The sequence below is a fragment of the Periophthalmus magnuspinnatus genome, chromosome 10, assembly GCF_009829125.3.
Source record: "Periophthalmus magnuspinnatus isolate fPerMag1 chromosome 10, fPerMag1.2.pri, whole genome shotgun sequence".
NCBI classification, from domain to species: domain Eukaryota; kingdom Metazoa; phylum Chordata; class Actinopteri; order Gobiiformes; family Gobiidae; genus Periophthalmus; species Periophthalmus magnuspinnatus.
The window spans coordinates 27456109-27528197 of NC_047135.1; the positions used below are offsets into that span (position 1 = coordinate 27456109).

The following is a 72089-nucleotide window of genomic DNA, read 5'->3' on the forward strand; positions in this document are numbered from 1 at the left end:
ACACAATGAACATTCATACACTTTAAAAAAAAAAAAAAAAAAAAAGCCTATAAATTTTACAAAAAAAATTGGCGAAATAGCAAGGCCGCGAAAGGTGAACCGCGTTATAGCGAGAGACCACTGTATATTGTTTTACATTTTTGAAACCATGAAAATAAAAATCAAAATCATTGTATTATAAACTATGATAATAAATCTAAAATAGTTCATATTACAATCCAAAAGTGACACCAAATGGCGGTAATAAGTGCAGTAGAAAAATTGGACAGATAAGTGTTGATTTTTTTTGCTCCTTCATAAAAAAATAAAATAAAATAAAATAAAAACATGCGGTTATCTATTTTTGCTCAGAATAACTTATAACACAACCTTAAAATAGTTAACATTACAATGGAAGAAGAACAATGGAAAAATTCGAAAATCGGTCAGATAAATCTTCATTTTCTTTGCCCCTCCATAATCTCGTTGCTTCATGTTTCAGTTGAACCGCGGCCAGGGAATACTCAAGTGGGCATTTTGTCAACATGAGTGCGTGAAATGTAGGATAGACTGGTTTACAGAGAACAGCCAAATACCCAGTGTAAACTATGAGATATGTAAACAGCAGACGATAGGGGGAGGACAGTAGCCAAAGCCATGCTCTTCACGTTGCCACGATGATAAATGGACTGTTAGTGAATGTGACTGAAGTTGTAAGATGGAGTAGTTGTTAGTGATGGTAAAATAAAGATGTTTCAATGTTTTTGCGTTCCATTATACTGTGCTCCTTTTTCACAGATACGCACTCCCCATCTCTTTACCTAAACTGAACTTTCTGTCTGGCGCAGTCACCGTGCATGTTAGAATAATTACTACTTAGATAATTTTTGACTTCATATTTGTCTTAGTCCAGACAAATTAATTTTTACATACAGTATATAAATGTGCAGTCATTTTGTTTCAGCTGCTGTGGGAGTATTTCAAATGTCCAGTCTTCATTTATTGTTTTTAGCATTACACAAAACTAGTAATCATATGATATTACTTTAAAATAATGTATGTGTTTTCATAAGGGTAAAGAGTGCAAAAAAAGTACTCATTACTGTATTATCTGTGTATGTGTTTTTTGTTGATTTTGTATGTGAAGCACTTTGGGCAGCTGAAGTTGTATTTAAATGTGCTGTATAAATAAAATTGGGTATCACTTTAAAACAATCTCTGTTACTTAAGGTGGAATATTAAAATGATACATTCAGTATATTCAGTAGTAGTTACTGTGGTACTTGGACTGATACTTTGACAGATACGTATGGTAATACTTCTTGGTACTTAAGGTATTACTTACAATGGTAGTTTGTGGTACATGTATTGGTACCAATAGTGAGACTTTTAGTGATAGTGAGAGTGATACTTATAGTGGTAGTTATCTTTACTTGTATTGGTACTTTAAGTAATATTTACTGTGGTACTTTGACCAATACACAGTGGTACTTTGACCAATACTTAGAGACATATTTAGTGGAAATTAAGGTATTACTTGCAGTGGCAATTAGTGGTACTTGCATTGGTACTTTCTGTAATATTTACAGTGGTACTTAGACTGATATGTACAGTAATACTTCTTGGTACTTAAGGTATTACTTACAGTGGTAGTTAGGGGTACTTGTATTGGTACTTGTAGTGGGACTTATAGTGATACTTAGAGCGATACTTACAATAGTTACTTGTTCTTGTATTGGTACTTTCAGTAGTAGTTACAGTGGTACTTATATCAGTAGTTATCGTGATACTTAATGGCAGTTAGCGGTACTTGTATTGGTACTTATAGTGGGACTTACAGTGATAGACTGATACTGATACAGTGGTACAGTGGTATTTGTAATCGTATTTATTCTGACACTTAGCAATGCTGTAGGTAGTACAATAATTACGAATACATATAATGCAAAAAGTCAGTATAAGTACAATTACAAGTACAACAAATTACCACTGTAAGTATAACTTTAACTATCACTATAAGTCCCGCTGTAGGTACCAGTACAAGCACCGCCAACTACCACCAAGTAATACCATCAGTACCATTAAGTATGACTCTAATTATAACTATAAGTCCCACTATTAGTACCAGTACAAGTACCACTAACTACCACTGTAAGTAACACCTTAAGTACCAAGAAGTATTGCTGTAAGTATTGGTCCTGTGCAAGTACCAGAGTAACTTCTACTGAAAGTACCACTGTAAGTATCTACTAAGTTTCACCTTAACTTAAGTAACAGACCTTATTTTAAAGTGCTATCTAAAAATAAACTGAATTACTCTTATATATGGAGGCTCGTCCAAAATACGCCCAAATGGTGGAAAGCATTTTTTAATCCAGTCCAATCAGGTTTTAGACCCCACCACAGCACTTAGACTGCTGACAGTGAGACACTGAGACGGTGACAAATGACATCCGCCTGAACACTGATGCAGGCAAAGTCTCAGTCTTGATCCTGTTAGATCTGAGTGCTGCTTTTGACACTGTGGATCATGGGATCCTCTTACAGAGACTAGGGGACTGGGTGGGCATCTCTGGTACTGCACTAAACTGGTTCAAGTCCTATTTAGAAAACAGGGAGCACTTTGTTGAAATTGGAAAATGTATATCAGATAAAATGTCCCTGACCTGTGGGGTGCCCCAGGGTTCAATCCTGGGACCCCTGCTGTTCAATCTCTACATGCTGCCGTTAGGCCAGTTAATACGCAGCAATAATGTGTCTTACCACAACTACCCAGATGACACTCAGATCTATATCTCATTAGCAGCAGGTGAATATGGACCAGTGGATTCACTCTGCCACTGCATCCAACAGATCAGTGTGTGGATGCAAAACAACTTTCTTCTGCTAAACTCAGACAAAACTGAAGTCATCATCTTTGGCCCACAGAAACATAGAGAAAGTGTTAGCAGTCACCTCCAGTCTCTCTCTCTAAAACCTTCAAATCAGGCTAGAAATCTAGGGGTAATAATGGACTCAGACTTGAACTTTAACAGCCACATCAAATCAATAACATCTGCAGCTTTTTACCACCTAAAAAACATTGCAAAAATCAAAGGTAAACTGTCATAGCCAGACTTAGAGAGACTTATCCATGCATTTGTCTTCAGTAGGTTAGACTACTGTAACGGCCTGCTCACTGACCTCTCCAAACGAGCCTAAACACAGCCGCAGTACATCCAGAACACTGCTGCTCGGATCCTGACTAGAACCAGGAAGTATGAGCACATAAGTCCTGTGCTCAGGTCTCTGCACTGGCTCCTGTTGCTCAAAGAATAGACTTTAAAGCAGCTCTGCTTGTGTATAAGTCTCTCCATGGCCTAGGTCCAAAGTACATCTCCGACATGTTAGTGCCATATGAGCCATTTCGCAGTTTGAGGACTTCAGGGACCGGCCTCCTGCTGGTGCCCAGAGTCAGGACTAAACATGGGGAATCAGCGTTTCAGTTTTATGCAGCTAAAACTTGGAACAGTCTTCCTGAAGATGTGAGACAGGCCTCTACTTTGACAATGTTTAAATCCAGACTCAAAACGGTTCTGTTTAGCTGTGCATATGACTGAAAGGTTTTTATTCTGCACTCTTCTCTTTTAATGTTAATTTTATGATGATTATTTGTGATTATTTATGTTTTGATTTGTGTGATTTTAATGTCTTTCTTATTCTCTAAAGCGCTTTGAATTACCTTGTGTACGAATTGTGCTATACAAATAAACTTGCCTTGCCTTGCCTTGAAGGTACGGGAAATGCATAATATATCAATAGTACCTGATACATATTGTACTGTGACAAAACCAGGGATTTATACTCATAATGGGAAACTACAGTACCTAACAAAACCTATGTGAGGACAGGGAGGAGATGCAAACTAAAAGCAAAACACCCCAACCGAGAAGACAAGTAAATTGATAATCACACAGGTCAAGTGAGTAGGATCTATGGAGTATTTAAGTCAATGTCACTTGAATGGTATGTATTTGAGAAAAAGTAGTCCCTTTACTGATATATTGTAGCAGCTCTTGAGGTCAAAATAAGTCAGTTGTGTACTCTAAATATACAGCATTTTATTGTCTGATAAGCAGGAAGTGCACTGTTAGCATGTTGTTGTTAGCTTTACCGTGATGGCAGACCCCGTTCTTGCCTTTGAAAGTTGTGGAAAACGCTTATAAACTCATTGTGGTGAGTCATTAGGATGCTCGGAATGCATAAGGTAAGTGAGGAATAATTTTGAACCTCTGAAAATCATTAAACTAGCTCTATTTTTCACATTTTTAAGACAGTAAAAATCAGATAGAGCAGTTTAAAAAATCTGATTAATTTGTCTCAACGTTTTGACACAAACTAGGTACAACAACGTGGATTTTTATCATCGCTATTTTACCAATCCCAATCTAAACATACACCTCTATAGTCAACACATTTGTGCGATGGCTCCACATGTTCTCTCCTCCATATGGGCCAGATTAAGATGAGACCACAGCACCTCTCTTTCACTCTAATCCTGTCCACAGATATCATCCTCCTTTCACTCTCTACGGGCCACACAACAAGAACAAGCACATTTGGCAGCACATTCTCTCTATATATTACTAACATGTGCACACTTCCAAGGCCAAAGTTTAAATGCTTTATCTTGCGCGGTGAACTGAAGACCATGTTCTGTTGGTTTAGTTGCGTCATTGCACGTTGTCATATTGTTTTAATATCTGTGTTTTTTCATTAATCAGTACAGCAGAAAATGTTCCACATACACTTTAAGTTACTTTAAAGGGCCTGTACTCGAATTTCTTCCCACGTATTTGAAGAAAATGTGTCTTACCCCAGTACAGATATCTTCTAAAAGTAGCTCATGAGGGCAAAATATGTCTGCTGAGTGTTGTCTGCGTCTAATTAGCAGTGTTATTATAGTGTTTTATTGCGGTAATGCGGTTGTTAGCTTTACCGTCTACTTTGGTCTCCAAGGGTTATGAAAAGTGCTTATAAACTCATCACTGTGAATAATTAAGATGCTCTGAATGCGTAAGGTAAGTGAGGAAAACCTTTGGACCACTGCAAACCGTTTAAAATGAACCTGTTCTGTTTTTCATGGTTTTAAAATGGTAACTTATATAAGGTTTGACATTTATGAGATTTTAACCGTGCTCTAGAGTTTTGTCATTAGTGTTTGTGTGTGTGTGTGTGTGTGTTGCATTTTGATAGCAATCCTCATCAGAAAATGTTATTTGAGTTAAAAAGTGATAAGATTGGAATCAGTAATGTTGCGTAACCATTATTAATCATGAATTTTGAAAAAAAAATGCTGTTGGCTGTGAACTTTCTCTTGAACTGGAGTCAGTGGAACAATTTCGGCTATAATGTGTTGGATAATTATTGCGGTTTCCAGTGAATAAAACATAGGTTATAGATCAAATAACTAAAGTTTATGTGGCACACGCTATGAGTATCTGTATTTTTCCGTCTGAATTCCAGTATTCTCCAGCTGATAATGACAGGACAAAGTAAATTTATGTATATACGTCATTATCAGCTGTGATTCTAATTCTAATAATACTAAAAATCAAAATATTTGTTTTGATACAGACCATGTGCTTCCCTGATTGGCTAATCCACCTGTCAATCATGCCCATCTGAATTCAAGAAGATTCACCGTTGACCACCCTCTCATCTTCGTAAAGTATTTCAGAACTGTGTATTCTGGCTCCCATGCGAAATATTAATACTGTGATTCAGAAAACTGACAAAATACAAGTAAAACTGAGCTAAATCTTTTCAAATTGTGTGTTGACCTAAAGCATCGGGTGCCGTAGAAATAAAATGGATGTCCTTCCAATCCACGTGCATAATTCAAATGTAATAGAGAAGTTAAACCACCAAAGAGCGTTAGAAAGAGTGACCAACAGTGAACCCAAACTCAAAAGCATCCTTCCACTCATTTGACCCTAGCTCTGTGAATCTTTATATGGATAAGCTACTGGTTTCAAGACCCATTTATTATATACCTCCTTCCACTTCCCGCACGAATCTATTTAATATCACAAACAAGCCAAACGCAACCTCAGTGTAACCCAATACAAGTGGTGGACGCTGTTTCTTAACCAATCTGATAAAGAAAACTTTGATAGGGTTGTTTGTAATAAATCAGGATATAAAGTAAACTGCGTGCACTTATGAAGGATTAAAAAACTCAAGATAACAAAAGTGTATGACTAAGATTCAATAAAGACTTTTTACTACGTCTGTAAATGTGCACTGCAAATATTTTCACCATTGCCTTTCAGGTTTATCATAAGAGGTAAATGATGTGCTCGGTAAGAATGTTGTTCATAATAACTCTTAATAAATCATTTTTATTTAGAGTAACCGTATGTAATATTTTGGTTTTAAGTTCCATAAACATGACCTATTGGTGTCCGCAGATGCGAGGTGGACATGTTCAAAGCAAATATAGCTTTTACTGATAACAATTCTAGTGCTGATTTATTATTAATTACAAAAATATTAGTCATGATAACCAAGTTGTTTATGTTAAAATTTGGTGTTTTGGTTCTAAAGATGATTATTCAGTCAGAAAGTCTCACAGGAGTCTCTCATTTGCTTCAATGCTGAAATACAGTTGGTTTAAACCTAAAAAGGACCATCTCTGATCTGATCCACCTAAACACCTAAACATTAGTCAGTGCTAGTGCCGTCTCTGCAGCTCAGTGAGTTAATTCTGGAGGTTCTGAGCTTTTTTTTTTTTTTTTTTGAGGTGTGAACTGTTCATATACTGAGAATGAGAAAAACTATTATAAGTCCTTTATCTGCAGGTTAAGGCAACCATACGCACTGGTCCATTAATTACAGGAATGTCAAATCTTTACTAAACTAACATAGTGGCTAAAGTCTCAAATGGATCAATGATAAAAAGCTAGTATAGTTCACAAAGTTCACAAAGTGCTGTTTAGACGTCATTGTTCATGTGGAGAAATGTGTTGTTATGGTTTAGTAGGTAAATCTGACAGCTACACATGGTGGGTTTGACACATAAGTGAATAGCTCAAGATCATATTTGATGTTATACGTCAACCATGACATGCATTTATTTAAAAAACTGCTGCTTAATGACTTTGTTTAGCTTATTGCAAACCCATTCAGTTTGTACAGCTGCTACAGTTTGAGCAGGCAGCCAGTCACCTGCACTGAAGAACAGTAGAGATGTTGGACTGCTCATGGATTTAACCTTGGTCAGAGTGATAATTAAACAATATAGTTTAGGTTTACAAGTTTAAACTTTCTCAATGTGACTTTTATGTTCTAAATTAGAGAGCAAGACACGTGACGAAAACACAAATTAATGAAAAACATGAAATTACAATGCAAATGACATCTACTTAAGACACTGTCTAAAGATGTTGTGTCTTTTGCATGTACAGATCAGGGACATTTCTAGGGAGGCCTGAAATCTAATGGCCACTCCAGGTGCCAACCCACCCAAGAGAGGCTGAGGCAGTATTAGTTAATAACCATTTTTGGTTAATTTTGTGAAGATTGTGGCTAGACCAGAGGTCTCCAAACTGTGGCCCAGGGGCCAAATGCATCCCTTTGAACATGTTTTGTTCTTCCTGCTGAATTGGCCCAAATGACCAAAAGTAATACTTTTTTACTGCAGATTTTTTACATAAATGTTCCACTCGTTATTAAAGGTGTGGTGGCTCTATCAAACCTACGTCAAAAGCAACATTTTGAATGATTCACTAAAAAAAAGGGGGAAGCCCTGGCCTGGACATTATAATTTGTATTATGTTGAAAGTATTTACATCAGCTCTATGTAGCCTACACTCTTACAGTTAACAAAAGGCATTACAATCCAAACTCAATCTGAGTTGTCAGTGCCTTAAACTACATATAGAACACACAATTCATGTGAAAGCTCAGAACCTCCAGAATTCACTCACTGAGCTGCAGAGGCTGCACTAGCACTGACTAATGATTGGCTACAGTTGCTGGGTTTAGGTAGTGAGGATTTAGATCAGTCATTTTAGGTTTAAAGTAAATGGATTGAGGTATTGGTAAATGCAACCCAAATGGAAAAACAAGGCTGATTTCTGATCATTCAGAATCATGCTAATCAACTTAAGAACATACATATAAAAGTCTGGACATGCTTCTGATACAGATTTGAACTAAAAATTTTTCAATTTCCAAATTTTAAACCAAGCAGGCTCGACATGCTCTTGCAATCCAGCGAAAACCTTTGACTCACCACCATGATAAACGAATGCCTCTGCGGTGAGAAGTCACAAGTTGTGTCAGAGTTTCGCATTTCAACCAAAACAATAGAATGAAAAATGACACGAAAGGGTGTGTGCTCTCTTCACTTACATTTTCACGGTAGGAAACCACTAGTGTTAGTTCAAAACATCATAATTTAAAATAAGTACATGTCCTGCTGATTTGACCTGATGGATGATGACATTTGAGGGAGTTACAGCTCTTGCCACAGTTGCCCTTCTCACTCCGAGTTCATAAACATTTGTGACGCCTGTAGTCTTTACCATCAACTTTTACTGCGATCTTAACTGTAGCCATTATGTTTAAATGAATTGCCTTTCATGGTCTTATCTGTGGCATAGAAGCTTTAGAAAATCATTTGTAAAAAGTGCTTGACGTTGTGTTTGGAGGAATGACATTGTTACCATATAGTGAGTAATTTATATGGTTGGGTGCAATGATCCCACGTGACCTCCGGGGGCAGAGATTTGGATAATAATGACAATGCATGAAGCTATAGATCACTCTCCAAAGCAGGGGAGTGTTGACCTTGCCAATCTGGTCGGTAGTAAAGTTAAAAGAATTCAGACCTTTAGTTATCTTCTTTGCACTGCTGCTGGGGCCGTAGCTCAACGGTGGCTCTTTTCCTGCAGTGGTCAAAGGTCACGACTGTGGAGACGGCTTCGGACCAGAGAGGAAAAGTAGAGGGGATTTCTTTCCTGTTTAACAATAGAAGAAATCTGTTGGAATCTGAGGATGGAAGATTATCAGCATTGTGTTTGACCTCAGTGTTGATAAATGTGTTTCAAAGAATGTTGAATGTGTTGTAATGTTGAGTTTTTAAGCATTTCAAAGATATTCTGAAGTAACTCTTGGTTTGGTGGTCAAAAGCCTTACCCCCTGCACCATTGTTGACTTATAAAACTACACTATGTACAGAAAGGGTGATGCAAATATATGAAAATGAGGTTAAAACCTTCTATGAGATTTTAACTGCTAACACATAAAACATTTAGATCCTCATGTTATCTTTTAATATTTTGAAAATGCTATATTCGGCGAAAACAACATATTAACATGTTTTAGTTTTGATGTTTAACTTTTGTTTTTGATGCTCTCCCCTTTCTTTACTCTCCACGTTAGGTCACTCCCCCTTCAGAGCGCAATCACAACACAAACAGAGTGCATCCCGCTAATGAAACTACTGAACATCGCATCAGGTTTGTCAAGGTGTTATATACAGTTTTGCTTCATGTTTTTGTATATTTATGGAGCATTGTACAGCTTCATTCTTTCTTGTGTTGTTTTTGTGCTGTGTTCTCAACTGACCTGGTTAAATATAGAATAAGCAAATAAAATATAAAGTTGATGATGCTTGATATGTTAAAATTGTGCCATTATTGAAAAAAACAGCTTTATTTTTCTTATATGATTGTCATTATTATTACATTTTTGTATACGCAGTCATCAAAGTATATTTTTTATCCTGCAAAAACAATAAACGCTTCTAAATGTGATATTATATGAGGGTTCAAAACCAGAGTCATTTTTTATTTTGGGTGGTTTTAGTCTGACATTTTTGGGGAAATGGCCCAAATAATATGAGGAGATATGAGGGTTTTTTATTTGTTTTGTCAGACACTGGCAGTTCCAACTGTGATGATTCACAATATCCAAACTTTTTCACAAATCAGAAATGAAAAGTGTGCCTGCGAATCAGCAAGAAGTTAGAAGTAAGAAGTTAGTTTTGTGTGATTTTTAGATGACATATTATGTTTTATAAAACTTAGACTTTCACAACCGCAGTAAACAAAGATCTGTGCGCATTTTCAATTGGATTTCAGGTTGTCACGATCAGATGAAGCGTCTAGTTTCACCGAAATAATCAAAAACACACTGATCTCATTAGCATCATTTCAGCTGGTGGCCACTTCTTAGATAAACTTTCACATCAACAATCCAAACCTGTTTTTCTTAGCCAATCAATTTCCTCTGCGGCAGACTGGGGATTACCTCCAAGGCTGCTCCATTTCTCCAACCACCGCCAGCGCCATCGTTTGACCAGTGCTTATTTTGCCTTCCTTTCACGTATTTAGCTCTGTTTGTTGATCTTGGTCATGCTTCTCCATTGGAACCTAGTCTAGTTTTGTCTGGACAGGGTTCGACACCGGCTGGACCAAGTCTGCAGCAACGGGCCTGAATATACAAACGTCATTGGTCACGGCATCACACGGACATTTTAGTTGTTTCCTCAGTGGAGAAAAGAGAAAGCCAGACATTCTGAAGTGTGTATTTTTGCAAGGGGATTCTGATAGAAAACGAGGAAGTTTGATTTCGACCGCAGGGATCAGTCTGGATAAATACATACAATAGTGATGGAGAGGTAGAAAGAGATTGGAGGGGAATTATTTCCTCAATTGCTCGGTGTATAGTGTGCTCAAAAGGTTACAGCGGTAAAAATAGTTACTTAGATTTGAGATATTTTGGGCTAATTTGGTGTTCGTTGGCATGTTAGAGCAGTCCCAATTGTAGTATTTCAGAGTAATGGTCAGTGTAACCCGTGCAATGAATGTTCCGGCTCATTTGAAGAGATTTTTGGGTACCACAGTTCATTTTGTTCACTAAAGAATTGCTGCTCACATTTTCCCTCATTAAGACTTCCTGACTTCTATGATGCCTTTGTGTGAATTTGAAAATAGGCTGTAATGTAAGACTAAGTTTTTATCTCTGTATTTTTACAGGGCTTTCTATGGAAGAACTCCTTAGAGGACACATATTATGCTAAATTGACTTATTTGCCTGTTTATTGGCCTGTTCATTGGATCCACTGGCAGAGGAGAAAGACGGAAATACCAGGCAGACCCATGCGTATTGTGAGGGTCTGTTGAGAAAATCTAATGGAGCTCTCTGTCGGGGAAGCCTTCAACTCACACCTCTGGGAGAAGTTCTTGGGGGAGGCTGGCGATGTTGAGTCCATGCTCTCCGCCTCTGTTGTCGATGCAACCACTCGTAGTTGTGGTCATAAGGTTTGTGGTGCCTGCCGTGGCGGCAATTGGAAGTAAGGGATGGACGCCGGAAGTAAGGGATTCTGTCAAGATGAAGAACAAATCCTATTGAACCTAGTTGTCTTGTGAGACTCCTGAGACAGCTGACAGGTACCTGTGGGCCAAATGTGCCCAGCTCTTGCTGTCACAGAGGCAGAAACTCAGGGTTGGGAGGTGTTTGGGGAGGTCAGCCTTAAAGAAATTCTGGCAAACAGTCCAAGCCCTTCCTTCGGAGGGTGACTGGGCGCTCCCTTAGAGATAGGGTGAGGAGCTCAGCCACACAGGCGGAATTTGCAATAGAGCCGCTGCTCCTCTACGTCGAGAGGAGCCAGTTGAGGTTGCTCGAACATCTGTTCTGGATGCCTCCTGGACGCATTCCTGGGGAAGTGTTCCAGGCATGTCTTACCGGGAAAAGGCCCCGGGGAAGACCAGGGCACGCTGGAGGGAACTATGTTTCACAACTGGCCCGAGAACACCTTGGAGTCCCCACGGAGGAGCTGGAGGAAGTGTCCAGGGTGAGGGAAGTCTGGGAGTCCCTGCTGAGACTGCCACCCCTGCAACCCGGCTCCGGATAAGCGGAAGAAGACAGATGGACAGAGTTGCATCACAGATAAAACTCCTATGCACAGGTTTTAACCCCATAAACCAACGAACACATGGCTCTATATAAGACTTAATTTGTTTACTTTGCCACTGTTAAATTCCTGTTGCAGACAAAATGTGAAATTCTTATCCCAAGGTGACCATGAGACATGTTTAAAAGAAAATTAAAGCCACCTGAATGCATAATGTGTGTCCTTCAACAAGTAAGGTAGGTGTAAAAATGAAACTTTTGAACCTTGGTGACAGAAAGAGTAGTATTAACAAATATTTAAGAATCATTTACTAATCATAAACTAAAAATTGACTAATGATAAACTGAATATAAACTATGCATTAACTACTCATTAGCAAACAGCATTATATGTTAACCTGACTAAACTTTTTTTAATTCACCTCCTTTTCCAAGCAGTACTATAGTATAAGTAAGATCTGCCAATATTTTCTGTTCTCACTTCAAGGTTCACCCCACAGCACTGTTACTGGCTCATTCAAACACATGACACTTTACCTTGGGCCAAAACCCCAAAAAGCAGGATATGATTTGCACCATGCGTCTACTGTTATGGTTAGTGCATTCATATGAAAAGACAGACATGGTCAAGCCAAAAGCTGTCATCCAGACAATTCAATGTAGAATGTGCGAAAAGACTTTGGTTTCATTTCTCTGCTCATTTGGAGTGCCACAAGATCTTTTTGTGAACCTTCCAGAAATGTTAGGTGGATTTGAACAGTTCTCTATGTTTCCACACATTGTCTTTGATGGGAAAGAGAAAAGTTTGGAAGTGAATGTATGGGCCACCCTGAATATATTCACATTTTATATTCTGTGGTTTAATTGCACACCTTAGCCCACTCGGCGCTTGGGCACGGGAGTCAGCACCTTCTGTCCGGAAACACAGCTGCCGCCATGTTCACCAAAGCCACAATTAAAAACCCTGAGCACATTTACAAGGCTGAAGGATGTATTAGACTATGCATAAAGTGGAGAGCTGTTTTTCTCATTTGGTGCTGCTGGCTGGGTTCAAGTCATTGTTTCCGGCTTTTGTCCCTTGGGGGTGTGCACAGTGACTGGTTTTGTACTTACATGATCTTCACGTTTTTATTTCAAATGAAGTAATGTATTAATTGCTTAGTGTATTATTTTGTTTTGAATGGAGAAAATTTCATAAACTAGCTGCAGGTCACGTTAATAGAACATGGACATTAAAATTATGAACAAGATTGTAGTCTTGACGGTCTTTATGATCTCTTCTCTGAACGTAGCTCCACATGTTTACACACTTTCAATTCAACCCCTCCAACTGAGTAAATGATTGTAAAAGATATGTGTTTTTATACAGCAATACACATGACATGATTTATTTATGTTTTGACATTGCATTACTAAGCCACAACTAAGGGTTAAAGTTAGCCTTCATTGTCCCCCTACAGAAATGTGTCCTCTGCATTTGACCCATCCTTCAAAGCCACCTATCTAGGGCACTGTGGGCACTGCAATGTCGTGACTGGGAACCCACCCCCACATACTGCACAAGGCTTGGTCAGGACTACCTCAGCCAGATGATTTTACCTATTGTGCATGTTTTGGATGATATTGTTTAATCTATCTTTCTTTTTCCAACAACAGTAACCAGGTACACAAAACAGCCAAATGTAAACAGTGCATTATTGGATCTTTTGAACATACATATGTTCATGTGATTTGTCTGAACGTTTGAAGCTTCTTGTCATAGCTGATAGGAGCAGCAGTTTAATGACATGTGCAGCAGGCAGCAGCTCACAGGAAACCAGTTTGAACCCTGAAATCAAGAATCATGTTTGAAAAATAGAAAATCAGTCCAAACTACTGTATTACAACTGGTCAAGCAGGCAAGCAAAGTTTATTTATATAGCACCTTTCACAGAAGTCACAAAGTTCTTCACAGCGAGAAGTTAAAATACGAAGTTACACACTGTTGCAATAGAGGCAACACAACAATATGTCAGTCATAGGTAAAGGTCAAAAATAAAATAATAGCAAGTGTCAATGCACAATATAGGAGAAGTTCTTCAAAATGCATATAGACTTTTGTAGATGTGTGCACATTTTTGGCCAGATGGCACCACCCCCTAGTACAGAAATGGCTCAGATTTCTTCTGCTCTTCCCAAATTCACATATTTAAATAATATCATTTACAAATAAATAATTCTTTAGCTGCACCTCATGAACGCTATGTCACCTCGTTGTGTTTGAATACTGGCAGTACTCGATTCCCCCGTTGTTGCTAGTGTACAATTTAGAATATCCTCAGACCCGGATGAACAAGCTTCAGTTTGACATGTCACATACTCATTTGTTTTTTGATTTGGTGTTATGTAATATTTTTTGGTGCCACTTCGATTTTGATTTCTCTGGGGATTGCTCTGATAACTTTACCTATAGAGGCTAAAAAAAAAAAATAATAAAATAAAAAAAAAAGATTTCATTACATCTCCTAAAATGTCATCTGCTCTGCCAACTCCCATAGGCCCACTTGTCTTCTGCTTGCCTGGCCTGCCAGAGCCACACACAAAATTTTAAGTCGTGTGAATTAACCAATCAGAGACAAACATGGTGGCTTAGGGGGGAAAAAATAACATAGCAGACTGAAAAACAGTATGTAGACAGAATGTAGAAAGGACAGACAAGTCTTCTGCGGGGGTCTGAACACCAAAATATGCTGTTCAATAAAGGTCTTCCAACACTTCTTTCCAAGGTGCAATAGCCTCGAGCTGAAATGCTGTGAAAATAGCGACTTGTTAAATTGTTCCTGAATATCTAATGAGGTAATGTGGATTTAAACTCACATTTTACAGCAAGCTAGACCTTTTTCATAACCTATTTGATTTGAAATCCTTTCTGAGAAGAAATTAAGATTTGAAATTGTGATCCAGTTGCAATAATCAGCCCATGACCCTCTACAGCACATTGGGCACACAGCCATCATTGATTCAAATCTATATTACATCAAAGTTTCCCGCACTGCGCCATAAACTATGAACTGGCATGGACTCAAACCTCAATAATTACCCCCAAAGCCTGCTCAGATGTCTGTGATTCAAATACACTTGTTTCTTTGGTAACTATGCAAGTGCAGTCACTAGGGCCGTACAACAGAAAAATAAGTTTCTTTCTGACAGGTGGCAAATTCCTGTCTCTGTTTGTGCGCTAAAGAGCTTAGAAACCATTCCATGTCCATTAGAAAGAGCTGTTTGACCATTAGAACCGGTTGTTTGTTGTGAAGTGAAGAAGAGCCGATTATCATTGAATAAGATTTGAATATTCAGCTGCTCCTGCCCAGATTTTTTAAAAACCTACAGCAACACATGAGCACACCAGACAATCAGTTTATGGAGATAAGTGATATGGGCACTGAAAAAGCAAACATCAAGCAGATTGGGTTCACAAATGGGAATTTGTACAGTTTCAAAGACAAATTTTAGTGTGTTTTAAAGACACTTGAGACTGTTAAGTGTGACATGTTCACAGTTCTGTAGATATTACAGCAAAAATGGGAACTTGTCTGAACCTCCTGATCAACTAAGACCTATTTTTTAACAGAAACGTCTTCACAATAAAAACATAGCAGTTGACGTACATATTTTCCCAGTAAAATGTATAAATAAAAATATAAATAACTCCATACCATATGTCTGTAAATTATCTCTATAGAGGACCAAACTTCACTGATGTTTTGGTGCGGCTCTACATTTTAAAGTAGCTATATAAAACCCAGGCAGAAGTTCAAATCTGACAAAATGCCATTACAGTGAATGAAGCTGGTGTTCTATTGGACCTGGAAGGAACCAAAGGAAGAGTGAACAGGTTAACACCACAAAAATTTTATTATTGATAATTCATTTCTGAAAAATGGTCCAAATTATTTAACTGGGCTTATTATATGAGTCATTTGAGGACCATAAAAAACAGCTCTTCAAAGGGAGCTGATCCAAAAAAAAAAAAAAAAAAAAAAAAATCAGATGTTTTCACTGATTCACTTTCACAGTTAGTATCCATTTAGAAAAAAAAAAAAAAAAAGTCTTAAAATTTTAAAAGCAAATTATCTTTATTCTGTTTTATTAAAGAGAGGGCATTATGTGAAATCTCTCTTTTTTTCTTTTTTTTTAAACAATGTTATAAAGTTGTTCCCTCATTACAAACATGCCTGAAGAAGTTTTAGATCCATCTGATTTTTGTGTCTCTAATTTTACAGTGTCTATCGGGCCCTATTTGAACCCTCCTTATGGTTAGCTGTAAAATTCTGTCCAAAGCTCCGCCCACAAGCCTATGTCACCCACGCTCCCACACCACAAATCTCACAACTCTACATAAATATACAAAAGCATGATACAAAACTGCCCACAACAACTTGACAAATCTGATGCGATGTGCAGTAGTTTCATTAGCAGGATGCACGCTAATTGTGATGTGATAGTGCTCTGAAGGGGGAAGGGCTTAGCGTGGAGAGCAAACGAAAGAGAGACTCGAAGTGTCAATAGAAAAAGTGATATTTTCAGTCAATATAGCATTTTCAAAACAATAAACGGTTACATAGTGATTACGTGTTAGCAGTTAATACCTCATAGAAGTAAAAATAACCAGACTGCCTATCATTCTAGAACATTGCACTCAAATATTTGATTCAATGATTCATTTTCACAGTTAGTATTTAGTATATTTGTGTCCAGACATACTTTAAATGTAATCTGCTCCTGTGTAAACTCTCCCAGGCTCACGCCAACCTTTCCTGCCTCGTAATGGCCCCTTCCCAGCGTGTCTGGGTGTAGGAGTTGACCACCCCTCCTTGACACCAGTCCATGTGCTTAATTGACAATGAAAATACCTGGAGGCCGAACACACACTTACAGTCCAAATGTATACCCGACCCTATAGGATTCTTAAACACCGCATGCGCCTCAAGGAAAATAAGTGCAAACCCTTTCAGATGAAGTCTCAAATGTGTTGTTTTGCTATGGTGAACTTGCGGTCATTGGAGTTTCTTTGGAGCTAACTCTAAAAAGCAGTTCAGTGGATGTAGTGAAGCCACATGTGTACTACTGTTAGTGTGTTCATTTTGTTTAGTGTCAAAGTTTAGGTTTGGGCATTGCGTTTGGCTACTGAATTGACAACCAATTTACTGTTTCAACTCTGGGGGAAACATTGGTACTTGGTTAGATTTTATGATATTCTAGGAGTAACATTAACAACATTAACGTTTTCGCTTGCTGTACTGTGAGGTAAAATAGTGTGGCCCAATTTGAAATGCAGTATAAAAAGTGTTACTGCACAACTGTGGTAAATAACACTTATAAAAAGGACATGTTTTACAATGTTGCATACCATACCTTGAGTTGTATTTTGCTTCATTTACACTTGTTTCTTTAATTCTATTTATGAAGACCTCTTGCTCTAGCCTCAAAAATCATTCTGTTTCAATTTTCCCTGGATTGTTACATCATAGGTAGAAATCTAAAGGTCTCTTGTGCTGTTTTAAGTCCATAAATCAATGGCAGACGTGTTCACTAACTATTTTTTTCCATGGTAAACCCCATTGTTACAGGTAGATGGCGTGCTAACCATATCCAAATGCCAAATTAAACGTTCACCAGTATGGCATGTAACTTATGTAACTCCATGAAGACAAGCAGATGGCGCCTGCAGCCACAGATCAGATTTGTGGAGAGGCCAGATCAACCAGAACACCTGTAACTGAACAAATGCAAGTTAGGTAAGTGCCAAATACCATGCTGCTGAATATTCCAAGCAAAGTAAAACCATCCCCATGGAAACAAGTGGTGACAGAACTTTTTAACACTTATATGCTGCCTCGTGTTTTACAAAGAGTTACTTTGAAGGTTAAATAGGCTGCACCTGAAGTCTCTCAAACAATGTTCTGAAAACACCTATAGTTGGCTGGTGCTCCCCTCACCATGGGGCATGTCCTGGGTCTCTGGATGCTTGTTTCCATTGCTCACAGCTGGAGCGAGTTACCGGCCGTGCGGGGGAGACACAGATGGTTCAATTCTCATGTCACCCTGTCTGCTTGGCACAGACGGCTAACGGCAAGTGGGGCAGCCGTACATTCAAGAGCTAGCATTTTCCACTTCTACTTGACACATATAAAGTAGATGGAAGAGGGGAGAAATGCTTAGCTCAAAGATAAAACAAGGTGCAAGTGCAGGATTTGTAAATGTACTGCATATAGGTTCAGGTGTTAAAGGCAGGTCTTAAAAAACTTGAAAACAGAAGTAGTTGATTTAAACAGTTTGCAGTTATTCCTCACTTTACTAGCACATTCCTAGTATCCAAATATTTCATTGATGAGTCTATAAGAGCTTTTCATGACTTTCACAGCAAGCTAACAGCGCACTTCCTGGTTCCTGGCCAATATAATTCTCAGATGCAAACTGTACAAAGCGGCCTCATTTTGATCTCAAACTCTGCTTTTACAATATATCTGTGCAAGGGCAAAAGTAATTTTACTCAACTACATGAAAATAAGCAAATACATCCCCTTTGAGACTTTTTGGCCATTTAAGTTATATTGGGGAAATTAGAAGATCTCGAGAAAAAATTCATTATTTATTCACACCAAACCTAATGATGGCAAGCTACTGCTATAGCCACAGCTGCCCTGAGGTGAACTCACTGCCGATCTGATCCATTGGTCCCTTCAACAAGAAGGGTCCCTTCAACTGAGAAGTGGGCATTCCTGTGGTAGTGCCCTTAGTTACAGTTGGCCCCTCTCTCACTTCATACCACTATTGTTTCTGTAAGTAAAATGGTCACTGTGTGCACTCTGGAGGTGGGAGGTAGAGCCTGATGACAGCTACACACAGGTGGAAAACCTGCAATAATAAAGCCAAGGGTTAAACTAACCACTGTGATGCATTTTCTTTGGCCAAAAATGAACTGTTGTGTGGAACCATATACTTAAATGTGTGTTATGTATATTTTCTGGTGAATGTTTCACAGTATAGCATTAAATATAGAGACACGGTGATGCCAGCAGCTAAGTTACGAGTCAAATCTGTGGAGATGAGGCCTGGCTCACAGACAGAATACATGTTTTTCAAGGTCAATAAAAAATACCTGTAACTGAATAAATGCCATCCATCCAGCGTCTTCCACTTATCCGGGGCTGGGTCACAGGGGCAGTAGTCTAAGCAGGGGCTCCCAGACTTCCCGAACACTTCCTCCAACTCCTCTGGTATGACCACAAGGTGTTTCCAGGCCAGCCAAGAGACATAGTTCCTCCAGCATGTCCCGGGTTTTCCCCGGGACGCTTCTCTAAGGAGGTGTCCAAGAGGCATCCAGAACAGATGCCTGAGCCACCTCAGCTGGCTCCTCTTGAAGTGGTGGAGCAGTGGCTCTACTCGAAGACTGTGTGACTGAGCTCTTCACCACATCTCTAAGGGAGCACCTAGCCACCCTGCAGAGGAAACTCATTTTAATCTTGAGTAGGAACATAGATTGACCTGCAAATCGAGAGTTTTGCCTTGAATAAATGCAAGACAGATAATAGATAGATTAAAATAGACTATATTTCAGGCAAAGCAATTACATCTCCATGGAGACAGTTGGATGGTGGAGTCCTCACAAGAAAAGTTACCTGGGGTCGTAACTTGCACTGTATTGGTTGCTATTCAAACTGATGAGGCTGCATTGCGAAAACAAAAATACAAAATTAACCCCTACATTAACTTTTACCCTTAGATAACATTCCCTTTAAATTTGCACTAAAGCCAATTACGTACCTCTGTCATCTTTTACAGACACACGCAAATTGATTTTCTGACCTTTAAATCATGCTATAAATTTGTCTCCTCATCAAAAACATACATGGAGTTGTATTTTTGCTTCATTCACGTTTATTTCATTTATAATGGCTGTAATGCGCTTTACAGGCTTGTCAAAGCCTCTCAAAGTGCTACACTATAGTCATTATTCATTCATTTCCACACTTGGTGATGGTAAGCTACTATTGTAGCCACAGCTGCCTTGGGGCAGACTGACGGAAGCGAGGCTGCCAATCTGCACCATCTACCCCTCCAACCACCACCTATCATTCTCACACACACCACTTTCATACTAGGCAATGTGGGTGAAGTGTCTTGCCTAAGGACACAATGACAGAACTTGGTCAAAGTGGGACTTGACCCTCCGACCTGTTGGGGGACCAACACTCTAACCACTGAGCTGCTGTCACCCATTTATCCCTTAATCCAAACTTGTCATTCAAAAATTCACATTTTGACCCCCTAGTCACAGGTAAAAATCTGATCTTCTTTTTCCCAGTTTTTAAGCTCATAATCCATCTCCAGACATGATCAAATTGTTTTCAAAATGAGCCTATGGTGCAATTAGCATAGCATTCACAGGGGATAAGGACCTCAATTGTTTACTTTATAGTGGTTCATTCTTGTTGCTAACAGTAGAGGGAGATCCAACTGCTTGATTAGAAACAGAGGTGAGGTTTATAAAGTGTTTTTTTCTTCTTCCTAAATGTAAACATTATTTTAAGTTACAAAATGTATAATTTATAATGGCAAGGTAAACAAAAGCATGTTTAAAAGGGACGTAAAGCCACCAGAATGAATTTTATGGTAAATATTTTATTTTCCATATTTGATCATTGTCACAATTAGTATTTATTTTATTATGTTAAAAAGCCTATAGTAAAAAGATGCTTGACTAAAATAAGCCAAACATTGTCGGTGCATTGGCGTCTGTATAATTACATCAAGCCATGAATCTCTTGTTTCTCCAGATGATTTTGGGTGTGGTAGTTTCCACTATCCTAAAATCGTCCTGCTCCAGAATCTTTTTATTAGTATGAATTTCCCCAATAATTTCTGCAGCCCAAAAGGTTTTTCCCACCGTTTTCCAAATCTGACTAAATAAAAGACATGAAACTCTACTTTATCTTAGTTTTGGAGACGAAAATCTGTCAAATTTATGGTTATTGGATGCCAGCATGTAATTTCCGTGTCGCTCTTCAAAGTTATGTCCCAGGGGGCGTAAAATGTGTAAGTGTTTCATCCATGCACCCCACTGTTCAAGAATCTTCACCTGTGTAGCCTCTTCATAAAGGAAAAAAAAATAATAAAGGCACCGTACTTGATTTTTACCGTCTTAAAAACGTGAAAACTAGAACTAGTTCATTTTAAACGGTTTGCAGCAGCCCAAAGATATTCCTCACAGTATACATTTTCGATCCTCTTGATTATCCACAGCCATGAGTTTATAAGCGCTTTCAGAGAGCACAGCGGAGATTTGCAGACACGGTAAAGCTAACATTCTAATGTGCACTTCCTGATTATCAGACAATAAAATGGTTTCTAATTAGATACAGACAACACGAAGTGGACATATTTTAACCTCAAGAGCTGCTTTTACAATATACTGGATAAAATTTTGCTCAAATACACGGACAAAAGTTGGGTACAGGTCCTTTTAGTTGGAGCATATGTTTTTTTTAAATTTGGGATATAAAATCATATGTTTGTTTTTGTTTTTTAGCATAATACCTCTTCTATTTCCATTTTAACCCATGAGTTTGTTCAAAAAGACAAAAAGTCGGATGCACTGAGGACAATTTAGGAATGACATGGGACAGAGCGAAACAAATATCGATGCCAAATATGTGCCGATTTTTTTGACATTGGCTGATATGATTATCTGAGGATTTTCACAGATATCGCATCAGCCAAAGTAGAAAAAGTCTGATACCAATATTGCACCCATCAATACAAAAAGTACACTACTGTTTATATGTATACAAGACTCACTATTTTAAAATGAATTCAGTTATTCATGTAGCACAAAGTCCTGATCAAAAACAGTGATTTGGAAAGGGACCTCTTGTTTTGAAATTGTGCTGTAGTGAGCGCAGAATACACGGGGAGATAAAAGATTTAGGTTATCTTAAAGTGCAGTTGACATTCCAAGTCTGGAGATGGTGTTGACTGCAGCGGTTAATTGAAGACACATGAGAGATGGAGCAGTCTGTGCCAAATGCTGTTCAACAAACCTGGAATAATGAGGCAAGAGTGACGTCCAGTGGGGGAATGTGGTATGAACAGCAACTTTGGCGTTCATGAGGTTTGGTTTCCTGTTATATGCAATACTTTTCCCCATTCAAAAGACACTATTTAGTTATACTGTGAATTGCTATTGCAGCAGTCGTATTTTTTCAGTTAAATTAGGCTATTATTCATATTATATAAAATTATATTCTGTCTCCCAACTCATTCAAGGCTTTCAACTTTCCATTTATAGGTGCTATTTTGATGACTTTTCACCATTTAAAGATATAATATATGCATTCCTAATTTTTCCATATCATTTTTCCATATCATTTTTCCATTTTCCAAACCCATAGATGGGCATGGGCCTATTGATACAAACTAAGACTAGAACATAACTATTAGGCTTACTCACTAGGTCAGCCTACTTCAATGGAAGGAATTGAAATTAATTAACCTACCAGCAATTAGTTAAATGGCGGTAAAAAAAAAAAAGTTTAAATGAAAAGTACAGGAAGTAGTGGTGAGTTCTAAAATGAAATACTTGTACTATGTCTAAAATTCGATCTAAAATGCAGAGACAATTTATGCTCAAGGAAGGCATTTTTCTACAGTTACAAATGACAAAACTAGAAAAAAGTAGGCAATATTTTTAGGGAAATCTTAAATATATTGATGATAACCATGTTTTAGTGAAATCAGCCACATGCACTTTAACCTCACTGTAATGATGTGATATTTTCTGTTTAGTTCAGAGTTGACACCTTTTGTTGTTATTGTAACTGTTTATGTGTTGTTGCTAATGTAACTGCTTCTGTATGTGACACTTGGGTTGAGGTCAAGTTTGCATTTGTCAGTTACGGCGGTTTTGGAGATTGGCTCTAGTGAGAAACTGCTGTTGTTTCGCTCTTGTTTTGGTGTGGGTTATACCCATAGACTGTAAATATATATGGATATAGCTATCCTGCTAGCCACTGCGCTCCAAATAGTGATCATGATGAAGTGATCATGGGCTGCGTTTCCGGCTCCATTGACTCTGGCTCAGATTCACTTTGCATTAGAAAACTGTGGCCCCTCTCTCCATAAATGCTGTTGTCAGGCTTGTCATTTTGGTCTTAATCTATGTATTGACTCGCTCTATGTCCATCCATTTTCCATTCCACTTATCCAGGGCCGGGTCATGAGGGCAGCAGCCTGAGCAGGGACTCCCAGACTTCCCTCAGCCCAGACACGTCCTCCAGCTCCTCCGGTGGGACTCCAAGGCGTTCCCCAGCTAGCTAAGAGACATACAGACTACTGTAACGGCCTCTCAAAATGAGCGTTAAGACAGCTGCTCGGGTCCTGACTAGAACCAGAAAGTACGAGCACATAAGTCCTGTGCTCAGGTCTCTGCACTGGCTCCTGTGGCTCAGAGAATAGACTTTAAAGCAGCTCTGCTTGTGAACAAGTCTCTCCATGGCCTAGCACCAAAGTACATCTCTGGCATGTTAGTGACATATGAACTATCTCGCACTTTGAGCTAAAAACCTGGAACAGTCTTCCTGAGACAGGCCTCTACTTTGACAACGTTTAAATCCAGGCTCAAAATATTTCTGTTTAGCTGTGCATATGACTGAAAGGTTTTTATTCTGCTATCTTCTCTTTTAATATTAATTTTATGATGATTATTTGTTTTTATTTGTTTGTACTGTGATTTTAATGCATTTCCTATTTCGTAAATTACTTTAAATTACTTTGTGTATGAATTGTGCTATATAAAATAAACTTGCCTTGCCTTTAATGTCAGATTTCTTCTATTTGTATATTCTTGGTTCTCTTGCCCGGAGACAAACTGTAGTAATTGTCTTAGTATTTTTGTGCTAAAAAACTAAGTGGTTTCCGTTTCCTTCTGTCATTGTTCACTAGGCCACTCTTTTGTCAAATGCATACAGTTGAAGGTCAACCATTTTGTGAGCTGGTAGCCAAAGTCCAAAACATTGTCCTATCCACTCCCCCTCTCTAAACACAGGCTTCCTCTGAGATGACCACTGTCCTTGGTCAAACAAAGCACAAACAAATCTCTGCAGAATGTCCTTCACACCATGGCACACATTCATCACACCCTGGTCTGAACTTTTGGCATTTTCCATAAATATACATTTATTTATATATGTAATATGTGTTAAAGCAGTCCTACTAAATCATTAAACCTCTTTACTCTTTTTAATTTTTGCTCTCTTCAGCTATTTCAAACGTTTTGCATCGCTCACTTCTGAAGAACTCTTTTTTACACATTGCCATTATATGCTGATTTTTTCACAGCTGACTCAAGCTAACTGACTGTTTGAGCAGACAAGTTATATGAAAGCAAACCAAAGTGTTGCCAAACTGCACAAGTTGATATCCTTTTTTTTTTATGTCAATGAAAGTCTTCTCCCAGGTCTAACGGTTTAAGGCATTGGACTCAAACACGTCCTTGACTGTCCAGTGTCTTGAGACATTTTCCCCCAAAGCAACTTAAGTGTGTATTCATTGTATCTGTGGACAGTTTTGGGCCAAAAACTAAATATCAAAATAAAACAAAATATCAGTATTAGACATGGTTTATGCTCAAATTTGACCAAATGAAAAAAGTTCTGAAATCTTCACTTTACCCAAACCAGCCCACCCGGTGTACAGGGTCAGTGTGAGTAGGCCAAATAGTTCAACTTACTGGAGACAAATGCATGTACAAGTCTCAAAAAATCTACAACTCCTATTATCGGATAGCGAAACATATTAAAATGTAAATAAAACATATATAAAATGTAATAGAACTGAAAGTAGTTTAGTTAGAAAATGAAATCTAGAACCACTGAATAACAATGTTTTCTTCAATTTTCAGATGTTTTAGGAGCTACAAACCTAACAGTGAGTAAGTTTGTCTCCTCCAGTCCCGCCATGAAAATAATGTGGAATTGAAAACACTGAAAGTACAAATACTACAACATATTAAACAGGCCGCTGATCTGTCAAAGGAGGAAATGTTTATGTCAGATACCTGTGGTAATAAATCGTGTGTGGTCTAAACTTTGAAGGTAAACAGGGGGAGGGGAGGTGCTATGTAAGAACCAACCAACAATATCTTTCAAACACTTTTTTATATTGATACTTTGCAGTGACATCACACTAGTGTGGCACATGCATGTATGTCTATGACAATATTCAGTAGTTACCATGGTGACACACTGCACACATTAGCAAAGACATACATGATGAGTTTTAGATGGTTTGAAAACTTAAGAAAAAAGGTGAGAGTGACAAACTGAAAACATTTGGCTAATGTTAGCTACCTTGTTGTGATTAGTGTTGGCTAATTCAAGAAGGACCTCTTCAAATAAAACACACACACAAACACACACATCTATACCATCAAAAAGACACTTCACATATTATTCTAGGAAACCAAAACAGCAAAAAGGAACTCAAGGCTTTGCATGACAGTTTTCTTCTGTCTGAGGGCGTGATGTGGAAACTTGATCAGCAAAAATTAGGAGTATAAATGACTGGACCAGACTATACAACTTCATACTAGCTGGGCACTGATACAGGTAACACACTTTTTCTTACTCAACTTTTTTGAGATGCAAATACGTAGACCTATATCCACACTTTTACTCTTTCTTTTAACTTTGATCAAGGAGCCATGAGGACCTACGTGCTGTTTGTGCTGGTGCTCTTCCCATCTGCTCTGCCGGGACAGACCGTCAATGATCGCTACAGGACATTCATCAATCAACATGTTAACCAAGAAATGAGCCGGACACGCTGCGATGCAGTGATGCGCGACAGAAAAATAACTGTAACCAACAGCAACGAGTGTAAGGAGACCAATACATTCATCAAGGCTGGGACCAATCAAATCAAAACGGTGTGTGGTGAAGCCGGACGTCCGTACAACAACAGCCGTAACCTGAGGGTGAGCAACCAGCCTTTCCCTATTGTAATCTGCAAGCAGAGGGGAAACCATCGGTATCCCAAATGTGAATATCGGGGGCGCTCTGCCACCAGGTACATCGTCATTGGATGTGAGGACGGCTTCCCTGTGCACTTTGAAAGTGATGTCAACCTCAGTTGATCAGACTAAAATGCTGAAATTTAAATCTCATTGAATTCAGTTGTCATGATGTTTTTTCCCCTCTGGTTCTTTTCTTTCTTTTTGTCCAAAATAAAATTCATTTGAGCAGCATTTGTCAATGATTTTTATTTTATTTATTGACTTACTCTCGTCAGTAGAAGAAAGGTCAAAGTGCGGTGCTATAGAAAACTCTACAACCCAAACTACTTCATTGTAACTGACTGTTATGCACCTCAGCATCGTCTTAATCAACATCTTTTCCCATGACATCTTTTCTCAGCATTGTTTCATAACAGATGATGAATTTAAAGCCCATCACTGCACACTCTATGACAAAGTAGGTTGGCCATAGCTATGACTATGCTGAGGTCCAAGAGAACAACACTGTATACAGTGTATTTATTAGGGACTTGAGAGACTGCAGGAATATCTCAGAGTTGTTATGGGAACTTTTGATACAAGATCACATGATTGTATAAATCTAAGGACTGGCTGCACTAGAACTACGTTGGGGGAAAAGGACTTTTGATTATTTTAAAGACAAGTAAAACTGGATACTTTGGTGCCACAAATGCAATTGTGCAATAATCTGGTGACAAACATTTATACTCACATTTATACTGCACCTGTTTTTTATGTTTTCAATGGAGTTATGTATTTATTTGTTTTGTTTCACGGTGTCTTTCTGTATTTGAACAAGGCACCCATGAAAAACAGTCTGATGCTCTTATTAGGCTCTCCCAGAATAAATGATAAATGCAATAAATGCAATATACTCTCTACCACAAGATGGCAGCAAAAGTGTAGGACAAAGACAAGTAGAAGATCTGCTGTCCACCAACCCCCCCCCCCCCCTCTGTTGTTGAGTCTGTTGCTTCATTGTTCACTTTACCTGTGTGGAACTCATTAAACTCTTCTGACTTTATGTTTCAGACTCTTGGTCTTCTTTGACGCTTACACCAGAAACAAACATTCTTACACTATGGAGATGTTATTCAATTACAGGAGTTTTCATTACTAAAAATGTATCTCGCTTCATAAGTGTAGATCAGGGGTGTCAAACTCAAATGCACAGTGGGCCAAAATTAAAAACAAATTCACAGGCCAAAGTCAATATAATAGAGATTTTGTCTCTATTGTCTCTATTATCTTATTATTCAACACAAAGAGACAGAGAGCCAGAAGAGCAGCCAGGACAATGACGATACCAGAGACGTGACCTGAAACAAGACAACACAAGCATGCCTGTCACAATAAATACATGACAAATGGAACAATCATTTTTGGGTTCAATATTTATCATGGTACTTTTTTCTTATATTTGGTTAATTTTCTGTACCTTGAGCTGTAGACGGGTGAATTGCTAACTTCTAGAAACCAACTAACTACTTAAGTGCTGCATTTTGTTATTGATTTATTGCAGTTCATATTTTATTTTATTTTATATTGTACATTTAGAATACTTTTTGGGGATGATTCTGCTTCATGGTTTGGTTTCAATATTGTCATTTATCATCTTTATTTACTTCAGCAGCATATCAAACTTCAAAATTTGTTATCGTGACAGGCCTAGACAAAATAAATTAAATATTGTCATTTCTAAAAACTCCTAGGTTAATGAAAAGTTGTTAAAGGTGCCCTATGAAACTTTCCTGGTCTCTATGGAGATGTTACTCAGTTACAGGAGTTTTCATTGCTAAAAATGTATATCTTGAAAAACATGCATCCTTAAGTTGGACAGGGTTGTAAAAGGCAAGGCAAGTTTATTTGTATAGCACAGTTCGTACACAAAGTAATTGAAATGTTCTTTACAGAATAATAAAGACATTCAAATCACAATACAACAAATCAAAACATAAATAATCACAAATAATATTCATAAAATGAACTTGAACAAGAAGAGTACAGAATAAAAGCCTTTCAGTCATATGCACAGCTAAACAGAACCTTTTTGAGCCTGGCTCAACACAATGTTAAACATTGTCAAAGTAAAGGCCTGTCTCACATCTTCAGGAAAACTGTTCCAAGTTTTAGCTGCATAAAACTGAAACGCTGATTCCCCATGTTTAGTCCTGACTCTGGGCACCAGCAGGAGGCCGGTCCCTGAAGTTCTGAGTGTGAGATGGTTCATATGCTCTGCTATGCACGCATGTGACTAACATGTCGGAGATGTACTTTGGTGCTGGGCCATGAAGCGAATTGTACACAAGCAGAGCTGCTTTAAAGTCTATTCTAAGAGGCCTGAGCACAGGACTTATGTGCTCGTACTTCCTGGTTCTAGTCAGGACCCGAGTAGCAGCGTTCTGTATCTACTGCAGTTGTCTTAATGCTTGTTTGGAGAGGACAGTGAGCAGGACATTACAATAGTCTAACCTACTGGAGACAAATGCATGGATAATTCTCTCTAAGTCTGGTTTTGACAGTATACCTTTGTTTTTTTCAAAGTTTTTTTTTAATTGTAAAAAGCTCTGTTGGATGCAGTGGCAGAGTGAATCCACTGGTTCATATTCACCTGCTGCTAGTGAGACATAGATCCGAGTGTCATCTGCATAGTTGTGGTAGGACACATTGTTGCTGTGAATTAACTGGCCTAACAGCAGCATGTAGAGATTGAACAACAGGGGTCCCAGGATTGACCCCTGAGGCACCCCACAGGTCAGGGACATTTAATCTGAGACACATTTTCCAATTTCAACAAAGTACTCCCTGTTTTCTAGATAAAAACTTGAACCAGTTCAGTGCAGTAGTAGAGATGCCCTCTCTGCTGTCTGTAGGAGGATCCCCTCTAACCCTGTAGCTTGGTCTGGTTGTGTCACCTGCTTGTCTCTATGGAGATGTTTAATGCCAATTGTTGAAACACTCCAGGCAAATCAGGTGCAAATCCTCTACTAGAAATAAAGTGCATCTTCAAAGCCAGAAGATTTTAAATAGATCCGTTCTAAATTATAATGCAAGACTAAGTCCTCTGTTCACTGGATCAAAAAATGTTTAGTTTTTAAATGATTAAAACAAGAACAGAAAGAACATGTAACTGAAGATTTGAATTTCAAAATGTTACCACGAATGATCGAAAGAATAGTCTTAACAAAACTCATTTTGTTCGATGATCCAGCTTTTCTGGTCACATTAAAAATTGTATACATGTTTTAACTTAGTTCCAAATCTTGGATTGGTGAACCTTCATTTAAGTGTCATTTTCTCATTGGAATCACTGGTCCAAACTTTTGTAGAAGGATCCAAAGTCATTTTGTAGAAATAAAGTAGTCCTCATTCAGTCCTGTCTACTGAACAGGACATAGTGTAATTTTTTCTTGGGTTGAGTGTGGTCCAAGTAATCTGGCCATCTCCTTTAGTCTGACTGAGAGCTGAAAAAGAGGAGAAATCAACAGTCAACAGCCAAAGCCTTTGTTAAACACTTGAATGAAACATACTGTTCTTAAAACTTACACAGTAAAATGTCAAATAAACAAGACAGATGTCCAATCATAGCTGTGAGATATACGTCACTGACACCATGTAGAGCTGTAGAGTACCTGTATGTGGTAGAGTAGAAGTACCACCCCACATTGTTACAAAGGCAGACAGACATATCCACTCATCAGGTTATTGAACTCTTTCTTTTTGTTGTTCTTGTAACTGTTTATGTGTTTTTTATGTAACTGCTTTTATATGTGACACTTCAGTTTATGTCAAGGTTCTATTCAACAGTTACTGCGGTTTTGGAGACTGGCTGTAGTGAGTTGAGGCTGCTGTTGTTTAGCTCAGAATCCTTATACACTACTTTCTGATGAGGACACTACTTTTTTTCCTTCATAATGTAGGAGTATTGGCTGCTGCCTCTCATTTGAGTAAATAATATCAGCACATTGAAGACTTGAAAACAAAGTTGTATACTCCAATAGTAGCCTACTAAAATAACTTCCTGTCTTGCCTTGTAATAGAAGTCTGAGTATATGTGCGACCTGTCTATGTTTTTACGACCAGCTTTAGCACTGGCTTTCATCGTGAAGTGCCATGCTGGGACCCACTGGGGATGGATCATAAGAAATGCCTCGCAGATACTCAAGAGCAGTGGTCTAGCTCTAGTTTTATGATTGAAAAACAGAGGTGACACATGGTCCTATCTCCTTGGATCAGGGCTAGCGCTTTGATATTCTACCTGCAATCATTAACAGGTCATTTTCAATAACAATAAGTCACGTTCACATCTTCTAAAATGGAAGGCAGCAAAATGTACACAAAAGGTGTTTCAAAAGTGTGTGAAAAGAGACAAAGAGAATTATTAATGCCAACAAAACTAGCATGCTGATAGTGAACTTCCTTATTCTCGGGCAATAAACGCACAGTTGATTTATTTTAACTTTAAGAGCTGCTTATACAATATCTGTACTGTGGAAAGACAACGTTTGCTCAAATACGTGGAAAAAGTCTAATTATGAGCTACATATACTACACCAAATACCAAAAAATAAAAACTTATCAGTAAATATATCAGCTGGTAGTTATTTATCAAGTTTAGATCATTATCACTTTAGATTTTTGTGTCATAGCAGGTCAGAGTTTCTCCTAATTTGACAAATAGTTAAAACTGAAACAAGTCTTTCTCTTTTTATTGTAGGGCTTTAACATCTAGCTTAAGATACAATGGACTAGCTAAACCAGCTGAACGGTGAGATTTAACAACAGATCCAACAGATCAGTGTGTAGATGCAAAACAACTTTCTCCAGCTAAACTCAGACAAGACTGAAGTCATAGTCTTTGGCCACACAAACAAAGAGAAAGTGTCAACAGTCACCTCCAGTCTCTCTCTCTAAAACCTTAGAAATCTCGGGGTAATAATGGACTCAGACTTGAACTTTAACTGCCACATCAAATCAATAACATCTGCAGCTTTTTACCATCTAAAAAACATTGCAAAAATCAAAGGTAAACTGTCAAAACCAGACACTGTGACACTTATCCATGCATTTGACTCCAGTAGGTTAGACTACTGTAATGGCCTGCTCACTGTCCTCTTCAAACGAGCGTTAAGACAGCTGCAGTACAAGTACATAAGTCCTGTGGTCGGCTCTCTGCACTGGCTTCCTGTGGCTCAAAGAATAGACTTTAAAGCAGCTCTGATTGTGCACAAGTCTCTCCATGGCCTGGCACCAAAGTACATCTCCGACATGTTAGTGCCAAATGCACCATCTCACACTCTGAGGACTTCAGGAACCGTTTGTTTATTTCAGAAACATGTTTTTGGATTTTTAAATGCAAGGGTTGTAAGAGACTGACCTGGGGAACAGACTTGTGGGAGGCAAGTCTTAACTCTGCAATGAGTCAACCAGTATCTATGTGGTTTTAAATGTGTCTGCAAAGGTGAGGTACTTGGAGCTATTCATAGTTGTCTGTGAGAAGAGTACTTTCCTTATACACTACAAGAAATCTACAACTCCTAGTATTGGATAGTGAAGCATATCAAAATGTAAATAAAAACATATATACAATGTAATAGAATGAATTGAAAGTTTGTTGTAGTTTGCAAAGGTAATGGCAATTTGGAGGATTTTTCGCATGAGGTATTTTCATGAATTATAAAATTAAATCTAAAATGAACCACTGAATAACAATGTTTTCTTCAATTTTCAGATGTTTTAAGAGCTACAAACCTAACAGTGAGTAAGTTTGTCTCCTCCAGTCCCACCATAAAAATAATGTGGAATTGAAAACACTGAAAGTACAAATACTACAACATATTAAACAGGCTGCTGATCTGTCAAAGGAGGAAATGTTGATGTCAGATACCTGTGGTAATAAATCGTGTGTGGTCTAAACTTTGAAGGTAAACAGGGGGAGGGGAGGTGCTATGTAAGAAGTAGGAGCATTTCAAAACCTCAACATTTGACTTCAACGCAATCACTGAAGCTGGTAAGCTTTTTTTTTTTATCTGATACCAACAATATCTTTCAAATGCCTTTTTATATTGATATTTTGCAGTGACCTCACACTAGTGTGGCACGTGCATGTGTGTCTATGACAATATTCAGCAGTTACCATGGTGACACACTGCACACATTAGCAAAGACATACATGATGAGTTTTAGATGGTTTGAAAACTCGAGGAAAAAGGTGAGAGTGACAAACTGAAAACATTTGGCTAATGTTAGCTACCTAAAGACAAAAATACACTAAAAGCAAACAAGTAAACTACTATCCCACTTGTGTCCCATCACATAATATTCTATAAAAAAAAAACAGAACAGCAAAGAGGAACTCTTTTTTTGCTGTTTTGCATGGCATGATGATGTTTGTAACCTTCTGTTTGAGCGATGTGGGAGCTTGATCACCAAAAATTAGGAGCTTAAATGACTGGACCAGACTATACAGCTTCATACTAGCTGGGGACTGATACAGTTAACACTTTTTTTAACACTTCTTTTTATCAAGAGATGCAAATTTGTAGACCTTTATCCACACTTTTACTTTCTTTTAACTTTCATCAAGGAGCCATGAGGACCTACGTGCTGTTTGTGCTGGTGCTCTTCCCATCTGCTCTGCTGGGACAGTCCATCAATGATCGCTACAAGAAATTCATCAATCAACATGTTAACCAGGGTATGAGCCGGACACGCTGCGATGCAGTGATGCGCAGCAGAAAAATAACTGTAACCAACAGCACTCAGTGTAAGGGGACCAATACATTCATCAGTGCTGGGGCCAAAGAAATCAAAAAGGTGTGCAATGCAGCGGGAAAACCTTATAAAAACAGCCATAACCTGAGGGTGAGCAACCAGCCTTTCCCTATTGTAATCTGCAAGCAGAAGGGAAACCATCGGTATCCCAAATGTGAATATCGGGGGCGCTCTGCCACCAGGTACATCGTCATTGGATGCAAGGACGGCTTCCCTGTGCACTTTGAACGTGATGTCAGAGACCTCAGTTGATCAGACTAAAATGTTGAAATTTAAATCTCACTGAATTCAGTTGTCATGATGTTTTTTTATTTTTCTCTGGTTCTTTTCTTTCTTTTTGTCCAAAATAAAATTCATTTGAGCAGCATATGTCAATGATTTTTATTTTATTTATTGACTTACTCACATCAGTAGAAGAAAGGTCAAAGTGCTATAGAAAACTCCTTCTACTCAAAATACTTCAATATTGTGCACCTCAGCATAGTCTTAATCCACATCTTTTCCCATGACATCTTTTCTCAACATCGTTTCATAGCAGATGATGAATTTAAAGCCCATCACTGCACACTATGAAAAAGTAGGTTGGCCATAGCTATGACTATGCTGAGGTCCAAGAGAACAACTCTGTATACAGTGTATTTATGAAGGGACTTGAAGGAATATCTCAATTGTTTGATGAACTTTGGAACTACGGAAACTTGTGATATATGATCAAATGATTGTATGAATCTAAGGACTGGCTGTACCAGAACTAAGATGAGAAAAAAGGGCTTTTGATTATTTTAGGGACAAGTAAAATTGTATACTTTGATGCCATAATCTGGTGACAAACATTTACATAATACTTACATTTATACTGCGCCTGTTTTTTTTTTGTGGTTTTTTTTTTATGTTTTCAATGGAGTTATGTATTTATTTGTTTTGTATCCTTCTGTATTTGAACAGGGCACACATGAAAAAGACTGGTGCTCTTATTAGGCTCTCCAGGTATAAATGAAATAAATGTAATATACCACAAGATGGCAGCAAAACTGTAGGACAAAGACAAGTAGAAGATCTGCTGTCCACACACACATACGCACATACACACACACCCCCACACATATACACACACACACACACACACATATATATACACACACATATATACACATCCACATACATACACACACATACACACAATGGGTGAGAGAGAGAGAGAGAGGTGGGGGGGATTGACACACACACACATACATTCACACAATGGGTGTGAATGTCTCTGTCAGCACACACACATACACACACTCACACATATACACACTCACATACACCCCCACACGCACACATACACACACACATATATACACACACATATATACACATCTACACACATATACACACTCACACCTACATACACGCACACATACACACACACATATATACACATGTACACACATATACACACTCACACTTACATACACACACGCACACATACACACACACATATATACACATCTACACACATATACACACTCACACTTACATACACACACGCACACATACACACACACATATATACACATCTACACACATATACACACTCACACCTACATACACACACGCACACATACACACACACATATATACACATCTACACACATATACACACTCACACCTACATACACACATGCACACATACACGCACACACACATATATACTTCATTGCCTTGTTTAAGGATTGCTAATCAGGCCTATTTTCTTCCTCTGTGTGCGTGTGATAAGACTCATTGTCATATCCATGGATGTTGTTTAGGGTTAGGGTTGGTTTGAATGTCAGCCAAGTTGTCAATGGCTTCACCTCATCCCAAAAAAGCAGAGTTACAAAGGGCTTCACAACAAAGTAAAAAAAAAACACAATACATAAAAATAAAGAAAAATAAAATGCAAAACATAGAAATGCAAAGAAAAGGTGCACACATAAAACCGGACAATTTATAAAAAGGCCTGGCAGTAAGTGTGAGTTTTACAGAGTAATTTAAAACATGATAATGATGGCACAAGCCTTATCTCCTCAGGTAGATCGTTTCAAATCTGACTTTGGAACAGCTCCAGAGACCTGCCTGAGGATGTGAGGATGTGAGGCTGCAGGAGGGCTCGCAGGCAGGGGCGGCGCTGCACATTTTTGGTTGGAGTTATGCAGGTGCTAAGTTCTTTGATGGTGGCGCTGACTTAACATGTTCATTTATCGTCTTATATGGCTGCGAGCGCATCCCCTCGATCTACCATGTCTGCTTGGCTGTTTTAAACAAGTTTAAATGTAGTTAGCCCCTGTGGTGATTCAGGAAACATAATATGGACGTTTTTTTTTTTATTGTACTTTCATGTAGTATACTCTCTGGTTGCCAATAAACTGTGTAAATGAAAATTGGTGCTTTAAAAGTTATCAGTAAAATCTTAAAATGAATTCTAAAACACCCAGACGGCCAGTGAAGGGAAGCTACAGTAAAACATACTGTGAAACATCCTAGGCAAAGCAATACAGGGGGTGACCTAGATGGAAATTGTGAGATTCAGTTTACAATTTTGGCCTCAGAATTTTGTATTTAATTTTGTATTTTTGCAGTCATTGTAGCACTTCTTTTTGGAACTACAGCTTCTCAAGAAGTATCACTGAGCAAAGTTAAACCTTTTTTGTCCAAACACACACAAAACACATGAGAAAACCTCACAAGACCATGTTTCACCAGGTATGCATCTTGTTGCAAATTTCAAGACCTTATCCCATCCTCCAACCACACTAATATTATAGTGAAATGTGGAAAACACATTTTATATTTTACACACACACACACACATATATATATATATATATATGTGTGTGTGCGTGTCAATCTCATGCTGACAGAGGCTGAGGTCCCCGCCACCTCTCTCTCTTTCTCACCCATTGTGTGAATGTATGTGTGTCTGTATGTGTGTGCATGTGGCAACTCCTTTTTGATTTTTTTTGTGCACAGCACAGATTTTCTGTGCGCGGAGACCGTGTCAGCAGTGCGCAATTGCGCACGCGCACAGCGGCGCACGCGCACAGCTTAGAGGGAACAGTGTTGACAACTCTAATACGTCATAATTATACAAAAATAGACTCAAACAAACTTTTATTTTTTTTAATGCTCAAAGGTAAAGATGGTCTCTCTGTGTTTACGTCCTCTGCTTCTTGTTGTTGGAAGTCTGAGGCCGGTTAGAACTGTGAGAGGCAGACCTCCTCTGCTGAAAGATCATTCCTATTTTTACAGCCTGAGCGACGTACCGGCCTTTTACATCCTCAGATAGACGCTCCCACTGTGGAGAACACAAGCACATACATTTGTTAATATCATTTCATGCATTTCTGGTCCCTCCAAGTTTTGCAGTCAATGAACTTTGAAAGTGGGACTAAACACATAAACTCCGCCCATAACCACAAACAGAAGCTGAGGGTAAAAGGAACAGTGTGATTGGTCAAACAGGAGTCCACACTTCAAACCTCGCTCCTGCAGAGAGGTGTTTGTAATCACACACTCCTGGCATAAGTGTTTAGTTCCACTTTAAAGGCCCTGTACCTGATTATTTTCATGTATTAGAGCAAAATTCATACGGATAAATTGTTTGAGCAGATCTTGAGGTCAAAATAAGTCTGCTGTCTACTTATCTATCTGCATCTAATTATAAAGCATTATATTGTCTGTTAATCAGGAAGTACACAGTACACATGCTAGTTGTTGTTACCGGAACTGTGATGGCGAAACTCTGAAAAGCGGGTATAAATTCATGGTGGTGAATAATTAGGATGTTCAGAAAGTATAAGGTAAGTGAGGAATAACTTTGGAAACTTTGCTGCAAACGGTTTCAAATGAATTAGTTCTGTTTTTCTTGTTTTTGGACAGTGAAAATCAGGTACAGCGCCTTTAGCATTTGTCTTTAGGTTAAGCCTGATTGTAATAATCTTTCACTCATCACATTAAGTTTTACATAAGGCTCTTCAGCACTTTGAATTATTTTGTATTAGCATGTTAGCATTAGCAAAGGCATTTTATAGGAAGAACATAGGAAAGACTTGTTTCAGACTTACTCTTTTTTGCAGCACAGCGTTCAGGACCATCGTGTTTTTGGTTCGGAGCTCAGTCTTGACCCTCTCCCACTGATGCTTTTTGAACACAGAAAAGGCTGTGGGGGCCTCAGCAAGAGGTGTGGGGCCCATGGATGCAGAAGCAGGGGCTAGACGCTTTGATTCAGTAAGTTTGGCTGTCAAGGGTCTAGAAAACGCAGAGTCTAGCCGGTGGAGAGGAGGGGTGCGAAGTATGGAATCTGTGGGCTCCAACGCAGTATCATGGGCCTCAACCAAAGAGCCAGGCCCCTCAAACAAAGTCCAGGACCTCAAATCCAGGGGTCTCAAACACAAGAGTAGGGTCGAGGGACAGAGGAGTGGGGTCCATGGACACAGGAGAAGGGTCAATGGACACAGGAATGTCCATGGACACAGGAGAAGGGTCAATGGACACAGGAATGTCCATGGACACAGGAATGGGGCTCATGGACACAGAAGAGATGGCCTCAAACATAAAGTCAAGGACATCAAATCCAGGGTCCACAGACACAGGAGCGGGGTCCATGGACACAGGGTTGGGGCTCATGGACACAGGAGCGGGGTCCATGGACACAGGGTTGGGGCTCATGGACACAGGAGCGGGGTCCACACAGCAGTAGGTGGAGCAGTTAGTGGACTGTCCTCTGTACGTATGGCCCATACCATTTCCTCTATCGTACATCGCTCCTCCTCCTCATCGTCAGACGTAGTGATAATACGTTCCAACCAGGCGTCTTCATCCTCGTTAAGGTCTACCCATGGATAAGAGTGTATTTAGTAGCGCGGAAGACGTCAAGCAGACGGTCTTCTACCACCTCGGGTTCGGCCAGTGGTACCTGAACGTAGTCGGGTACAGGGTTTGGTTCTGCAGGACATGGGGACCGGAAATCACGGTCCACCTCAGCTTTGAGGGAGTCCTCGATGTCCAACCAGTGGTCCAGCTCTGGTGGACTCAGTGTGGGCCATTTCCGGGATGAATTCATACTCTCGCGGGGCACTCAGGAGAGACATGATCTCTAACCTCAGGTTGAAGGAGGCCATGTTGGGCTCTTTGAGCGACAGACAGAGGTGAATCTGCAATGGAAACAAATGCATTTTAATACCGTGTTTAAAGTAAAGATGATGTTGATGTGTTTTGTGTTGTTTTAAGGTCAAACTTGTAGTAGTATGCACATGTTGTTCATGATTAAAGTTATAAAAAGTGAATCTAAGCTGTATCTTGTACATAAGACAGTAAAGGGCCTGCAATCAACTACACTTCAAGATGTGTTACTGTTCATTTACATAATTGTCAAATTCTAAATATAACAAAAATCGTTCTAAAATAGAAGAAATAGTAGGTTATTCAAGTTTAAGTTAAGTTAAACCAGGCTACAATTGTAGCTTTAGTTCACATTTTGATCTCAACTTTCTGCAGTAAACACTAGATTACTGTAAACTAAATGAATTTTAATTGAATGTACTGCTATGAAATTCCTAAAACCAGTCTAAAAATGTGCTCACAACACTGTCAAGAAAGTTAAAATTGATATGGCAAAGAAATATCTGAGAAATTTGCGTTCACGTCTTTGGTACACTTCAGATCATGGTTAACATGCACTCAAAGCACTTTGAGTGCCTTGAAGGTAGAAAAGCGCTATAGAAAAATGTGATCATTTAACAGTTTGCACTAAGTCAACGTGTATGTGCATAAACAAATGCAACAATCATATTCACCTGTAGTACTCAAAAATCTGTTTAGGAAGCGGAGTAGTTTTGGAGGAGTTTTGAACTAATGCTGTGTAAAGTCAGGAGCTGACAGAAAAGGTGCTTTCAGTTTCAGTGGAACTCATTAAACTCTTCTGACTTTATGTTTCAGACTCTTGGTCCTCTTTGACACTTACACCAGAAACAAACATTCTTACACTATGGAGGTGTTATTCAAATACAGGAGTTTCCATTGCTAAAAATGTGTATCTTGAAAAACATGCATGCTTAATATGGGCAAGCTTGTATTTCCACAAATTAATGCCATTTGATGAAACATGCAGGGCAAAGCAAATGCAGATCCTCTACCGGAAAATTTGAGTTTGGTCAACATTTCCATATGTGATTGGAAATTAAAATGACTAATTTTGACTTACCTGGGCTTATCTCCACTCTTGTCCCTGGTCTAAACAGGACATGTCCACATGTGGTCACGGCGCAGTAGTACGTCCCAGTATCATTGACGTCCTGTATAGTTGTGGACAGACTGTAGACACATCTCCTCTGGTTCTGCTCCTCAGTCTGCTCTTCATAAGTGTAGATCAGGTGTGTCTGTTACAACCCATCTCATGTGGGGAAGGGAAGTAAGTAAGAAAGAGTTGAAATACATTTTATTTTGTGTAATGGTTAATCACATTATGCACACACATCACATTATCAATCACATTATCTTGAAATAAATCTGTCACTCAGAAACGTGGCTGTAAATTTGTATTATTTAGAATTAGGGTGTGTTTACATCTGTTCTGGTTTGGTTCTGGTTTGAGCCCAATTGAATCTTAATGTAGATGTGGTGTGGTCCTGTTAATCCTGGTCTAGTTCTAGGTTTAGTTCAGGATTTAGTCCCAGGTTTGAATCAATTTGTCACCTCCTTCTTCTGAGAGTTCACACTTCACTGTGACTGTAGTAAAAGAAAAAATCGATTCTGTCAACTCGACAAAAAGTTATTTGAGTGAAGAGTGAGTGAGTTTCTCTGCTCATCCAAGCCGCTGCTTCAGTTCTGGTCAGATTGTTGGTGGACACTGCTTTATATCTATCTGAAAGGAGGAGCCAACTACACTGAATGTAACACACTGAAACTAACACACCTGTTTGTACAACTTTTTGTCCAGTTGACAGATTTAAACAACACTTGTTTAACTGCAGCTTCTGTAGTTCTGCAAAGTCCACCAAGTCAGTTCTTTATGGTAAGATTCTGTTAAAACAAAGCTCAGATTAAAGTCTAACAAATATTATACATTTTATTACATGTGAACCTACATGCGTCTCATTCTGGTTTAAAGGTGCCAAAACCAACCATTGCTGACAAATACCTGCCTCATCAATCTTTGTCAATTTTATTTTATTCATTTATTTTATACAGTTGTTTTACAGACCATTAATGCACATACAAAGTAATCTATAGCCTGCTTCCTATGTTTGGCATTTCACAAAATTCAAAAGTGATGCCAATGCAGCATTTCAGTTCCCCAGTGAAAGTAGCATCCAGTAAGTCTGAATAAAAATAAAAAAACTTAAAAAAGGACAAACTTTCTTTTTTTTGGTTTTTGTTTAAAAAGATCACAATAAATATACATAAAAGTATAAAGTATTTGCAATATAATTAGACTATGTAATGTATGATGTTGGCCTGAATGAGTGAGCATTCACTCACATTTGGACATTCTTATTGTCATACCATGATGCAGCAATAATAATAATAAATTACTCTTATAGCGCTTTTCCAGATGCTCACATTTCAGTTTTGTGCCTTATTCATTAACTTCATACTCTGCGGTGATAAGTCTTGCCTATATGCATGTGGTGTGTTTTCGAGTGACTGTTGGTCATAGGAGAGGCTGATGGCACAGACTAGTAATCTGTGTGTTATTGTTCCAGGGTAAAATAATAATGTGGGGTTTGAACGAGAGTCATATTGACTACAACTGAAGTGACAGCTTGTACGGTACAACTAATAAAAACAATACTGTTGAAAAGGAATACAATTTATTTATTGTTACACAGACTGGAGCATCTGTATCACATGAAAGGGGTGGTCCAGGCAACAAGATACGAGTGACAATCATTACACCAAAAAACCAACAAAAAACACAGACACCAATGATGTATAAAAAAAAAAAAAACACTAAAAGCAGAACAGCAAGAAAGGACTCAAGATGTTGCAAGACATTGTGTAATCTTCAACAGTCTGTGAGAGTGAGATAAGGAAGCTTGAGCAAAAATTAGGAGTATAAATGACTATTCAACTTTGTACCAGCTGGGCACTGAAACAGGTAACACTTTTTCTTACTCAACTTTTTAATCAAGAGATGCAAATTTGTAGACCTATATCCACACTTCTTTCTTTTAACTTTCATCAAGGAGCCATGAGGACCTATGTGCTGTTTGTGCTGGTGCTCTTCCCATCTGCTCTGCTGGGACAGTCCATCAATGATCGCTACGAGAAATTCATCAATCAACACATTAACCCGGGTATGAACTGGTCGAGATGTGACACAGAAATGCACGATAGAAATATAAGCATAACCGACAAGAACCAGTGTAAGGAGACCAATACATTCATCAAAGCTGGGATTGAAGAAATCAAAAATGTGTGTAATGCAGCTGGAAAACTTCACCGAAAAAAACACAAGGGTGAGCAACCAGCCTTTCCCTTTTGTAACCTGCAAGCTGAAGGAAAACCATGTCTTTCCCAACTGTAAATATGACGGGCGCTCTGCTATAAAGCGCATTGTCATTGAATGTGAGGATGGCTTCCCTGTGCACTTCAAACGTGACCTTGATTGATTAGACAAAAATGTGTCCTGTCTTGTTCTTTTAAACTATAAACCAAATAATGATGAGAACCATATATGTATAAGCATGCAGTAACCCTAGCTGGCATTTCTTTCAATAAAATTCATTTGAGTAGCATATGTCTGATTTTTTGTATTTGATCCTCTGATTCTCTCCTTTTGTTCTCATGGGTTTGCTCTCCGGATACTTTAGTACCATAAATGCAATTTAATAAACATTCATACTCACACCTGCTCCTGTTTTATGTTTTAAAGTTATGAACTTTTTTTATTTTATTTGTATCTTTCTGTATTTGAACAAGACGCCCATGAAAAAGTCTGGTGCTCTTATTAGGCTCTCCCAGTATAAACAAAGATAAATTAAATAAATGTAATATACTCTTAGACAAAATAGCAAACTGTAGGACAAAGAAATGTTAATATGTAAAACAATGTTAATAATATGCTAAATGTATCATGTGGCAGTTTACCTCATACTTTTAAACTAAACCCAGCCAAAGAAAACTTATTTATGCACATATTTTTGTAAATGAACTTTGTCAAGTCAATTAACAAACGTGTGTGACCTTTTCCTGTTTAGTTATATTTATTTTCTGAGCTTTGTTCTGTTGCATTGTTGGTTTTATTTATTTAATTTAGCACTTTATTTCGCTAGTAACCCTGCTCACCTTGCCACATCAACAAAAATTAGAATAAATGACTGGACCAGACTAGCATTGACTCACGTAACACATTATTTCTTACTTAACTTTTTATGAAGAGATGAGAGAGATGAAAATATGTAGACCTATATCCACACTTACTCTTTCTTTTAACTTTCATCAAGGAGCCACGAGAACCTACATGCTGTTTGTACTGGTGCTCTCCCAATCTGCTCTGTTGGGACAGTCCAACATTTATCTGTCGTAATGACACAGGACTCAAAAAATGAACAGGGTTTATTTCAAAGAAAATGCAAAGGCTGGGTGTTGGGGCTGGGTCGAATAAACTGATGATCTGGCAGTTGGTGAAAAAATGAGCAGAGTCTTTGTGGTCCAGAGGTTGAAGCTTGATTGAAGATGAGCTGCAGGTGAGTAGTGGGTGGTAACCATTGGTGAGGGTGGTGCCACACTCTGCCCCCAGCTCCAGAAATACAGACACAGAGGAGAAGGGGGAGATGGCACAGAAGCACACAGGAAAATAACTGGAATCCTGACAATTATTGGTACAAAATATTCATCAATCAACACATTAACCAGGGTAAGAGCCAGACGGGATGTGACGCAGTGTTGGGCAAAAGAAGAATAACTGTAACCGACAGCAACCAGTGTAAGGAGACCAATACATTCGTCAATGCTAGGACTAATGAAATATGTGTGATGAAATATTATACATTTTATTACATATGAACCTGCATGCGTCTCATTCTGGTTTAAAGGTGCCAAAACCAACCATTGCTGACAAATACCTGCCTCATCAATCTTTGTCAATTTTATTTTATTCATTTATTTTATACAGTTGTTTTACAGACCATTAATGCACATACAAAGTAATCTATAGCCTGCTTCCTATGTTTGGCATTTCACAAAATTCAAAAGTGATGCCAATGCAAGCAATTTAGTTCCCCAGTGAAAGTAGCATCCAGTAAGTGTGAATAAAAAATAAAAAAATAAACTTAAAAAAGGACAAACTTTCTTTTCTTTTTTTTACAAATACTTAAAAAAATCACAACAAATATACAAGTAAAAGAAATCATTGTAATATAATTAGACTATGTAATGCATAATGTTGGCCTGAATGAGTGAGAGAATTCACTCACGTTTGGACATTCTTATTGTCATACCATGATGCAATAATAATAATAAATTACGCTTATAGCGCTTTTCCAGATGCTCACGATTCAGTTTTGTGTCTTATTCATTCACTCCATACTCTGCGGTGATAAGTCTTGCCTATATGCATGTGGTGTGTTTTCGAGTGACTGTTGGTCATAGGAGAGGCTGATGGCACAGACTAGTAATCTGTGTGTTATTGTCCCAGGGTAAAATAATAATGTGGGGTTTGAACAATATATTGACGTCATATTGACTACAACTGAAGTGACAGCTTGTGTAGTACAACTAATAAAACCAATACTGTTGAAAAGGAGTACAATTTATTTCAATTTACACTGCATCCTGCTGTGTGATGGTCCTTGTCCCCACCAACTCTAGTCTCCATGCTCCCCATCCATTATCTCTTCTGTTATTCCTTTTCGGTCTTTTATTCAAATACACAGGGAATAAGATATTATTGACAATCATTAAAAAAACAAAAAACAAAAAAAAAACCCCAAAACATCAACGGTATAAAAAAGACACTAAAAGCAGAACTGCAAGAAGGAACTCAAGATTTTGCAAGACATTTTGTAATCTTCAAGCTCCCATATCTCCCTCTCACAAACTGTTGATCAACAAAAATTTGGAATATAAATGACTGGACCAGACTACACAATTTCATACTAGCTGGGGACTGAAACAGGTAACACACTTTTTCTTACTCAACGTTTTATCAAGAGATGTAAATATGTAGACCAATATCCACACTTTTACTTTCTTTTAACTTTCATCAAGGAGCCATGAGGACCTACGTGCTGTTTGTTCTGGTGCTCTTCCCATCTGCTCTGCTGGGACAGTCCATCAATGATCGGTACAGGAAATTCATCAATCAACACGTTAACCAGGGTATGAGCCAGACGGCCTGTGATGCAGTGATGGGCAGAAGAAGAATAACCGTAACCGATAGCAACCAGTGTAAGGAGACCAATACATTCATCAATGCTGGGACCAATGAAATCAAAAAGGTGTGTAACGCAGCTGGACGTCCGTACCAAAACAGCCGTAACCTGAGGGTGAGCAACCAGCCTTTCCCTATTATAAACTGCAAAGAGAAGGGAAACCATCGCTATCCCAGATGTGAATATCAGGGGCGCTCTGCCACCAAGTACATCATCATTGGATGTGAGGACGGCTTCCCTGTGCACTTTGATGGCTTCTATTGATCAGGCAAAAATATCGAAAGTTAGATGTCATTGAGTTTAGTTTGGTTGATTTATTTTTATTTTTTTGTAGTATACATAAAAATGTGATTAAAAACAGGCAGTAACCATAGATGTAATTCTTTTCAATAAACTTTTGAGCAGCATATGTCAAAGATTCTTATATTTATTTTTGATGCCTTGACTCTCTCCTCCTTTTGCTCTCATAGTTTTGATGAGGGATCAACTTTAGAACATTTTGCTTAATACGACTTCTAAAGATAGTTTTTGTCACTTGTTGACTTACTCACGTCAGTAGAAGAAAAGTCAAAGTGCGGTGCTATATAAAACTCCTACAACTCAAACTAATTCAATTTAACTGACTATTATGCACCTCATCATAGTCTTAATCAACATTTTTTCCATTTTTCTTCTGCATAAAATGTATTTATTAGGGACTCGACAGACTGCTGGAATATCTCACTTGTTTGTTGAAGTTTGATTTGGGAACTTTTAATACAAGATCACATATTATAAAAGTCTAAAGACTGGCTGAAGACTGGCTGTACCAGAACTGAGATGTGGAAAAAGGGCTTTTGATTATTTTGCTTCCCAAAAATAGAATATATTTCAATGACAAGTAAAATTGGATACTTTGGTGCCACAAATGTAATTTAATAATCTGCTGACAAACATTTATTCTCACACCTGCGCCTGTTTTTAATGTTTTAAATGGAGTTTTGTTTGCATCTTTGTGTATTTGAACAGGACGCACATGAAAAAGAGTCTGGTGCTCTTATTAGGCTCTCCCAGTATAAATAAAGTAAATAAATGCAATATACTCTTTACCACAAGATGGCAGCAAACTGTGGGTCAAAGACAAATGTTGGTAGAAGATCATTCATTAGAAGTAAAAAGAAACTCTTAGTCTCTGTCCTGTCTGGAGTAGATGAGGGCAGCGATCACAAAGAGACAGAGAGCCAGAAGAGCAGCCAGGACAACGACGATACCAGAGACATGACCTGAAACAAGACGACACAAGCAGGCCTGTCACAATAAATACTATATCGACTTATCCTTCCATACGTGACAGATGGAATAATCACTTTTAGGGTCAATATTTATCGTGGTACTTTTTCTTTGTACTGATGGGAAATATTTAGTTAATTTTCTGTACCACAATGAGATTCCAGCTGAAAATTATACAACTTTTCTGGTCTCTATGGAGGTGTTATTCAATTACTGGAGTTTTCATTGCTAAAAATGTATATCTTGAAAAACATGTATGCTTAAGGTGGGTAGGCTTGTCTTTCCACAGATCTAACCTGTAATTTGGTCGGGTTGCGTCACCTGCTTGTCTCCATGGAGATGAGTTTAATGTCATTTGGTGAAACATGCCAGGCAAAGCAAACTCAGATCCTCTACTGGAAATAAAGTGCATCTTTAAAACCAGAGGATGTTTAATGAGTCAGTTCTAAATTATCATACAAGTCTTTGTCCTCTGTCCACTGGATCAAAAATTGTTGTTTTTTTATTTTATTTTTCTTTAAGATCTCAGCAACAAAAGTGTGAAATGTGAATCTGGATTTGTGTCTGGTCAATATTCAATTTGGACTTAAAAACACATATGTGATTGGAAATTAAATGTTCAGTGAAATTATAATAACTAATTTTTATTTACCTGGGCTTATCTCCACTCTTGTCCCTGGTCCAAACAGGATATGTCCACATGTGGCCACGGCGCAGTAGTACGTCCCAGTATCATTGACGTCCTGTATAGTTGTGGACAGACTGTAGACACATCTCCTTTGGTTCTGCTCCTCTGTCTGCTCTTCATAAGTGTAGATGATGCTGCCTGGAGATTCTCCTGCTCCAGATCTGAACCAGTGCACGTTACGTTTAGAAGGACACTGCAGTGTGGAGCTGTTCTTGGACACAAGAGAACACTGGAGCTGCACTGGACGTCCCAGAGTGACTGATGCTTGTGGGATTTGTTTCACATAGAAAGTGTGATGCCGTTGTTCTGTAGATTCATTAAAATAGAACTATTAAAACAAGAACAGAAAGAACACGTAACTGAAGATCTGAATTAAAAAATCTTACCAAGAATGATCAAAAGAGTCGTATTGACAAAACTCATTTTGTATGATGGTCCAGCTTGACAAACATAAGAGGCTGCATCTTCCCTGGTCACATTAAAAATTGTGAAGGTATACACAATTTCCATGTTTAATTCAGTTTTATATATTCCAAATCTTGAATTGTGGAAATTTCTTTTAAGTGTTATTTTCTCATAGGATCCCTCTGCAACGGTTTGGACCAGTGATTCCAAAGTCATTTTGTAGAAATAAAGCAGTCCGGCTTCAGTCCTCTGTACTGAACAGGACATAGTAAAATTATCTCCAGGGTTGAGCGTGGTCCGAGTAATTTGGCCATCTCCTTTGGTCTGACTGAGAGCTGAAAAAGAGGAGAAATCAAGAGTCAACAGTCATAACCATTGTTAAACACGTGAATGAACCATACTGGTCTTAAAACTTACAGAGTAAAATGACAAATAAAAAAGATAGATGTCCAATCATAGCTGTGAGATATACGTCAGTGACACTATGTAGAGCTGTAGAGTACCTGTATGTGGTAGAGTAGAAGTACCACCTCTACATCGTTACAAAGGCGGATATTAAGTGAGACATACCCACTCGTCAGGTCATTGAACTCTTTCCAGGCTCCTCCTCACAGCTTATTATCAAGGTATTTTTTGTTCTAACACAACGCAGAATATTCACAAGGTTTTGCATCTGTCTACAGAAGTCAGGTCAAACCACACAGCAGCTTCAGAGAGGCAGGTCTTAAACTTCGTCCTGGACTCCTCAGACAGGGAGGGCAGATAAATAGCATAAATATCATGAAAGAAACATTTTACATACTTTAACACGGGGACTGGCTTCACCATTCATTTATATGGAATGGAACATTTGAGTTGACATAACTCTAAGTAGCATTGACTCAAGTGAAATGTAGCACCGGGCTGAGATGGAGAATTTCTCATTGATGGAGAATTTCTCATTGAATGTTTATGGTTTGGACGGCACTTACACCTCTGGAGGAATGTTTCAACTGTTACCATGGTGACACAATGCACACATCAGCAAACACAGTCTGATATGTTTGTGGATTGCCTGAAAACTCAAGAAAAAAATACTAAATGGATTTAAACAGCACATTTTCAGGAGCCTGTGATCAATGCAAGCGTTCATGGTATCGTATTGATATTTGGTTTTCAAAAAAATGGGTGAGCACGACTGAAAAACTACTGGTTAATGCTGGCTCTAGGGCTGTAGAGTTCCAGACCAAGTGATAAAGTCCTGTGATTATGTAAACTGATATAATTACAATTATAATTAATGCCATATTATAGGAAGGCACACAAACTCCAACTGTTTATTCAGCCTTCATTTTGAAAGACTAAACACAAGAGGTGAACGTCCCATAACATACTTGTCAAAGGTGTCATGCAATAGCCTATAATATGTACATATATTAAATGGTATTATTTATTCCTGATACTTTAAACATGCTTTTCAAATAGAGTGGCTCAAAAAAAGGTCAAACTACAATGCTGATTTTGTCTCATTTGAAGAGACAAAAAAAATGTAATGAATTGATGCTGTAAAGTAAAATAGCAGACTGCTCATGAGTCTCTGACAACAATTTGAGTAGCTCGAATAAATAAAATGATCTCCTGTAGAAGGAAATGCATTAAAGAAATAAAAAATCTGGTATGAAAAACATTTATCAAAATTCAAGATTTTTCTCTTCAACACAAAACCACCAAGGTCTGACTACAAACTACTTGATTATAAGACTCTGAGAAATACAAACAACTGTTATTTAGGGCTGTAACAACCTTGAAATTATTATTAATGCATTTTTTTTTGGTTTTTTGTTTAATCTAAAATGTAATACTAACTTGACTTCCACATACATTTAATTGCATATTCTTCTGTGTGTAGACTTGACTGTAAAGGTGAAAAGGACAGCAAAAACAAATACAAGTATTTCCTTCTGTTGTCCTCCCTCAGTAAAACAAAAGTCGTCTGCTGTTTACAGTGTCTTTTGGAGACGTTATTTACACTGTGGTCACATAAAGCTAAGTACAGACCAATCAGAGAAAGCTCTGGAAGTTGAACTGGAAGAGGAACTTTCTCATTTGAATATGAAGGTGTTAAAAAGACTCCTCACACCAAAACAAAACAGGGACATGGAACATTTGATCTGATCATACATCAGTCCTCTCTCACTGATACTGGATTTTACTACTGTGTGAAAGTAGAACAACTTAAAATGGAATTAGTATTTAGAATATTTCTAATAATTAAGGGTAACAACAATGCATAATTCATCCATCCATTTTCTTCCGCTTATCCGGAGCCGGGTCGCGGGGGCAGCAGTCTAAGCAGGGACTCCCAGACTTCCCTCACCCCAGACACGTCCTCCAGCTCCTCCGGTGGGGTCCCAAGGCGTTCCCAGGCCAGCCGAGAGACATAGTCCCTCCAGCATGTCCTGGGTCTTCCCCGGGGCCTCCTCCCGGTGGGACATGACCAGAACACCTCCCTAGGGAGGGAGGTATGCATAATCCATTGTATTGTTTAGTACAATATGATTCTAGTTGTTGCTTTGCTCCTCAGACCCAGCCTCAGCCGTGAGAGTGGAGAGTCCAGATCTGTCTGGTCCAGTGGACTCAGGAGACTCTGTGGATCTTCAGTGTTGGGTCCAGATGGAGAATGCTCAGTGTTTTGAGGAGCACATGGTTTGGTGGTTCAGGTCTGGACTGGACCAGTCTGGTCCTGGTTTAGTCTACACTCAGAGGAACAGCTCTGCTCAGTGTGACAGGAGCACAGAAGATCCTGGTCCTCACAAATGTCTCTACACTTTCTCCAAAACCATGAGCCCCTCTGACGCAGGGACGTACCGCTGTGCTGTGGCAGCCTGTGGGCACATGATGTTGATATTATGATAATTTCAAAATATTATTTCCTGCAACAGGTGAAGGTAAAAAAGTCAGACTGTGAAGCTGCACTGCATCTGCCGATTGAAGCGTCTGAAACAGAATGGGTCTACACCTAGCTAGCTGGAGGATTGTACCTATTTACCTTCCATACATACAGAAAAAGTTGTGTTTATTTATGAATTAGGGCTGTCAATTTGGCCAAAAAAAATCAGGAGAAGAGGATACAATTTTGTGAAGAATGTAAATATTTTATTTTTCATGAAGGAAAAAAAAGAAACTAAAAGTGAAGAAAAATGTTTATATGGTTTTGTTACACTTTTTACATGATTTTTTTAGGGCTAAAAAACAATATTAATACATGTTTAAAATATAAAAGCCCAAATATTTCAGACAATGTACATCACACTATGAACAGAAAGTGTGAGAAAATATGTTCAAATACATACAGTGGCAACAAAAACAAAAATCCAAGGCACTTCGACTACACTAACAAGTCCTTTATTGTAAAAACTTAGATTAACTGCATCCACATCCAGTGTCACAGTTGGAGGTTCTGCAGCAGAGGTGAACAACATAAAAACAGATATTATCCATTTTTGATCTGGTCAGGAAAACATACACTTCATTATTCAAGGTGGTTCAGTTTATTTGTATATCTATACTGGACAGTGGAGTACACAGACTCTTGTTTTCCTCCACTCAGTTTCAGAGCAGCATAGATGGAATATGCACTTGAAACCTGCAAATATACAAATATTATTTGGTTAAAAATAGTTAATTTCTCACATAAGAAATCAAAAACACCTACAATCCATATACGTACCATGTTTTCTGGCATCTCACAGTGTGCAGTGACAGTATCAGGAGAATCTGTAAAATCAGAAATATCTCATTATTGAGATGCACTAAACTATAACAGGAAATAGTTCACATTTAGAGCATGATACCTCTGCAGTGTGCACAGAGCCTCCCTCTCTTCACACAGAGGACGATGATCAAGAGCACACAGACACACAACAGGACTGACAGAGCCACAGTCACTGGCTCCAACTGCAGCTCTGGAAGCTCATCTGAAAATATATAGAATACATTTATGTCTCATTTTACACCTTGTAGAAGCCACATTCATATTTGTATTAAGAAGCTGGCTTGACTGGCAGAAAGTAAAGCAAACTGATTCACCTGTGTATTTGAGCTAAACACCTAAACTGGAGTGTGACAAGATGTGTTCCAGTGAAATATTTAATTCACAAGTATTGACTTAATGTTGCTGAGCAAGATCAACGCTTATTTATGAGGCTGTTAAATGGGTTTTATAGATATACATACACGTGACATTATTTAGATGCCCAGCAAGTATCAAATGTTCACTCATACTTTGACTTAAACTATATTCCAGACTATATTTCATTAACACACAACTCCAGTCTCTCTACCAGGTTCTAGAGACTCCTGACAGGGAGGCCGAGAGCTGGTTAGAGCTTGGTTAAATTAATTTACTTTTAAACTCTGTTACACTGGACTGTAAAAAGATGTATACCCTAGAGTTTGTGAATTCACAATATATATATATATATATATATATATATATATATATATATATATATATATATATATATATATATATATATATATATATATATATATATATATATATATATATATATATATATATATATATATATATATATATATATATATATATATATATATATATACGCACACTGCGTTGGTATTATAGTAAATTAAATATTCTCTTCAGAGTCTACAATTATCTGCAGACTTAAAATGTGACTTTCAGAACAGATATGACGTACCTATGTCCAGTGTGGTTCCTGTCCCAAACAGGATATGTCCACATGTGTGCACAGCGCAGTAGTATGTCCCAGCCTCAGAGGAGTGTCCTATAGTTTTAGACAGACTGTAGACACAGCTGTAGTTTGTAAAGTGGGACATGAGTCCAGTGTGAGGCTCCACAGATCCAGCTCTGAACCAGTGCACCTGCTGCTGTTGTGGACACTGGATTTGGTTCTTGTTGTTTTTGGGCTGAAGTGAGCACTGAAGAGACACTGAGCCTCCTGGGACCACTGAAGCTGAGGATGGACTCTGTGTCACATGAACACAGCTCTGTGAGTCTGCTCCATCTGTGCCAAAGACAAGAGCACCCAGTGTCAGCAGGTACTCTTTACAATTCACTCAGTATTCTAATACTTTACCATTAACAACCAAGAAGGTGCCGTTCACAAAGGTCCGTCCATATCCATCAGTCAGTACACAATAGTAAATTGCTTCGTCCTCTTTCCTGATATTTTGTATTGTAAAAAATTGCTGAATGTCCACTGTGTTGAATTTAAAACGATCTTCACATGAAGGACCAAATATTTTAAGATCATTATATAAATATCCAATAAACTGCATCATGTGTCCTGGAGTTTGTTTGTACCAGTAAACATGTTCATAATTAAAATAACATGTAAATGTGACAGTGTCTCCAGGATGAACCATCGTCACAGGTATTTGGTCTCCTGCACTTTGACCTGTAAAAACACAAACAAAAACAACAACCCATGTCCTAAAATATATCACGATATTTCATAGTTTCTGTAGTGTTACTTACACAAGGTGCTCAGGAAGACAAAGGCAGTGAGTGGATCGATCATGGTTTCTTCTGATGTTCCAGACAGACTTACACGTTTGTTTTATAGAGCTTAAGAAAGGCGGAAATAGTAGTGATTGGCTGAAGCACAAATATAACTCCCCCTACTTAAGGAACAGTATCTTAGACCTGAACTCATCTCTATATTGGATGTAAGATTAAAAAATATGAATAAAACATTTAGTGAACAAATAGAGACTGTAATTCAGACAAGGGTAAAACAAAATCTAAAAAGAAATTTATTTGAGACTAGGAAGACTAAAGAAAAGAAAGAGAGGAGAGGAGGGATGGAGTCTAAACTTATGAAGAAAAGTGTGTTTGGTCCAACATGTATCCACACTTCACACTCCACCCCTGCAGCCAGGTGTTTGTGAAACATCTGGCTTTAATTAGCACAGTCCTATGTGATGTCACATAGTACTTGAATTTCCTGTGGCCACTGGAGGCAGCACACACAGTTTTAGACTGTTTTTGAACACAAAGCTGCAAATGTACCTAGTAACACTGCCCAAAAAAGAAGTAGGAACAAACAATATTATGAAAACACCATGTACATGTTTGATTTATTTCCTCTCTAGGGTGTAAACATAAGTAGAACAAGTAAAATGCATAAAACAAAAGTTAAAAGAAAATATAAATAAATGAATTGATGACTAAAATCCAAACATCACACAGTATATTTGTGCCTGGGCCCTGTGAGGATCAGTCTGTCAGTGCTGCTCTGCTCTCACACTGGAGTACACACACTCCTGCTCTCCTCTTGTGTTACTGCTCTGTTTCACTTTTGTAGAGAAGTTCAGTGCTGTGTAATTGGCTTCTGCACTTGGGGCCTGCAAATATGTGTTGGAAATTAAGATGTTGTGACCAAAACCAAAAATACACAACTGCACAATTGTTGTTTTTAATTTCCTCTTAAATTCATTAAAATAACCGTCATCAACACGTACCATATTTTCTGACATCTCACAGTGTGGACTATTGACAGTATCAGGAGAATCTGTAAAATAGAATATGCCACACTATTACAGTTATATATACTAGACTATAACAGGAAATAGTCCACATTTAGTGTATGATACCTCTGCAGTGTGCACAGAGCCTCCCTCTCTTCACACAGAGGACGATAATCACACAGACACACAACAGGACTGACTGAGATCTGTGGTTCTTTAGACAGGGTTTCAGATGAACATACAATGAGAAGAGATTACATTGTTTATATTTCTAAAAACTAATGTGTTAGAGGTAAAGTCAGTAAATCCAATTATATTCATTTCGGTTGATTTGAAAGAGAAAAGTATGATGATTTTGCTTCATGAGGCCATGATAAAAATGTACATGCAACAAAAGTATTTATGCAGTAGTAGTTGTATTGTCACACAGGAAGTGCTGCTTAACAACATGTCCTGTTCACACACATAGGCACATAACTGCAACATTGTGAACATACCCAGAACCATTACATGAGTATTTATAAAGAATACAACTTAAGTAATAAAACAAGTGCCAAAAACTACTAAAGAGATCTGTTGTCAAACAGTAGAAAGCACCATGTCCCTGTCCCTCCCCAGGCACAAACATGGGCTCCCCCAACACTGTGGTGCTCCAGCCGTTTGTGTCAGTGTCACTGTATAAAATCTACATGTCATTCAGAAGAATGTTTAATGCAACAAATTTATGACTGCTATACCCTCATTACTACTGAAGTGCTGCACTATCAGACTCACTCCCATCATTCACCCTCACTCCATCGTCCTCACTTTCATTTATGACCTGAAATAATGCAGTGTTATATCTTTCATGTAGTACAAGATTATGTTTGCAGCTGTGTCTGGGGAAAACACAGAGGAGAGGGACAATGGTATTTGACCTGCTGCTGTGGCTGATAACCGATATTTGCCAATATCAATATTGAGGCTTTTAAAAGCCAAAGCACGGCCCACATGTTTATCCTAAGTTGAAGTAAATATCACATATTAACTTTGCACTTTTGTAAAAAATTATAGAAATATATATTTCTGTGGGATATGAAATAGTTTGTTCCATGACTGTGTGAACATAAAGACATATTTTTACCTTTGTTGCTCTTCTTGCTCTTCTATTTCCATTTTTATTCATGAGTCTGTTCAAAAAGACAAATCTTATGCACTGAGAACAATCTGAGAATGACACATGCACACAGAGACTGGAGCAGCGCTCAAAAATATCCCTGCCAAATATCGAATATAGAAAATAGGGCTGGATTCTGGCTAGCCTCAGACCTGGTCCTCAACGACGGTTAGAAAACAATTTTTATTTAAACCTGTCATGATCCTGGTTTGTCTTTCAGTTTTTTGTGCAAATTTTTCCTGCCTGGTCACGTGTCTGAGTCTGGAGCTGGGGCGGAGGGCTGCTCCCCCGTGCACATCTGGAGCTATTCCCAATCAGCCACATCTGGGGAGAATAAGAGGAGCCAGGACCTGAGACTCAGCGCCAGATCGTCCGTGTGCCTGAGTGGTGTTTCGCTTGGCTCTGTTCTTTTTGTTCCCCGTCTTGTTTTTCACTCTTGTTCATTGGACATTCTACCCTAAACCAGATCCCGCTCCCTGGACCTGCTCTGCTCTCCTGCCTCAGACCCAGCCCAACTCTGCTGGTACAGTTCGTTCTGCCTCAGACTCCGCTCCACACGTCTTGCTCCCTGGACCCGCCCTGCTCTCCTGTCCCGGACCCAGCACGCCCTGCTCCCGGACCACGACCCACGCCCTGTTCCCAACTCACCTTTTGATCATCGTTCACTCTGTTTTCACTTTTGTAAATAAACACTGTAAACCTTCCCCCGAGTCCTGTATCTTTGGTCCCCCCTTGTGCCGAGCGTTACAACAAAACCACAGCGCCTCACAATGTCTCTGACAGTTTGTTTGTGTGACTGTGAAGTATCAAAGAGACCACTGGCCAAAGCAGCAGCACTCATGCTCATGCTTCCTTTTTACAGCAGATTGAGAGCAAAGGACATGTCACTATCTACAGAAAGAGAACAGCATTATACACAGTGAAATCATAGTCCACATGTCTTTTCAGAAACTTGGCAGATTTCTAAGGAAGAAAATTTGTGATTTTTATTCATAAGTTATGAGGGGAAAAAATCATGAAATTGTTGTGAAAAATACCTTAAGTTGTTTTTCAGAGATGTAGAGTACCTGTATGTGGTAGAGTAGAAGTAGCACCTCCACATTGTTACAAAGGCGGATATTAAGTGAGACATTCTCAATTGTCAGATTATTGAACTCTTTCCAGGCTCCACCTCACATTTTATTATGAAGCTGTTTTTTTTTTTTTTTTTTTTATTCCAACACAACACAGAATATTCACTAAGTTTTGCATCTACAGACTCTGAAAGACTGTGGACGTCCCATGACACAAATGTGTCCTCGAATAGCCTATAACATGTTCACCTATGAAAAGTTATTTTTCATTTCTGATACATTGAACATGCTTTTCAATATGTGAACACTACAATGAACTCATTTGAGGAAACTTAAAGGTTAAATTAATTGTTACAGTAGAGTTAAAGTTCCTATTTTACACATAATTGACTTTGTGCCATGTTATAATGCTGTTACCTCATCAAAAATTTACCAGGAGTATTTTGTTTCATTCACACATGTTTGAATACTCTTTGTTATTAGTTTGTCTACATCTCTAAAAGTCATATTTTGCTCCCCCTTGTGATGTCATGAAGTTGTATCTTATTAGTTAACAGCTACCTTTTACCTTTTCTTCAAAAGATATTGTCAAATCCAGGGCTTAAATTATCCAATTGATTCTAGTGAAGGTGTATTTTGTTTAAAAACACCGTGGAGCACTTACTGTATGACCGCATGACATCACAAGGTTGAACAGAGTGTTTAAGAGAAGAACTCAGCTGAGAAACTGATGAAAAAACAACATTATATCATAGATCAGTAAACAGCATAATATTGGCCCTTTAAACAGCATCTAACGTCAGGACCATCTAACCACAATTTCAGTCATAAATAAATTAATCTCCTCTAGAACGAAATGCACTGAATACATTTGAATCTGGTCTGAAAAACATTTAACCAAATTCAGCTTTTCCTATTCAACGCAAACCCATTACTACAAACTACCTGAATATAAGACTTTGAGATGTACAAACACAGCGCTATTATTAGACTTTATCTACCTCAACACTGTTATTACGGCATTGTTTATTTTATGTACTGAAAAATAAAACTAACTTGCTTTAACTTTTAATTCTGTGAGTATATTTGCTCTTTCTGTCCTCCCTCAGTAAAACAAAAGTCGTCTGCTGTTTACAGTGTCTTTTGGAGACGTTATTTCCACTGTGGTCACATAAAGCTAAGTACAGACCAATCAGAGAAAGCTCCTCCCTTTTGATATCAATATAATAAGACAAAGATGCCTGTTTATATTACACTTCACACAACGTACTCAACGACGTAATACTACAAGATCCAGAAAATGTGCTTTTTATAATACGCTGCACTTGTCTTCCAAGTGGCCCGTAAGTATTGACACTTTAATAAGATGTTGTGTCTGCTCATTGTTTGTTTAACTACATTTATGCTGCAGGATGTACGGACATGTCTCTATTTGAGACAAGAGCTCATGACCCTGGAGAAACACTTACTCTCACCTGTCCACGTTCTGTCAAAACTACAGGGTCATCAACATTTCATTGGATCAGAGTTGTTTCTGGAAGTTACCCAGAATTTTTAGGAGGAACTTACTCATTTGAATATGAACCTGTTAACAAGACTCCTCACACCACAACAAAACAAGGAGATGGAACTAGTATTAGTATTTGGAATATGGAAAGGGTAAAACAATGCATAATTCATTGTATTGTACCGTAAGATATGATTCTAGTTTTTACTTTGCTTCTCAGACCCAGCCTCAGTGAGAGTGGAGAGTCCAGATCTGTCTGGTCCAGTGGACTCAGGAGACTCTGTGGATCTTCAGTGTTGGGTCCAGATGGAGAATGCTCAGTGTTTTGAGGAGCATATGGTTTGGTGGTTCAGGTCTGGACTGAACCAGTCTGGTCCTGGTTTAGTCTACACTCAGAGGAACAGCTCTGCTCAGTGTGACAGGAGCACAGAAGATCCTGGTCCTCACAAATGTCTCTACACTTTCTCCAAAACCATGAGCCCCTCTGATGCAGGGACGTACCGCTGTGCTGTGGCAGCCTGTGGACACATTCTCTTTGGGAATGGAACTAAAGTCAATAAAAAAGGTAAATGCACAATGAACAGGTACCAAAATATATTTTAACAGAATATTCATGTAAATAAGCTCATGTTGATGTTGATATTATGATAATTTCAAAATATTATTTCCTGCAACAGGTGGAGGTAAAAAAGTCAGACTGTGAAGCTGCACTGCATCTGCCGATTGAAGCGTCTGAAACAGAATGGGTCACACCTAGCTAGCTGGAGGATGAATTTTATGAATTAGGGCTGTCAATTTGGCAAAAAAATAAAAAATAAAATAAAATCAGGAGAAGAGGATAAAATTTGGTGAAGAATGTAAATATTTTATGGAAAAAGGAAAAAAAAACTAAAAGTGAAGAAAAATGTTTATATGGTTTTGTTACACTATTTACATTATTTTTTAGGGCTAAAAAACAATATTAATACATGTTTAAAATATAAAAGCCCAAATATTTCAGACAATGTACATCACACTATGAACAGAAAGTGTGAGAAAATATGTTCAAATACATACAGTGGCAACAAAAACAAAAATCCAAGGCACTTCGACTACACTAACAAGTCCTTTATTGTAAAAACTTAGATTAACTGCATCCACATCCAGTGTCACAGTTTGAGGTTCTGCAGCAGAGGTGAACAACATGAAAACAGATATTATCCATTTTTGATCTGGTCAGGAAAACATACACTTCATTATTCAAGGTGGTTCAGTTTATTTGTATATCTATACTGGACAGTGGAGTACACAGACTCTTGTTTTCCTCCACTCAGTTTCAGAGCAGCATAGATGGAGTATGCACTTGAAACCTGCAAATATACAAATATTATTCGGTAAAAAATAGTAAATTTCTCACATAAGAAATCAAAAACACCTACAATCCATATACGTACCATGTTTTCTGGCATCTCACAGTGTGCAGTGACAGTATCAGGAGAATCTGTAAAATCAGAAATATTTCATTATTGAGATGCACTAAACTATAACAGGAAATAGTCCACATTTAGAGCATGATACCTCTGCAGTGTGCACAGAGCCTCCCTCTCTTCACACAGAGGACGATGATCACGAGCACACAGACACACAACAGGACTGACAGAGCCACAGTCACTGGCTCCAACTGCAGCTCTGGAAGCTCATCTGAAAATATATAGAATACATTTATGTCTCATTTTACACCTTTTACAGCTGCAGATCTGAAAATGTATAGATTACACTTAGGTTAAACTGAATAAAACTGAACAGGATACATTTGGTAGACGCCTCATTCATATATGTAGCACTCTGTCCAAAGTTCTAGTAAAATAAATCTGGAACTAAAATAGTTTGAAAAAGAACATTTAGTGAAGTGCTATTTTTTAGTTGATTGTTTTTTTTAATTTTTTTATTTACAAATCTCTTTTTTAGAAAACTCCTGCAGACTGTATGGGTCAGTCAAACTAATTTGTGCTTCAGAGGTGACAATTACCTATTAAAAAAAACAAAACTTATAACTTAAAATAAGACTTTTAGAACATATATGACGTACCTATGTCCAGTGTGGTTCCTGTCCCAAACAGGATATGTCCACATGTTTGCACAGCGCAGTAGTATGTCCCAGCCTCAGAGGAGTGTCCTATAGTTTTAGACAGACTGTAGACACAGCTGTAATTTGTAAAGTGGGACATAAGTCCAGTGTGAGGCTCCACAGATCCAGCTCTGAACCAGTGCACCTGCTGCTGTTGTGGACACTGGATTTGGTTGTTGTTGTTTTTGGGCTGAAGTGAGCACTGAAGAGACACTGAGCCTCCTGGGACCACTGAAGCTGAGGATGGACTCTGTGTCACATGAACACAGCTCTGTGAATCTTCTTTACTGTTAACAACCAAGAAAGTGCCATTCATAAAGGTGTGTCCATAGCCAGCACTCATCATGCAGTGGTAGATTGCTTCATCCTCTTTTCTGATATTTCGTATTGTAAAAACATATTTTGTATTCTCTGTGGTGAAATTAAAATGTTGATTCTTGAATGATTCATTTTCTGTAACATCTTTACGATATGCAGAAGCAATAAGCATCATATGTCCAGGAGTTTGTTTGTACCACGTTACAAATTTATATTCAGAATAACATGTAAATGTGACAGTGTCTCCGGGTTGGACGACTGTCACAGGTATATGGTCCTCTGCACTTTGACCTGTAAAAATCAAACAAAAACAACAACCCATGTCCTAAAATATATCACCATGATATTTCATAGTTTCTGTAGTGTTACTTACACAAGGTGCTCAGGAAGACAAAGGCAGTGAGTGGATCAATCATGGTTTCTTCTGATGTTCCAGACAGACTTACACGTTTGTTTTATAGAGCTTAAGAAAGGCGGAAATAGTAGTGATTGGCTGAATCACAAATATAACTCCCCCTACTTAAGGAACAGTATCTTAGGCCTGAACTCATCTCTATATTGGATGTAAGACTAAGAAATATGAATAAAAACATTAAGTGAACAAATAGAGACTGTAATTCAGACAAGAGTAAAACAAAATCTAAAAAGAAATGTATTTGAGACTAGGAAGACTAAAGAAAAGAGAGAGAGGGGAGGAGGGATGGAGTCTGAACTTATGAAGAAAAGTGTGTTTAGTCCAACATGTATCCACACTTCACACTCCGCCCCTGCAGCCAGGTGTTTGTGAAACATCTGGCTTTAATTAGCACAGTCCTCTGTGATGTCACATAGTACTTGAAATTGCAGTGGCCACTGGAGGCAGCACACACAGTTTTAGACTGTTTTTTAACACAAAGCTGCAAATGTACCTAGTAACACTGCCCAAAAAAGAAGAAGGAACAAACAATATTATGAAAACACCATGTACATGTTTGATTTATTTCCTCTCTAGGGTGTAAACATAAGTAGAACAAGTAAAATGCATAAAACAAAAGTTAAAAGAAAATATAAATAAATGAATTGATGACTAAAATCCAAACATCACACAGTATATTTGTGACTGGGCCCTGTGAGGATCAGTCTGTCAGTGCTGCTCTGCTCTCACACTGGAGTACACACACTCCTGCTCTCCTCTTGTGTTACTGCTCCGTTTCACTTTTCTAGAGGAGAAGTTCAGTGCTGCGTAGTTGACATCTGCATGTGTGCCCTGTAAATGTGTGTTGGAAATGAAATAAAGATGCTATTTCCATAATCCACAATGAAAAGTTTTTTGACTTATCATTTCATAATAAACAAATGCATTAATAATATGTAAGAAAACATAGTAGCCTACCATATTTTCTGACATCTCACACTGTGTACTATTAGTATTATCTGGAGAATCTGTAAAAGAGCATTATGTTAAACAGATTTATTAAGCTGTTAGCCATGTAAACCCTCTCACCTCTGCAGTGTGCACAGAGCCTCCCTCTCTTCACACAGAGGACAATGATCACGAGCACACAGACACACAACAGGACTGACAGAGCCACAGTCACTGGCTCCAACTGCAGCTCTGGAAGCTCATCTGAAATTATATAGAATACATCTATGTCTCATTTTACACCTTGTAGAAGCCACATTCAGTCACACTTAATGGAACGAACAAAGTATATTTGATTAACACACAACTGCAGTCTCTCCACCACCTCCACCAGAGTTCTGACAGGGAGACAGAGCTGGCCTGAAGGACCCTTTGCCCACATCAACATCCAACAACAAGGAGCTCTAACTGACCAATCATAACAGATTATCACATTTGGTGAAATTAACAAACTTTTGAACTCTTACACTGGAGTGTGACAATATGTATTCTATTGAGTTTGTGAATTCACAAATTTCTTCTTTTTTTGTTTGTTTTGCGATCCATTTTTTACTATCTGTATAGTAAGAAAATCAAGACAACAAAATAAGAAACCCCAAACCCGAGCTCATGTAGACATCCTATATGTATATGTATGTGTGTGTGTATATATATATATGTATATGTGTGTGTGTGTGGGGGGGTGTATGTGTGTGTGTGTGTGTGTGTGTGTGTGTGTGTATATATATATATATATATATATATATATATATATATATATATATATATATATATATATATATATATATATATATATATATATATATATATACACACCTTTAATTTTTATTTATTTATTGTTTAATTTTAACCCTCTTGCAGCTTCTCATATCTTTTTTTAAAGAAAATTCACATACACTGCATTGGTATTACAGTCAATCAAATATTCTCTTCAGAGTCTACAATTATCTGCAGACTTAAATGTGACTTTTAGAACAGATATGACGTACCTATGTCCAGTGTGGTTCCTGTCCCAAACAGGATATGTCCACATGTGTGCACAGCGCAGTAGTATGTTCCAGCCTCAGAGGAGTGTCCTATAGTTTTAGACAGACTGTAGACACAGCTGTAGTTTGTAAAGTGGGACATGAGTCCAGTGTGAGGCTCCACAGATCCAGCTCTGAACCAGTGCACCTGCTGCTGTTGTGGACACTGGATTTGGTTCTTGTTTTTGGGCTGAAGTGAGCACTGAAGAGACACTGAGCCTCCTGGGACCACTGAAGCTGAGGATGGACTCTGTGTCACATGAACACAGCTCTGTGAGTCTGCTCCATCTGTGCCAAAGACAAGAGCACCCAGTGTCAGCAGGTACTCTTTACAATTCACTCAGTATTCTAATACTTTACCATTAACAACCAAGAAGGTGCTGTTCACAAAGTTCTGTCGATAATCCTCAGCCGGTATGTAATGGTAGATTGCTTCGTCCTCTTTTGTGACATTTCGTATTGTAAAAACATGTTTTTTTTCTGCTATAGTGAAGTTAAAACGCTGATTCTTGAATGATTTATTATCTGCAACAGTATTATAATATACATGTGCAATAAGCTGCATCATATGTCCCAGAGTTTGTTTGTACCACATTACACGTTCATATTCAGAATAACATGTAAATGAGACAGTGTCTCCGGGTTGGACGACTGTCACAGGCATTTGGTCCTCTGCACTTTGACCTGTAAAAAACAAACAAAAACAACAACCCATGTCCTAAAATATATCACCATGATATTTCATAGTTTCTGTAGTGTTACTTACACAAGGTGCTCAGGAAGACAAAGGCAGTGAGTGGATCAATCATGGTTTCTTCTGATGTTCCAGACAGACTTACACGTTTGTTTTATAGAGCTTAAGAAAGGCGGAAATAGTAGTGATTGGCTGAAGCACAAATATAACTCCCCCTACTTAGACTTGAGACTAAGAAATATAATTTATACATGTATACGCTGCGTAGTTGACATCTGTTGTGTGCCCTGCAAATATGTGTTGGAAAAGAAATAAAGTTAGAAAAAAAAGTTTCTAAGTTATCATTTCATCTGAAACAAATGTATTTATAATATATAAGAAAATAAAGTAGCCTACTATACTATATTCCATTAAGACACAAGGACCCTTTGCCCACTGTTACACCTAAAAACAAGAACTCTAACTGACCAATCATAACAGATTATCATGTTTGGTGAAATTAACTAACTTTTGAACTCTGCTACAGCGGAGCATGACAATATGTATTCCCTTGAGTGTTTTTTTTTTTTTAATTCCTGCACACTGTGTCGGTATTACAGTCAGTTAATGAAATGCTCTCTTCAATCTACAGTGTTCATGAAGATCAAAATAATTCCATCCCTTATTTGAGTAGATTGCTTCATCTTCCTTTCTGATATTTCTGATTTCAAAAATATGTATTTTTATCCACTGTGGTGAAGGTAAAATTATCTTTTTATTGCTGTCCATAGTCTACATTTACAGTGTGTTGCATTGTATGTCCTGGAGTTTGTTTATACCAATAAACTTTACTTATAGCACCAAAAGAACCCAAACATGTAAATGTGACAGTGTCTCCAGGTTGGACCTGTAAAAACACAGCCATAAAACATCAAATATTTCATATAATCTTTTAGTGAAGTTTTACTTACACTAGATGCTCATGAAGATGAGGCAAGAGAGTCCAGTCATGTTTCTTCTGATGTTCCAGACAGACTTACACGAGTATTTGGCGTCTCCTTCAAAAGTGGAAATAGTCGCGATTGACTGAAATAGAAATTTATCAGACCCTAAGTATAATGAAGGTCTGTAAAGTAGGTAGGTGTTCTCCATAGAACTTAAAGTGACAGGTTTTTATGATTCTATAATGTTTATCAAACAAAAACAGACATAATGTGTGCATTGTGACACAGTGCAATATCAAACACTGTCAAAGAGTTTTGCCAATGTCTGAAAGTTCAAGAAAAAATTCAAAATGGACAACACATTTTCAGAAGAATGTGAACAATATAGGTGTATTATGTATGGTCTTGTTTAGGGGTTTGATTTTCCACAAAAAGGTGAAAGTGACTGCCTGAAAAACTGTTGGCTAAGGCTAACTAGCTTGTGACTTCAAGTGTATGTTTGAGAGACTAGAACAGCACAAATCAGTTAATCTGTTTTACTTCCAACTAAGTCTTTATGTTCAGATTGTGTTAATGTTGATGACTTAAGCTGCAAAGTATCAATATACAGTCTCTGGTGTAGAAAATGGTTGCAGTTCCCTCATGTGATTTCATGAGTTTTCAATAAGGAAGTAAAATTTGAAAGTTAAAAAACTGCCAAAGTTGGATTTTTGAAAATATTTTTTCCTCAAAATCTTAAATATAATGATCATAACTGTGTTTCAGTAAAATGAGTAGTCTAACCTAGGCACTTTAATGCATTCCCGAGAATACATTGGAGCAAAGCAGATGATGTAAGAAACATAACAAAACAAAAATAATAAAATAAAACACATACACATATATAAATAGTTAATACAAACTGAGTTTTCATTGATGGTAGTTGACATTTGTGGTTTTAGAAACACAAATCTTTCACATCTGTTTTGGTCTTAAGGCCAAGAACAAACAACTGATCAGGAACTTCATTGAAACAGTGACTTCACTGAAACAGGAAAACCAAACCTCAACTTTCCATCCATCTCATTGTGCACATGATATCAGCTTTTAGTTGCATGGCTGACATCTCTTCAAAGTTTATGCAGTCGACTATTGTTTCAGAGTCATATAGGACTTTGCACCATTGCCATAGCAATTAAAAATTTAAAAACACTATTTTAAAAAATGTACTCAAAAAGTTCAAAACTATGAATAGTCCTACTGGGTCATTAATTTAATTCATCATTGTAATCCTACAAAACTGTTTCCATATTGTCCAATAATTTCTCTGACAGATATTATCAAATTTAAAATGGTCGGCTGTGCACAGTTTGTCTTTTATTTTGTATGTAATTTTACCAAAGTGTTTTACATTAAAAACAAGCCCATACCCTTTTTCTATAACCTCAGCCATTACAGACTCGTGATTAATGTTACCAGACATCAGTCCTACAGCAACACACACTGATGTGGCAGTAGGCCCCGTGCAGCCGCTGGCAGCCTATAACATGTGACCTGAGCCTTTAAAAGGAGGGTCCCGCACCTGTGCTACCTCTTGGTGGCCTCTGACGTCACCGTCTGGGAGCTGTGCAAGCAGCACGAGCACTGCATCCTTTAACTAATTATGTTTTAATCATTGGATTTATATAACACCTTTCCTGACACTCAAAGTGCTTTACAGTGCTTCATTCATTCACTCCACACTACACTTGTAGCCACAGCTGCACTGGGGCAGACTGACAGAAGCGAGGCTGCCAAACAGCTTCTCCAACCACCACCAACACTCACGCACACACCACATTCATACTAGGCAATGTGGGTAAAGTGTCTTGCCTGAGGACACAACTGTTTTTCGGCCCATTGTGGCACCTGGTATTCCCAGTGGTCTCCCATCTAGGTCAAGCCACCTGCTCACAGATTTGAGCTTGGTATGTATCTGTCCTCTTTGTTTCACATGGTTCCAAACATCATTATAGACTATGTAAAATGAGGAAATATGGCATCAGTGGAGGATCTGTCCACTTTTGCATGTTTGTATGGTGAGATGTGGGCTATGCTACCGATGCTGGCATGATTTTTAGGACTGAGCTTGTGGCCAGATGTATAAATTGCACAGCCTACAATGGATCTTAATTTAAATGAATATTCTAAATACAAATTTTCATGTAGGTTCATGTTTTCCTCCTGGAGCCACTCTTGCCGCTACAGCTCCTACTGGTCCATTGTCTGTGAGGCTCATCTTTCTGAGCAGCAGGTACTGCGCACAGGCCAAGCTGCAAATAGGTTAAGGGCTTCGGGGGTGAGACTGTGGATAGGTTGTCTGTGGGTTAGGTTCCCCCTTTCTGAGACTAAGACTGAGTTGTCAGAGGCAGAGAGGTGATCACCCCCCGAGGCTGCTGGACAGAACACCCCACTGTCTCTTTGGCTCAGCGGGGCTGGGACTCACCCTCACTGGCTGCTCTCTGTGGTTGACTCACTGCAGAGAGTGGGCATGTCCTAAAGGTGTGAAATATATTGTCCGTTCATTGATGTAGTTGAATGTGAAAAGTACAGTAACCATGAACAATTCAGATCAAATCACCCGCAGTATCAAACACGGCTTCACACATTCACTTTCAATGGTCCCAACATTGTTACTCACTATGTTTACATGCACAGAGAACTTCCAGTTTGTCAAACGAAATTCAAATCATCTTTGCCCCCAAACCTGTGAGACCACACTTGTCATAGTCTATTTTGCAGGTCAAAGAGGCAAATAAGTGTGAACAGGGGTCTAAGGTATGTTCAGGTTAATGTTAAGATTCATTTAGCATTAACACTAAGACTTGGCAGGAATTATTGCTAATAAAAATGGCTATCATACATAATCACACTTTTAAGAGACATAGATAAGCAACATCTCATTTATGTTTGCATTTGATTTTCAGACATGCTACAAACTGCTCACACTGTGTTGTATCTTCTTTTAATCAGACTGTAAACACCAGGGTCACTTCTGGCACACATCTCATGCACTTAAATGCCATAAATGTTTGACTATTTGTGAAAAGCATCGCTGCATCACTAAACATGCATGTGAGGTGTTAGTACAAAGTTTTCCACCAGTCAACCTCAGACTGTGCAGACAAACCAAGCAGCAGTTTCACAAACAGGAGACTAACTGACCCACCCCCAAAGCCTTCCGCATACAAAGAAAACCACATTCTTTTAAAAGTGGCAGTACAATGGAGGATATAACGTACGTGCTACAATTTTCATTTGATATGTGCAGTCTTAGTATGCTGTTTTACACGTCCTCCAAATGCATGAGAAATTGAATTGTGTTTTCAAGAAGTGTTTACTTAACAACAGAGAAAGGTTACATTCACACCTCATTTTGAGACACGAACCACTTTCCATCTAGTATGTGCAATGTTGTCATGGTCTCTTTTGTTACACAGTCATATTTACTATGTCCTATTTCTTTTTGAGTAGTTTTATCAAAAGTAGAAGTTTAGTTGCTGGTGGTTAAATTAATCCATCAACAAAATGGTGTAAAACAAGCTATGTGGTCTCATTTGACAGTTTCAGCCACAAAAAGGTGAAAAGGGAAAAACCATAGCTATATATATATATATATATATATATATATATATATATATATATATATATATATATATATATATATATATATATATATATATATGTATATATATATATATATATATATATATATATATATATATATATATATATATATATATATATATATATATATATATATATATATATATATCTCCATAAATACACAAAAACATGATACAAAACTGCACATAACAACTTCACAAACCAGATGTTATGTGCAGTAGTTTCATTAGTGGGAAACACGTTGACTGTGTTATGAAATTGCTCTGAAAATAACAGCACAGAGAGCAAAAGGAGAGGAGACTCAGAGAACAAAAATGAAACTATCTTTATTTGCTAATGTAGCAAAAACAGTAAAAACTAACACTGTGATCTAAATATATTATGTAAAAGTAATAATGCCCCATTGAAATAAAATAACTCCCTCTTTTTAAAAATGTAGGCGTATGAATTTGAGCAGGATGTTACACAGAAAACTGCATTATGACCAAAACTTGCACAAAAGCTGAATACATAAACATACATATAAAAACAACACAAATCATGTTGTCTCTATATTTGTGACTGGGCCCTGTGAGGATCAGTCTGTCAGTGCTGCTCTGCTCTCACACTGGAGTACACACACTCCTGCTCTCCTCTTGTGTTACTGCTCCGTTTCACTTTTCTAGAGGAGAAGTTCAGTGCTGCGTAGTTGACATCTGCACGTGTGCCCTGTAAATGTGTGTTGGAAATGAAATAAAGATGCTATTTCCAAAATCCAGAATGAAAAGTTTTTTGACTTGTCATTTCATCATAAACAAATGCATTAATAATATATAAGAAAAACATAGTAGCCTACCATAATTTCTGACATCTCACACTGTGTACTATTAATATTATCTGGAGAATCTGTAAAAGAGCATTATGTTAAACAGATTTATTAAGCTGTTAGCCATGTAAACCCTCTCACCTCTGCAGTGTGCACAGAGCCTCCCTCTCTTCACACAGAGGACGATGATCACGAGCACACAGACACACAACAGGACTGACAGAGCCACAGTCACTGGCTCCAACTGCAGCTCTGGAAGCTCATCTGAAAATATATAGAATACATTTATGTCTCATTTTACACCTTGTAGAAGCCACATTCAGTCACACTTTAATGGAACGAACAAAGTATATTTCATTAACACACAACTGCAGTCTCTCCACCACCTCCACCAGAGTTCTGACAGGGAGACAGAGCTGGCCTGAAGGACCCTTTGCCCACATCAACATCCAACAACAAGGAGCTCTAACTGACCAATCATAACAGATTATCACATTTGGTGAAATTAACAAACTTTTGAACTCTTGCATTGGAGCATGACTAAATGTATTCTATTGAGTTTGTGAATTCACCTTTTTTTTTTTTTTTTGCGATAAATGTTTTCCTATTTGTATAGTAACAAAATAAAACAAAATAAACAAAATAACAAATAACAAAATAAGAAACCCCAATCCCGAGCTCACGGTGACATCCTACCCCCCCCACCCTGGGCTCCACATAAACAAGATCATGTGTGCATACACACAGACATACAGAGACGTACAAAATACATAAGTAAATAATACATAAACACAAACTCATATACATATATGCACACATACAAATACACACACTCTATGCACAGTGGATATAAAAAGTCTACACACTCCTGTTCAAATGCCAGGTTTTTGTCATGTAAAAAAATTACATCAAGATAAATACTTTCACAACTTTTTCCACTTTTCATGTGACCTATAACCTGTACAATGCAATTAAAAAACAAACTGAAAACTTTCAGGGAGCTGAAGTAAAAATAAACAACTGAGAGAATGTGGTTGCATAAGTGCGCACACCCTTTTAGCTGTTCTAGTAGGCTTTTCCTGACATTTTTGTAGCCACATCTTCCAGCACAAGCCATGATCCGCAGAAAGCTTCCAAAGCATCAGAGGGATCTCATTATTCAAAGATATCAGAAAGGTGAAGGCTACAAAAGAATTTTCAAGGAATTAAATATACCATGGAACACAGTGAAGACCGTCATCATCAAGGGGAGAAAATATGGCACAACAGTGACATTACCAAGAACAGGACATCCGTCCACAGTTGATGATAATACAAAAAGAAAACTAGTCAGGGAGGCTGCCAAGAGGCCGACAGCAACACTGAAGGAGCTGCAGGAATTTCTGGCAAGTACTGGCTATGTAGTACTATGTGACAACAATCTCCCGTCTTCTTCATACTGTATGTCTGGGCCATGAGGTAGGGTGGCTAGACGGAAGCCTTATCTTACAAAGAAAAACGTCTGGCTTAATTTTGAAAAAGACATCTGAAATCTCTCCATGGGGGAAAAATGTGTTACGCTCTGATTAAACCAAGGTTGTACTTTTTGGACATAATTCCAAAAGGTATATTTGGCGCAAAAACAACACTGCTCATCACCAAAATAACACCATACCTACAGTGAAGCATGATGTTGGCAGCATCATGCTTTGGGGATGTTTTTCTTGAACTGGAACTGGGACCTTAGTCAGGGTGGAGGGAATTATGAACAGTTCCAAATACCAGTCAGTGTTGGCACAAAATCTTCGACCTTCTGTTAGAAATTGCCACATCAAGATGTGCCACACTGATAGGCTCCTACCCAAAAAGACTGTAAAAAAAAAATGAGTGCTGTAATGAAACCCAAAGTGCTTCAACAAAGTACCAGTTTAAGGGTGTGCATATGCTACTAAGTTATTTTAAGATTTTTGTTTTATATTTTTCCCCTTTAAAGTTTTCAGTTTGTTTTTCAATTGCATTGTACAGGTTGTAGGTCACATTAAAGGTGGAAAAAGTTGTGAAATTATTGGTCTTGCTGTCATTATTTTATGTGACAAAAACCTGGCATTTGAACAGACTTTTTTATATCCACTATCTATCTATATCTATCTATCTATCTATCTATCTATCTATCTATCTATCTATCTATCTATCTATCTATCTATCTATCTATCTATCTATCTATCTATCTATCTATCTATCTATCTATCTATCTATCTATCTATCTATCTATATATATATATATATTTATTTATTTATTTATTTATTTATTTTTTATTTATTTTTTTATTTAAATCCCCTTGCAGCTACTCATATCTTTTTAAGAAAATTCACACACACTGCGTTGGTATTACAGTCAATCAAATATTCTCTTCAGAGGCTACAATTATCTGCAGACTTAAACGTGACTTTTAGAACAGATATGACGTACCTATGTCCAGTGTGGTTCCTGTCCCAAACAGGATATGTCCACATGTGTGCACAGCGCAGTAGTATGTCCCAGCCTCAGAGGAGTGTCCTATAGTTTTAGACAGACTGTAGACACAGCTGTAGTTTGTAAAGTGGGACATGAGTCCAGTGTGAGGCTCCACAGATCCAGCTCTGAACCAGTGCACCTGCTGCTGTTGTGGACACTGGATTTGGTTCTTGTTGTTTTTGGGCTGAAGTGAGCACTGAAAAGACACTGAGCCTCCTGGGACCACTGAAGCTGAGGATGGACTCTGTGTCACATGAACACAGCTCTGTGAATCTTCTTTACTGTTAACAACCAAGAAAGTGCCATTCATAAAGTTCTGTCCATAGGGAGCACTCATCATGCAGTGGTAGATTGCTTCATCCTCTTTTCTGATATTTCGTATTGTAAAAACATATTTTGTATTCTCTGTGGTGAAATTAAAACGTTGATTCTTGAATGATTCATTTCCTGTAACATCTTTATCATATGCAGAAGCGATAAGCTGCATCATACGTCCTGGAGTTTGTTTGTACCACGTTACACGTTCATATTCAGAATAACATGTAAATGTGACAGTGTCTCCAGGTTGGACGACTGTCACAGGTATTTGGTCCTCTGCACTTTGACCTGTAAAAATCAAACAAAAACAACAACCCATGTCCTAAAATATATCACCATGATATTTCATAGTTTCTGTAGTGTTACTTACACAAGGTGCTCAGGAAGACAAAGGCAGTGAGTGGATCAATCATGGTTTCTTCTGATGTTCCAGACAGACTTACACATGTGTTTTATAGAGCTTAAGAAAGGCGGAAATAGTAGTGATTGGCTGAAGCACAAATATAACTCCCCCTACTTAGACGAGACAAAAAAATATCATTTTAAACATATGTATGCACTGTGTAGTTGACATCTGTTGTGTGCCCTGCAAATATGTGTTGGAAAAGAAATAAAAATGATATTTCCAAAATCTTGAAAGAAAAGTTTCTAACTTATAATTCCATTGGAAACAAATGTATGTATAATATATACAAAAAAAAAAAAAAAAAAAAGAGTAGACTACTATTCTATACTATATACTATACTACTATATAGGGTGGGCGCGGGTTTTTTCTTTGTGTCCAAGAAGGACAAGTCCCTGCGTCCCTGCATCGATTACCGGGGCCTCAACAACATTACAGTTAAAAATGAATACCCGCTGCCCCTTCTTGATTCAGCTTTCACTCCCCTTCACGGGGCCACCATATTCTCCAAACTGGATCTCCGGAATGCTTACCACCTTGTGCTTATTAGAGAGGGGGACGAGTGGAAGACGGCTTTTAAGACCCCGCTCGGTCATTTCGAGTATCTCGTGATGCCCTTTGGCCTCACCAACACCCCCGCGGTCTTCCAGGCCTTAATTAACAATGTTCTTCGGGATTTCTTGAACCGCTTTGTCTTCGTGTACCTTGACGATATTCTTATATTTTCCCAGTCCCCGCAAGAGCATCGCCACCATGTACGCCAGGTCCTGCAACGCCTCTTGGAAAATAAACTTTACATAAAAGCAGAGAAGTGCAAGTTCCACGCTGAGGAGGTCAGTTTTTATGGATTTATTGTGGGGCGGGGCCAGGTAAAGGCCGATCCAGAGAAGATCCAGGCAGTCACCGATTGGCGGGTCCCCGCTAACCGCAAACAGCTCCAGCGGTTCATCAGCTTCGCTAATTTTTATAGATGGTTCATAAGAGACTTTAGCCGTGTAATATCGTCCCTTACTAAACTCACCTCTCCCTCGTTACAGTTCTCCTGGTCCCCCGAAGCGCAATCCGCCTTTGTCAGGCTCAAGAACTTGTTCACCTCCGCCCCCATCCTCCACCAACCAGACCCCTCGCGCCAATTCATTGTGGAGGTGGATGCGTCGGACACGGGAGTGGGGGCTGTCTTGTCTCAAAGTTTTGACCCCCAGAACCGCCTCTTTCCCTGTGCCTTCTTCTC

The 72089-nt window shown here is 38.3% G+C and overlaps 5 protein-coding genes across 5 annotated transcripts; 3 read left to right on the plus strand and 2 right to left on the minus strand.

Annotated features, from left to right (window-relative positions):
• Nucleotides 1-25448: 25448 nt before the first annotated feature.
• On the plus strand, nt 25449-26111 carry LOC117377936 (ribonuclease-like 3). Its single transcript, XM_033974462.2, has 2 exons — nt 25449-25529; nt 25620-26111. Exon 2 carries the CDS (start codon nt 25625-25627, stop codon nt 26054-26056), a length of 432 nt encoding a protein of 143 aa, XP_033830353.1. The 5' UTR covers nt 25449-25529; nt 25620-25624; the 3' UTR covers nt 26057-26111.
• A 6432-nt stretch (nt 26112-32543) lies between these two features.
• On the plus strand, nt 32544-33089 carry LOC117377901 (ribonuclease-like 3). The gene has a single exon (XM_033974420.2). It carries the CDS (start codon nt 32549-32551, stop codon nt 32981-32983), a length of 435 nt encoding a protein of 144 aa, XP_033830311.1. The 5' UTR covers nt 32544-32548; the 3' UTR covers nt 32984-33089.
• A 10880-nt stretch (nt 33090-43969) lies between these two features.
• LOC117377860 (ribonuclease-like 3) lies at nt 43970-44531 on the plus strand. The gene has a single exon (XM_033974365.2). The coding sequence runs from the start codon at nt 43972-43974 to the stop codon at nt 44392-44394; it is 423 nt and encodes a 140-aa protein (XP_033830256.1). The 5' UTR covers nt 43970-43971; the 3' UTR covers nt 44395-44531.
• Nucleotides 44532-45294: 763 nt separating this feature from the next.
• Nucleotides 45295-47494, minus strand: LOC129456568 (uncharacterized). Its single transcript, XM_055224685.1, has 4 exons — nt 47464-47494; nt 46474-46827; nt 46052-46393; nt 45295-45392 (listed from the first exon to the last, which is right to left on the minus strand). The coding sequence occupies exons 1-4, from the start codon at nt 47492-47494 to the stop codon at nt 45295-45297; spliced, it is 825 nt and encodes a 274-aa protein (XP_055080660.1).
• A 2343-nt stretch (nt 47495-49837) lies between these two features.
• Nucleotides 49838-51831, minus strand: LOC129456569 (uncharacterized). Its single transcript, XM_055224686.1, has 6 exons — nt 51822-51831; nt 51595-51738; nt 51196-51522; nt 50326-50448; nt 50202-50248; nt 49838-50117 (listed from the first exon to the last, which is right to left on the minus strand). Exons 1-6 carry the CDS (start codon nt 51829-51831, stop codon nt 50004-50006), a joined length of 765 nt encoding a protein of 254 aa, XP_055080661.1. The 3' UTR covers nt 49838-50003.
• Between the last annotated feature and the right edge of the window lie 20258 nt (nt 51832-72089).

Coding starts and splice junctions, on each gene's coding strand:
- LOC117377936 (XM_033974462.2), top strand. CDS start 25,625: ATGAGGACCTACGTGCTGTTTGTGCTGGTGCTCTTCCCATCTGCTCTG.
- LOC117377901 (XM_033974420.2), top strand. CDS start 32,549: ATGAGGACCTACGTGCTGTTTGTGCTGGTGCTCTTCCCATCTGCTCTG.
- LOC117377860 (XM_033974365.2), top strand. CDS start 43,972: ATGAGGACCTACGTGCTGTTTGTTCTGGTGCTCTTCCCATCTGCTCTG.
- LOC129456568 (XM_055224685.1), bottom strand. CDS start 47,494: ATGGTAACAGTTGAAACATTCCTCCAGAGGT. Junction 46,394..46,473: donor GACTCTTTTGATCATTCTTG/GTAAGATTTTTT, acceptor ATGAATCTACAG/AACAACGGCATCACACTTTC. Junction 45,393..46,051: donor AAGAGTGGAGATAAGCCCAG/GTAAATAAAAAT, acceptor GTCTTGTTTCAG/GTCATGTCTCTGGTATCGTC.
- LOC129456569 (XM_055224686.1), bottom strand. Junction 50,249..50,325: donor GCTCTGTGCACACTGCAGAG/GTATCATGCTCT, acceptor CTGATTTTACAG/ATTCTCCTGATACTGTCACT. Junction 50,118..50,201: donor GTGAGATGCCAGAAAACATG/GTACGTATATGG, acceptor GTATATTTGCAG/GTTTCAAGTGCATATTCCAT.